Raw genomic sequence first — 72089 nt, 5'->3', positions numbered from 1 at the left:
GTGATAACTCGAAAAGATTTGGTTTGCCATGTACGTCTCAAAGTGTAGCCTCAAAAGAGACCCCACAGGAGAATTTTCTTTCTTCAAAATTTGTCAGAAAACCACGTTATAAGGAAATCCCGCATCGTGCGAAATTATCTTGTTTTTCCTAAACAACAAGTTGTAACTCGAAAAGCTTTGGTGTTTCTTGTATGTCTAAGTGTGTAGCCTCTAAAGGGAATGCCCAGGAGAGTTTTCTATCGAACGAATATGTAAGAATACCACGTTATAAGGAAATACAGTGTTGCAGAGTAAAGACAAATATGTACATATTGGAAACACTTTACGAGAAGAAATAATGCATCGTAAAAAATTAGCTTGTATCTCCTAAACAACACGTTGTAACTCGAAAAGATTTGATGTGACGTGTACGTCTAAACGTGTAGCCTCAAAAGCGAACCCACAGGAGAATTTTCTTTCATCAAAATTTGTCAGAAACCACGTTTTAAGGAAATCTCGAATCGTGCGAAATTATCTTGTTTTTCCTAAAGAACACGTTGTAACTCGAAAAGCTTTGGTGTTGCGTGTATGTCTAAGCGTGTAGCCTCAAAAGAGAACGCACAGGAGAGTTTTCTCTTGAAAGAATATGTAAGAATACCTCGTTATAAGGAAATACAGTGTTGCAGAGTAAAGACAAATACGTACCTATTGGAAACACTTTAAGAGAAGAAATAATGCATCGTAAAAAATTAGCTTGTATCTCCTAAACAACACGTTGTAACTAGAAAAGATTTGGTGTGGCTCGTACGACTACACGTGTAGCCTCAAAAGAGAACCCACAGGAGAACTTTCTTTCGTCAAAATTTGTCAGAAAACCACGTCTTAAGGAAAGCCCGCATCGTGCAAAATTATCTTGTTTTTCCTAAACAACACGTTGTAACTCGAAAAGCTTTGGTGTTGCGTGTATGTCTAAGCGTGTAGCCTCTAAAGAGTACACACAGGAGAGTTTTCTCTCGAAAGAACATGTAAGAATACAACGTTATAAGGAATACAGTGTTGCAGAGTAAAGACAAATACATACTTGTTGGAAACACTTTACGAGAAGAAATAATTCATTGTAAAAAATTAGCTTGTATCTCCTAAACAACACGTGGTAACTAGAAAAGAATTGGTGTGGCGTGTACGTCTAAACGTGTAGCCTCAAAAGAGAACCCATAGGAGAATTTTCTTTCATCAAAATTTGTCAGAAACCACGTTGTATGGAAATCTCGCTTCGTGCGAAATTTTCTAGTTTTTCCTAAACAACACGTTGTAACTCGAAAAGCTTTGGTGTTGCGTGTATGTCTAAGCGTGTAGCCTCAAAAGAGAATGCACAGGAGAGTTTTCTCTTGAACGAACATGTAAGAATACCACGTTATAAGGAAATACAGTGTTGCACAGAAAAGACAATTACGTACCTATTGGAAACACTTTAAGAGAAGAAATAATGCATCATACAAAATTAGCTTGTATCTCCTAAACAACACGTTGTAACTCGAAAAGATTTGGTGTGGCTCGTATGTCTACACGTGTAGCCTCAAAAGAGGACCCACAGGATCACTTTCTTTCTTCAAAATTTGTCAGAAAAACCACGTTTTAAGTAAATCCCGCATCGTGCAAAATTATCTTGTTTTTCCTAAACAACACGTTGTAACTCGAAAAGCTTTGTTGTTGCGTGTATGTCTAAGCGTGTAGCCTCTAAAGAGTATGCACAGGAGAGTTTTCTCTAGAAAGAACATGTAAGAATAAAACGTTATAAGGAAATACAGTGTTGCAGAGTAAAGACAAATACATACTTGTTGGAAACACTTTACAAGAAGAAATAATGCATCGTAAAAAATTAGCTTGTATCTACTAAACAACACGTGGTAACTCGAAAGGACTTCATGTGGCGTGTACGTCTAAACGTGTAGCCTCAAAAGAGAACCCATTGGAGAATTTTCTTTCTTCAAAATTTGTCAGAAAATCACGTTTTAACGAAATCCCGCATCCTGCGAAATTATCTTGTTTTTCCTAAACAACAAGTTGTAACTCGAAAAGCTTTGGTGTTGCGTGTATGTCTAAGTGTGTAGCCACAAAAGGGAATGCACAGGAGAGTTTTCTCTCGAAAGAATATGTAAGAATACCACGTTATAAGGAAATACAGTGTTGCAGAGTAAAGACAAATACGTACATATTGGAAACACTTTAAGAGAAGAAATAATGCATCGTACAAAATTAGATTGTATCTCCTAAACAACACGTTGTAACTCGAAAAGATTTGGTGTGATGTGTACGTCTAAACGTGTAGCCTTAAAAGAGAACCCACAGGAGAATTTTCTTTCAACAAAATTTGTCAGAAACCACGTTTTAAGGAAATCTCGCATCGTGCGAAATTATCTTGTTTTCCCTAAACAACACGTTGTAACTCGAAAAGCTTTGGTGTTGCGTGTATGTCTAAGCTTGTAGCCTCAAAAGAGAATGCACAGGAGAGTTTTCTCTCGAAAGAATATGTAAGAATACCATGTTATAAAAAAATACAGTGTTGCAGAGTAAAGACAAATACGTACGTATTGGAATCACTTTAAGAGAAGAAATAACACATCGTACAAAATTATCTTGTATCTCCTAAACAACAATTGGAACTCGAAAAGATTTGTTGTGGCTCGTACCTCTATACGTGTAGCCTCAAAAGAGAACCCACAGGAAAACTTTCTTTCGTCAAAATTTTTCAAAAAACCACGTTTTATGGAAATCTCGCATCGTGCGAAATTATCTTGCTTTTCCTAAACAACACATTGTAACTCGAAAAGCTTTGGCATTGCGTGTATGTCTAAGCGTGTAGCCTCTAAAGAGTACGCACAGGAGAGTTTTCTCTCAAAAGAACATGTAAGAATACAACGTTATAAGGGAATACAGTGTTGCAGAGTAAAGTCAAATACATACTTGATGGAAACACTTTACGAGAAGAAATAACGCATTGTAAACAATTAGCTTGTATCTCCTAAACAACACGTGGTAATTCGAAAGGACTTGGTGTGGCGTGTACGTCTAAACGTGTAGCCTCAAAAGAGAACCCACAGGACAATTTTCTTTCGTTAAATTTTTTCAGAAAGCCACGTTTTAAGGAAATCCCGCATCATGCGAAATCATCTTCATTTTCCTAAACAACATGTTGTAACTCAAAAAACTTTGGTGTTGCGTGTATGTCTAAGCGTGGAGCCTCAAAAGCGAAGGCACAGGAGAGTTTTCTCTCGAAAGAATATGTAAGAATAGACGTTATAAAGAAATACAATTAGGCCGAGTAAAGGCAAATAAGTACATATTGGAAACACTTTAGGAGAAGAAATAACGCATCGGACAAAATTAGCTTGTATCTCCTAAACAACACGTGGTAACTCGAAAAGGTTTGGTCTGGTGTGTACGTCTAAACGTGTAGCCGCCAAAGAGAACACAAAGAAGAATTTTCTTCCGTCAAAATTTGTCAGAAAACCACATTTTAAGGAAATCCCCCATCGTGCGAAATTATCTTGTTTTTCCTAAACAACAACTTGTAACACGAAAAGCTTTGGTGTTGCGTGTATGTCTCAGCATGTAGCCTCAAAAGCGAATGCACAGGAGAGTTTTCTCTCGAAAGAACATGTAAGAATACAACGTTATAAGGAAATACAGTGTTGGAGAGTAAAGACAAATACGTACATATTGGAAACACTTTACGAGAAGAAATGACACATCATAAAATATAAGCTTGTATCTCCTAAACAACAAGTGGTAACTCGAAAAGATTTGGTTTGGCGTTTACGTCTAAAAGTGTAGCCTCAAAAGAGACCCCACAGGAGAATTTTCTTTCTTCAAAATTTGTCAGAAAACCACGTTATAAGGAAATCCCTCATCATGCAAAATTATCTTGTTTTTCCTAAACAACACGTTGTAACTCGAAAAGCTTTGGTGTTGTGTGTATGTCTAAGCGTGTAGCCTCAAAAGAGAATGTAAAGGAGAGTTTTTTCTAGAAAGAATATGTAAGAATACCACGTTATAAGGAAATAGAGTGTTGCAGAGTAAAGACAGATACGTACATATTGGAAACACTTTATGAGAAGAAATAACGCATCGTAAAAAATTAACTTGTATCTCCTAAACAACACGTTGTAACTCGAAAAGATTTGGTGCGGCGTGTACGTCTAAACGTGTTGCCTCAAAAGAGAACCCACAGGACAATTTTCTTTCGTTAAAACTTTTCAGAAAACCACGTTTTAAGGAAATCCCGCATCGTGCGAAATCATCTTCTTTTTCCTAAACAACATGTTGTAACTCAAAAAGCTTTGGTGTTGCGTGTATGTCTAAGCGTGGAGCCTCAAAAGCGAAGGCACAGGAGAGTTTTCTCTCGAAAGAATATGTAAGAATACCACGTTATAAAGAAATACAATTTTGCAGAGTAAAGGCAAATAAGTACATATTGGAAACACTTTAGGAGAAGAAATAACGCATCGTACAAAATTAGCTTGTATCTCCTAAACAACACGTGGTAACTCGAAAAGATTTGGTTTGGCGTGTACGTCTAAACGTGTAGCCTCAAAAGAGAACACAAAGGAGAATTTTCTTTCGTCAAAATTTGTCAGAAAACCACGTTTTAAGGAAATCCCGCATCGTGCGAAATTATCTTGTTTTTCCTAAACAACAACTTGTACCTCGAAACGCTTTGGTGTTGCGTGTATGTCTCAGCATGTAGCCTCAAAAGAGAATGCACAGGAGAGTTTTCTCTCAAAAGAACATGTAAGAATACAAAGTTATAAGGAAATACAGTGTTGCAGAGTAAAGACAAATACGTACTTATTGGAAACACTTTACGAGAAGAAATTACGCATCATACAATATTAGCTTGTATCTCCTAAACAAAAAGTGGAAACTCGAAAACATTTGGTTTGGCGTGTACGTCTAAAAGTGTAGCCTCAAAAGAGAACCCACTGGAGAATTTTCTTTCTTCAAAATTTGTCAGAAAACCACGTTTTAACGAAATCCCGCATCCTGCGAAATCATCTTGTTTTTCCTAAACAACAAGTTGTAACTCGAAAAGCTTTGGTTTGCGTGTATGTCTAAGTGTGTAGCCTCAAAAGGGAATGCACAGGAGAGTTTTCTCTCGAAAGAATATGTAAGAATACCCCGTTATAAGGAAATACAGTGTTGCAGAGTAAAGACAAATACGTACATATTGGAAACACTTTACGAGAAGAATTAACGCATCGTACAAAATTAGCTTGAATCTCCTAAACAACACCTTGTTACTCGAAAAGATTTGGTGTGGCGTGTACGTCTAAACGTGTAGCCTCAAAAGAGATCCCACAGGAGAATTTTCTTTCATCAAAATTTGTCAGAAACCACGTTTTAAGGAAATCTCGCATTGTGCGAAATTATCTTGTTTTTCCTAAACAACACGTTGTAACTCGAAAAGCTCTGGTGTTGCGTGTATGTCTAAGCGTGTAGCCTCAAAAGAGAAAGCACAGGAGAGTTTTCTCTCGAAAGAATATGTAAGAATGCCACGTTATTAGGAAATACAATGTTGCAGTGTAAAGACAAACACGTACGTATTGGAAAAACTTTACGAGAAGAATTAACGCATAGTACAAAATTAGCTTGTATCTCCTAAACAACAAGTTGTATCTCGAAAAGATTTGGTGTGGCCTGTACGTCTAAACGTGTAGCCTCAAAGGAGAAACCACAGGAGAATTTTCTTTCATCAAAATTTTTCACAGAACCATGTTTTAAGGAAATCCCGCATCGTGTGAAATCATCTTCTTTTTCCTAAACAACATATTGTAACTCGAAAAGCTTTAGTGCTGCGTGTATGTCTAAGCGTGGAGCCTCAAAAGAGAAGGCACAGGATAGTTTTCTCTCGAGAGAATATGTAAGAATACCACGTTATTAGGAAATACAATTTTGCAGAGTAAAGACAAATAAGTACATATTGGAAACACTTTACGAGAAGAAATAATACATCATACAAAATTACCTTGTATCTCCTAAACAACACGTGGTAACTCGAAAAGATTTGGTTTGGCGTGTACGTCTAAACGTGTAGCCTCAAAAGAGAACCAACAGGAGAATTTTCTTTCATCAAAATTAGATAACCACGTTTTAAGGAAATCCCGCATCGTGCAAAATTATCTTGTTTTTCCTAAACAACACGTTGTAACTCAAAAAGCTTTGGTGTTGCATGTATATCTAAGCGTGTAGCCCCAAAAGAGAATGCACAGGAGAGTTTTCTCTCGAAGGAACATGTAAGACTACAACGTTATAAGGAAATACAGTGTTGCAGAGTAAAGACAAAAACGTAAATATTGGAAACACTTTACGAGAAGAAATGACGGATCATAAAATATAAGCTTGTATCTCCTAAACAACAAGTGATAACTCGAAAAGATTTGGTTTGCCATGTACGTCTCAAAGTGTAGCCTCAAAAGAGACCCCACAGGAGAATTTTCTTTCTTCAAAATTTGTCAGAAAACCACGTTATAAGGAAATCCCGCATCGTGCGAAATTATCTTGTTTTTCCTAAACAACAAGTTGTAACTCGAAAAGCTTTGGTGTTTCTTGTATGTCTAAGTGTGTAGCCTCTAAAGGGAATGCCCAGGAGAGTTTTCTATCGAACGAATATGTAAGAATACCACGTTATAAGGAAATACAGTGTTGCAGAGTAAAGACAAATATGTACATATTGGAAACACTTTACGAGAAGAAATAATGCATCGTAAAAAATTAGCTTGTATCTCCTAAACAACACGTTGTAACTCGAAAAGATTTGATGTGACGTGTACGTCTAAACGTGTAGCCTCAAAAGCGAACCCACAGGAGAATTTTCTTTCATCAAAATTTGTCAGAAACCACGTTTTAAGGAAATCTCGAATCGTGCGAAATTATCTTGTTTTTCCTAAAGAACACGTTGTAACTCGAAAAGCTTTGGTGTTGCGTGTATGTCTAAGCGTGTAGCCTCAAAAGAGAACGCACAGGAGAGTTTTCTCTTGAAAGAATATGTAAGAATACCTCGTTATAAGGAAATACAGTGTTGCAGAGTAAAGACAAATACGTACCTATTGGAAACACTTTAAGAGAAGAAATAATGCATCGTAAAAAATTAGCTTGTATCTCCTAAACAACACGTTGTAACTAGAAAAGATTTGGTGTGGCTCGTACGACTACACGTGTAGCCTCAAAAGAGAACCCACAGGAGAACTTTCTTTCGTCAAAATTTGTCAGAAAACCACGTCTTAAGGAAAGCCCGCATCGTGCAAAATTATCTTGTTTTTCCTAAACAACACGTTGTAACTCGAAAAGCTTTGGTGTTGCGTGTATGTCTAAGCGTGTAGCCTCTAAAGAGTACACACAGGAGAGTTTTCTCTCGAAAGAACATGTAAGAATACAACGTTATAAGGAATACAGTGTTGCAGAGTAAAGACAAATACATACTTGTTGGAAACACTTTACGAGAAGAAATAATTCATTGTAAAAAATTAGCTTGTATCTCCTAAACAACACGTGGTAACTAGAAAAGAATTGGTGTGGCGTGTACGTCTAAACGTGTAGCCTCAAAAGAGAACCCATAGGAGAATTTTCTTTCATCAAAATTTGTCAGAAACCACGTTGTATGGAAATCTCGCTTCGTGCGAAATTTTCTAGTTTTTCCTAAACAACACGTTGTAACTCGAAAAGCTTTGGTGTTGCGTGTATGTCTAAGCGTGTAGCCTCAAAAGAGAATGCACAGGAGAGTTTTCTCTTGAACGAACATGTAAGAATACCACGTTATAAGGAAATACAGTGTTGCACAGAAAAGACAATTACGTACCTATTGGAAACACTTTAAGAGAAGAAATAATGCATCATACAAAATTAGCTTGTATCTCCTAAACAACACGTTGTAACTCGAAAAGATTTGGTGTGGCTCGTATGTCTACACGTGTAGCCTCAAAAGAGGACCCACAGGATCACTTTCTTTCTTCAAAATTTGTCAGAAAAACCACGTTTTAAGTAAATCCCGCATCGTGCAAAATTATCTTGTTTTTCCTAAACAACACGTTGTAACTCGAAAAGCTTTGTTGTTGCGTGTATGTCTAAGCGTGTAGCCTCTAAAGAGTATGCACAGGAGAGTTTTCTCTAGAAAGAACATGTAAGAATAAAACGTTATAAGGAAATACAGTGTTGCAGAGTAAAGACAAATACATACTTGTTGGAAACACTTTACAAGAAGAAATAATGCATCGTAAAAAATTAGCTTGTATCTACTAAACAACACGTGGTAACTCGAAAGGACTTCATGTGGCGTGTACGTCTAAATGTGTAGCCTCAAAAGAGAACCCATTGGAGAATTTTCTTTCTTCAAAATTTGTCAGAAAATCACGTTTTAACGAAATCCCGCATCCTGCGAAATTATCTTGTTTTTCCTAAACAACAAGTTGTAACTCGAAAAGCTTTGGTGTTGCGTGTATGTCTAAGTGTGTAGCCACAAAAGGGAATGCACAGGAGAGTTTTCTCTCGAAAGAATATGTAAGAATACCACGTTATAAGGAAATACAGTGTTGCAGAGTAAAGACAAATACGTACATATTGGAAACACTTTAAGAGAAGAAATAATGCATCGTACAAAATTAGATTGTATCTCCTAAACAACACGTTGTAACTCGAAAAGATTTGGTGTGATGTGTACGTCTAAACGTGTAGCCTTAAAAGAGAACCCACAGGAGAATTTTCTTTCAACAAAATTTGTCAGAAACCACGTTTTAAGGAAATCTCGCATCGTGCAAAATTATCTTGTTTTCCCCAAACAACACGTTGTAACTCGAAAAGCTTTGGTGTTGCGTGTATGTCTAAGCATGTAGCCTCAAAAGAGAACACACAGGAGAGCTTTTCCTCGAAAGAATATGTAAGAATACCACCTTATAAGGAAATACAGTGTTGCAGAGTAAAGACAAATACGTATGTATTGGAAACACTTTACGAGAAGAAATAACGCAACATACATTATTAGCTTGTATCTCCTAAACAACAGGTTGTAAGTCAAAAGGATTTGGTGTGGCGTGTACAGCTAAACGTGTAGCCTCAAAAGAGAACCCACAGGAGAATTTTCTTTCATCAAAATATGTGAGAAAACCACGTTTTAAGGAAATCCCTCATCGTGCAAAATTATCTTGTTTTTCCTAAACAACAAGTTGTAACTCGAAAAGCTTTGGTGATGCGTGTATGTCTAAGCGTGTAGCCTCAAAAGAGAATGTAAAGGAGAGTTTTTTCTAGAAAGAATATATAAGAATACCACGTTATAAGGAAATACAGTGTTGCAGAGTAAGGACAAATACGTACATATTGGAAACACTTTACGAGAAGAAATAACGCATCGTAAAAAATTAACTTGTATCTCCTAAACAACACGTTGTAACTGGAAAAGATTTGGTGTGGCGTGTACATCTAAACGTGTAGCCTCAAAAGTGAACCCACCGGACAATTTTCTTTCGTTAAATTTTTTCAGAAAACCACGTTTTAAGGAAATCCCGCATCATGCTAAATCATCTTCTTTTTCCTAAACAACATGTTGTAACTCAAAAAGCTTTGGTGTTGCGTGTATGTTTAAGCGTGGAGCCTCAAAAGCGAAGGCACAGGTGAGTATTCCCTCGAAAGAATATGTAAGAATACCACGTTATAAAGAAATACAATTTTGCCGAGTAAAGGCAAATAAGTACATATTGGAAACACTTTAGGAGAAGAAATAACGCATCAGACAAAATTAGCTTGTATCTCCTAAACAACACGTGGTAACTCGAAAGGTTTGGTTTGGCGTGTACGTCTAAACGTGTAGTCACAAAAGAGAACACAAAGGAGTATTTTCTTTCGTCAAAATTTGTCAGAAAACCACGTTTTAAGGAAATCCTGCATCATGAGAAATTATCTTGTTTTTCCTAAACAACACGTTGTAACTCGAAAAGCTTTGGTGTTACGTATATGTCTAAGCGTGTAGCCTCAAAGGAGAATGCACAGGAGAGTTTTCTCTCGAAAGAACATGTAAGAATACAACGTTATATGGAAATACAGTGTTGCAGAGTAAAGACAAATACGTACATATTGGTAACACTTTACGAGAAGAAATTACGCATCATGAAATATTAGCTTGTATCTCCTAAACAAAAAGTGAAAACTCACAAACATTTCGTTTGGTGTGTATGTCTAAACGTGTAGCCTCAAAAGAGAGCGCCCTGGAGAATTTTCTTTCTTCAAAATTTGTCAGAAAACCACGTTTTAACGAAATCCCGCATCCTGCAAAATTATCTTGTTTTTCCTAAAGAGCAAGTTGTAACTCGAAAAGCTTTGGTGTTGCGTGTATGCCTAAGTGTGTAGCCTCAAAAGGATATGCAAGGAGAGTTTTCTCTCGAAAGAATATGTAAGAATACCACGTTATAAGGAAATACAGTGTTGCAGAGTAACGACAAATACGTACATATTGGAAACACTTTAAGAGAAGAAATAAAAAACCATACAAAATTAGCTTGTATCTCCTAAACAACAGGTTGTAACTTGAAAATATTTGGTGTGACGTGTACGACTAAACGTGTAGCCTCAAAAAAGAACTGACAGGAGAATTTTTTTATCATCAAAATATGTGAGAAAACCACGTTTTAAGGAAATCCCTCATCATGCAATATTATCTTGTTTTTCCTAAACAACAAGTTGTAACTCGAAATCTTTGGTGTTGCGTGTATGTCTAAGCGTGTAGCCTCAAAAGAGAATGCAAAGGAGAGTTTTTTCTCGAAAGAATATGTAAGAATACCACGTTATAAGGAAATACAGAGTTGCAGAGTAAAGACAAATACGTACATATTGGAAACACTTTAAGAGAAGAAATAACGCATCATACAAAATTAACTTGTACTCCTAAACAACACGTTGTAACTCGAAAAGATTTGATGTGGCGTGTACGTATAAAGGTGTAGCCTCAAAAGAGAACCCACAGGAGAATTTTCTTTGGTCAAATTTGTCAGAAAACCACGTATTAAGGAAATCCTGCATCGTGGGAAATTATCTTGTTTTTCCTAAACAACACGTTGTAACTCGAAAAGATTTGGTGTTGCGTGTTTGTCTCAGTGTGTAGCCTCAAAAGAGAACACACAGGAGAGTTTTCACTAGAAAAAGTATGTAAGAATACCAGGTTATAAGGAAATACAGTGTTGCAGAGTAAAGACAAATACGTACTTATTGGAAACACTTTACAAGAAGAAATAACGCATCATACAAAATTAGCTTGTATCTCCTAAACAACAGGTTGTAACTCGAAAGGATTTGGTGTGGCATGTATGTCTAAACGTGTAGCCTCAAAAGAGAACCCACAGAAGAATTTTCTATCGTCAAAATTTGTGAGAAAACCTCGTTTTAAGGAAATCCCTCATCATGCAAAATTATCGTGTTTTTCTTAAACAACACGTTGTAACTCGAAAAGCTTTGGTGTTGCGTGTATGTCTAAGCATGTAGCCTCAAAAGAGAATGCAAAGGAGAGTTCTTTCTCGACAGAATATATAAGAATACCACATTATAAGGAAATACAGTGTTGCAGAGTAAAGACAAATACGTACATATTGGAAACACTTTACGAGAAGAAATAACGCATCGTACAAAATTAGCTTGTATCTCCTAAACAACACGTTGTAACTCTAAATGATTTGCTGTGGCGTGTACGTCTAAATGTGTAGCCTCAAAAGAGAACCCACAGGACAATTTTCTTTGGTCAAATTTGTCAGAAAACCACGTATTAAGGAAATCCAGCATCGTGAGAAATTATCTTGTTTTTTCCTAAACAACGCGTTGTAACTCGAAAAGCTTTGGTGTTGCGTGTATGTCTAAGCGTGTAGCCTCAAAGGAGAACACACAGGAGTGTTTTCTCTCGAAAGAATATGTAAGACTACCACGTTATAAGGAAATACAGTGTTGCAGAGTAAAGACAAATACGTACTTATTGGAAACACTTTTAGAGATGAAATAACGCATCGTTCAAAATTAGCTTGTATCTCCTAAACAACAGGTTGTAACTCGAAAAGAATTGATGTGGCATGTACGGCTAAACGTGTAGCCTCAAAAGAGAACCCACAGGAGAATTTTCTTTGGTCAAAATTTGTCAGAAAACCACGTATTAAGGAAACCCCGCATCGTGTGAAATTATCTTGTTTTTCCTAAACAACACGTTGCAACTCGAAAAGCTTTGGTGCTGCATGTATGTCTAAGCGTGGAGCCTCAAAAGAAAACGCACAGAAGAGTTTTCTCTCGAAAGAATAGTTAAGAATACCACTGTATAAGGAAGTACAGTGTTGCTGAGTAAAGACGAAAACGTACATATTGGAAACCCTTAAACTTACGAGATGAAATAAAGCATCGTACAAAATTAGCTTGTATCTCCTAAACAACACGTTTTTACTGGAAAAGATTTGGTGTGGCTTGTACGTCTAAACGTGTAGCCCCAAAAGAGAACCCACAGGACTATTTTCTTTCGTCAAAATTTGTCAGCAAACCACGTTTTAAGGAAATCCCGCATCGTGAGAAATTATCTTGTTCTTCCAAAACAACAAGTTGTAACTCGAAAAGCTTTGGTGTTGCTTGTATGTCTAAGCGTGTAGCCTCAAAAGAGAACGCACAGGAAAGTTTTCTCTCGAAATAATATGCAAGAATACCATGTTATAAGGAAAACAGTGTTTCAGAGTAAAGGCAAATACGTACGTATTTGAAACACTTAAACTTTACGAGAGAAATAACACATCTTAAAAAATTAGCTTGTATCTCCTAAACAACACGTTGTAACTCGAAAAGATTTGGTGTGGCGTGTACGTCTAAACGTGTAGCCTCAAAAGAGAACCCTCAGGAGTATTTTCTTTCGTCAAAATTTGTCAGAAAACCACGTTTTAAGGAAATCCCGCATCGTGCTAAATTATCTTGTTTTTCCTAAACAACACATTGTAACTCGAAAAACTGTGGTGTTGCGTGTATGTCTAAGCGTGTAGCCTCAAAAGAGAACGCACAGGAGAGTTTTCTCTCGAAAGAATATGTAAGAATACCACGTTATTAGGAATTACAGAGTTGCAGAGTAGAGGCAAAAACGTATGTATTGGAAACACTTAAACTTTACGAGAAGAAATAACGCATCGTAAAAAAAAAAATTAGCTTGTATCTCCTAAACAGCACGGTGTAACTCAAAAGATTTGGTGTGGTGTGTACGTCTAAAGGTGTAGCCTCAAAAGAGAACCCACAGGAGAATTTTCTTTCGTCAAAATTTGTCAGAACACCACGTTTTAAGGAAATCCTGCATCGTGGGAAATTAACTTGTTCTTCCTAAACAACATGTTGTAACTCGAAAAGCTTTGCCGTTGCGTGTATGTCTAAACTTGTAGCCTCAAAAGAGAACGCACAGGAGAGTTTTCTCTCGAAAGAATATGAAAGAATACCACGTTATAAGGAAATACAGTGTTGCAGAGTAAAGACAAACACGTATGTATTGGAAACCCTTAAACTTTACGAGATGAAATAAAGCATCGTACAAAATTAGCTTGTATCTCCTAAACAACACGTTGTAACTCGAAAAGATTTGGTGTGGCATGTACGTCTAAACGTGTAGCCTCAAAAGAGAACCCACAGGACAATTTTCTTTCATCAAAATTTTTCAGAAAACCACGTTTTAAGGAAATACCGCATCGTGAGAAATTATCTTGTTTTTCCTAAACAACATATTGTAACTCGAAAATCTTTGGTTTGCGTGTATGTCTAAGGGTGTAGCCTCAAAAGAGAAGGCACAGGAGAGTTTTCTCTCGAAAGAATATGTAAGAATACCACGTTATAAGGAAATACAGTGTTGAAGAGTAAAGACAAATACGTACATATTGGAAACACTTTACGAGAAGAAATAACGCATCGTACAAAATTAGCTTGTATCTCCTAATCAACACGTTGTAACTCGAACTGATTTGGTGTGCTGTTTACATCTAAACGTGTAGCCTCCAAAGAGAACCCACAGGAGAATTTTGTTTCGTCAAAATTTGTCAGAAAACCACGTTTTAAGGAAATACCGCATCGTGCGAAATTACCTTGTTTTTCCTAAACAACACGTTGTATCTCGAAAAGCTTTGGTGTTGTGTGTAGGTCTAAGCGTGTAGCCTCAAAAGAGAACGCAGAGGAGAGTTTTCTCTCGAAAGAATATGTAAGAATACCACGTTATAAGTAAATACAGTGTTGCAGAGTAAAGATAAATAGGTACGTATTGTAAATACTTTATGAGAAGAATTAATGCATGGTACAAAATTAGCTTGTATCTCCTAAACAACTCCTTGTAACTCGAAAGGATTTGGTGTGGCTCGTACGTATACATGTGTAACCTCAAAAGAGAACCCACAGGAGAACTTTCTTTCGTCAAAATTTGTCCAAAAACCACGTTTTAGGGAAATCTGTCATCGTGCAAAATTATCTTGTTTTTCCTAAACAACACGTTGTAACTCAAAAAGCTTTGGTGTTGCGTGTATGTCTGAGCTTGTAGCCTCTAAAGAAAACGCACAGGAGAGTTTTCTCTCGAAAGAACATGTAAGAATACAACGTTATAAGGAAATACAGTGTTGCAGAGTAAAGACAAATACGTACGTATTGGAAACACTTTACGAGAAGAAATAACGCATCGTAAAAAATTAGCTTGTATCTCCTAAACAACACGTGGTAACTCGAAAGGATTTGGTGTGGCGTGTATATCTAAACATGTAGCCTCAAAAGAGAACCCACAGGAGAATTTTCTTTCGTCAAAATTTGTCAGAAAACCACGTTTTATGGAAATCTCGCATCGTGCAAAATTATCTTGTTTTTCCAAAACAACACGTTGTAACTCGAAAAGCTTTGGTGTTGCGTGTATGTCTAAGCGTGTAGCCTCTAAAGAGAACACACAGGAGAGTTTTCTCTCGAAAGAACATGTAAGAATACAACGGTATAAGGAAATACAGTGTTGCAGAGTAAAGACAAATACTTACTTATTGGAAACACTTTACGAGATGAAATAACACATCATACAAAATTCGCTTGTATCTCCTAAACAACACGTGGTAACTCAAAAGGATTTTGTGTGGCATGTACCTCTAAACATGTAGCCTCAAAAGAGAACCCACAGGACTATTTTCTTTCATCAAAATTTGTCAGAAAACCACGTTTTAAGAAAATGCCGCATCGTGCGAAATCATCTTGTTTTTCATAAACAACACGTTATACCTCGAAAAGCTTTGGTGTTGCCTTTATGTCTAAGTGTGTAGCCTCAAAAGGGAACGCACAGTATAGTTTTCTCTCGAAAGAATGTGTAAGAATACCACATTATAAGGAAATACAGTGTTGAAGAGTAAAGACAAATACGTACATATTGGAAACACTTTACGAGAAGAATTAACGCATCATACAAAATTAGCTTGTATCTCCTAAACAATACGTTGTATCTCGGAAAGATTTGGTGTGGCGTGTACGTCTAAACATGTAGCCTCAAAAGAGAACCCACAGCAGAATTTTCTTTCGTCAAAATTTGTCAGAAAACCACGTTTTAAGGAAATCCCGCATCGTGGGAAATCATCTTCTTTTTCCTAAACAACATGTTGTAACTCGAAAAGCTTTGGTGTTGCGTGTATGTGTAAGCGTGGAGCCTCAAAAGAGAAGGCACAGGAGAGTTTTCTCTCAAAAGAATATGTAAGAATACCACGTTTTTAGGAAATACAATTTTGCAGAGTAAAGACAAATAAGTACATATTGGAAACACTTTAGGTGAAGAAATAACGCATCATACAAAATTAGCTTGTATCTCCTAAACAACACGTTGTAAATCGAAAAGATTTGGTGTGACGTGTATGTCTAAACGTGTACCCTCAAAAGAGAACCGACAGGAGAATTTTCTTTCATCAAAATTTGTCAGAAACCACGTTTTAAGGAAATCTCGCATCGTGCGAAATTATCTTGTTTTTCCTTAAAAACACGTTGTAACTCGAAAAGCTTTGGTGTTGCGTGTATGTCTAAGATTGTAGCCTCACAAGAGAACGCACAGGAGACTTTTTTCTCGAAAGAATATGGAAGAATACCACGTTATAAGGAAATACAGTGTTGCAGAGTAAAGACAAATACGTACCTATTTGAAACACTTTATGAGAAGAAATAACGCATCGAACAAAATTAGCTTGTATCTCCTAAACAACACGTTGTAACTCGAAAAGATTTGGTGTGGCTCGTTCTTCTACACGTGTAGCCTCAAAAGAGAACCCACAGGAGAACTTTCTTTCTTCAAAATTTTTCAGAAAACCACGTTTTATGGAAATCTCGCATCGTGCGATATTATCTTGTTTTTCCTAAACAACACTTTGTAACTCGAAAAGCTTTGGCGTTGCGTGTTTGTCTAAGCATGTAGCCTCAAAAGAGAATGCACAGGAGAGTTTTCCCTCGAAAGAATATGTAAGAATACCACGTTATTAGGAAATACAGTGTTGTAGAGTAAAGACAAATAAGTACGTATTGGAAACACTTACTGAGAAGAAATAACGCATAGTACAAAATTTGCTTCTATCTCCTAAAGAACACGTTGTAACTTGAAAAGATTTGGTGTGGCTCGTACATATGCACATGTAACCTCAAAAGAGAACCCACAGGAGAACTTTCTTTCGTCAAAATTGTCAGAAAACCACGTTTTAAGGAAATCCCGCATCGTGCAAAATTATCTTGTTTTTCCTAAACAACAAGTTGTAACTCAAAAAGCTTTGGTGTTGCGTGTATGTCTAAGCGTGTAGCCTCTAAAGAGAACACACAGGAGAGTTTTCTCTCGAAAGAACATGTAAGAATACAACGTTATAAGGAAATACAGTGTTGCAGAGTAAAGGCAAATAAATACGTATTGGAAACACTTTACCAGAAGAAATAACGCATCATATAAATTAGATTGTATCTCCTAAACAACATGTGGTAGCTCAAAAGGATTTGGTGTGGCGTGTACGTCTAAACGTGTAGCCTTAAAAGAGAACCCACAGGAGATTTTTCTTTCATCAAAATTTGTTAGAAACCACGTTTTAAGGAAATCCCGCATCGTGCGAAATTACCTTCTTTTTCCTAAACAACACGTTGTAACTTGAAAAGCTTTGGTGTTGCGTGTATGTCTAAGCGTGTAAGCGCAAAAGAGAATGCACAGGAGAGTTTTCTCTCGAAAGAATATGTAAGAATACCACGTTATAAGGAAATACAGTGTTGCAGAGTAAAGACAACTACGTACGTATTGGAAACTCTTTATGAGAAGAAATAACCCATTGTACAAAAATAGCTTGTATCTCCTAAACAACATATTGTAACTCGAAAAGATTTTGTGTGGCTCGTACTTCTACATGTGAGACTCAAAAGAGAACCCACAGGAAAACTTTCTTTCTCAAGATATTTCAGAAAACCACGTTTTAAGGAAATCTCGCATTGTGCGAAATTATCTTGTTTTTCCTAAACAACACGTTGTAACTTGAAAAGCTTTGGCGTCGTGTGTTTGTCTAAGCGTGTAGCCTCAAAGGAGAACACACAGGAGAGTTTTCCCTCGAAAGAATATGTAAGAATTCCATGTTATAAGGAAATACAGTGTTGCAGAGTAAAGACAAATAAGTACTTATTGGAAACACTTTAGGAGAAGAAATAACGCATCTTACAAAATTTGCTTGTATCTCCTAAACAACACGTTCTAACTTGAAAAGATTTGGTGTGGCTCGTACGTCTACACGTGTAGCCTCAAAAGAGAACCCACAGAAGAACTTTCTTTCGTCAAATTTGTCAGAAAACAACGTTTTAAGGAAATCCCACATCGTGCAAAATTATCTTGTTTTTCCTAAACAACACGTTGTAACTCAAAAAGCTTTGGTGTTGCGTGTAAGTCTAAGCATGTAGCCTCTAAAGAGAACGCACAGGAGAGTTTTCTCTCGAAAGAACATGTAAGAATAAAACATTATAAAGAAATACAGTGTTGCAGAGTAAAGACAAATATGTACATATTGGAAAGACTTTACGAGAAGAAATAACGCATCGTACAAAATTAGCTTGTATCTCCTAAACAACACGTGGTAACTCGAAAGGATTTGGTGTGGTGTGTACTTCTAAACCTCTATCCTCAAAAGAGAACCCACAGGAGAATTTTCTTTCTTCAAAATTTGTCAGAAAACCACGTTTTAATGAAATCCTGCATCGTGCGAAATTATCTTGTTTTTTCTAAACAACACGTTGTAACTCGAAAAGCTTTGGAGTTGCCTGTATGTCTAAGTGTGTAGCCTCAAAAGGGAACGCACAGGATAGTTTTTTCTCGAAATAATATGTAAGAATATCACGTTATAAGGAAATAGAATGTTGCAGAGTAAAGACAAATATGTACCTATTGGAAACACTTTAGGAGAATAATTAACACATTGTACAAAATTAGCTTGTATCTCCTAAACAACATGTTGTAACTTGAAAAGATTTGGTGTGGCATGTACGCCTAAACGTGTAACCTCAAAAGAGAACCCACAGGAGAATTTTCTTTTGTCAAAATTTGTCAGAAAACCACGTTTTAAGGAAATCCCGCATCGTGGGAAATCATCTTCTTTTTCCTAAACAACATGTTGTAACTCGAAAAGCTTTGGTGTTGCGTGTATGTGTAAGCGTGGAGCCTCAAAAGAGAAGGCACAGGAGAGTTTTCTCTCGAAAGAATATGTAAGAATACCACGTTTTTACGAAATACAATTTTGCAGAGTAAAGACAAATAAGTACATATTGGAAACACTTTATGAGAAGAAATAACGCATCGAACAAAATTAGCTGTCTTTACTCTGCAACACTGTATTTCCTTATAACGTGGTATTCTTACATATTCTTTCGAGAGAAAACTCTCCGGTGCCTTCTCTTTTGAGGCTACACATTTAGACATACACGCAACACGAAAGCTTTTCGAGTTACAACGTGTTGTTTAGGAAAAACAAGATAATTTCGCACGATGCGGGATTTCCTTAAAACGTGATTTTCTGAAAAATTTTGACAAAAGAAAATTCTCCTTTGGGTTCTCTTTTGATGCTACACGTTAAGACGTACATGCCACAACAATTCTTTTCGAGTTACAACGTGTAGTTTTGGAGATACAAGCTAATTTTGTACGATGCGTTATTTCTTCTAGTAAAGTGTTTCCAATAAATACGTATTTGTCTTTACTCTGCAAAACTGTATTTCGTTATAACATGGTATTCTTACATATTCTTTCGAAAGAAAACTCTCCTCTGCCTTCTCTTTTGAGGCTACACATTTAGACATACACGCAACATGAAAGCTTTTCGACTTACAACGTGTTGTTTAGGAAAAACAAGATAATTTCGCACAATGCGGGATTTCCTTAAAACGTGATTTTCTGAAAAATTTTGACGAAAGAAAATTCTCCTTTCAGTTCTCTTTTGAGGCTACACGTTTAGACGTTCACGCCACACCAATTCTTTTCGAGTTACAACGTGTAGTTTTAGAGATACAAGCTAATATTGTATGATGCATTATTTCTTCTCATAAAGTGTTTCCAATACGTACATATATGTCTTTACTCTGCAAAATTGTATTTCCTTATAACGTGGTATTCTTACATATGCTTTCGAGAGAAATCTCTCCTGTGCCTTCTGTTTTGAGGCTACACACTTAGACATACACGCAACACGAAAGCTTTTCGAGTTACAACGTGTTGTTTAGGAAAAACAAGATAATTTCGCATGATGCGGATTTCCTTAAAACGTGAGTTTCTGAAAAATTTTGACAAAAGAAAATTCTCCTTTGGGTTCTCTTAAAATTCTCCTTTGGGTTCTCTTTTGAGGCTACACGTTTAGACGTACACGCCACACCAAATCTTTTCGAATTACAACGTGTTGTTTAGGACATACAAGCTAATTTTGCAAGATGCGTTATTTCTCTCATAAAGTGCTTCCAATATGTACGTATTTGTCTTTACTCTGCCACACTGTATTTCCTTATAACGTGGTATTCTTACATATTCTTTTGAGAGAAAACTCTCCTGTGCGTTCTCTTTTGGGGCTACACGCTTAGACATACACGCAACACCAAAGCTTTTCGAGTTAAAACGTTTTGTTTAGGAAGAACAAGATAATTTCTCACGATGCGGGATTTCCTTAAATCGTGGTTTTCTTAAAAATTTTGACGAAAGAAAATTGTCCTGTCGGTTCTCTTTTGAGGCTACAAGTTTAGACGTACATGCCACACCAAATCTTTTTGAGTTACAACGTGTTGTTTAGGAGATACAAGCTAATTTTGTACGATGCTTTATTTCATCTCTTAAAGTTCATGGGTTTCCAATACATACATATTTGTCTTTACTCTGCAACACTGTATTTCCTTATAACGTGGTATTCTTACATATTCTTTCGAGAGAAAACTCTCCTGTGCGTCCTCTTTTGAGGCTACACGCTTAGACATACACGCAACACCAAAGCTTTTCGCGTTACAACGTGTTGTTTAGGAAAAACAAGATAATTTCGCACGATGAGGGATTTCCTCAATACGTGGTTTTCTGACAAATTTTGACCAAAGAAAATTCTCCTATGGGTTCTCTTTTGAGACCATACGTTTAGACATACAGGCCATACCAAATCTTTTTAAGTTACAACGTGTTGTTTAGGAGATACAAGCTAATTTTGTACGATGCGTTATTTCTTCTTGTAAAGTTTTTCCAATAAGTAAGTATTTGTCTTTACTCTGCAACACTGTATTTCCTTATAACGTGGTATTCTTACATATTTTTTCGAGAGAAAACTCTTCTGTGCGTTCTCATTTGAGGCTACAGGCTTAGACATACACGCAACAGCAAAGCTTTTCGAGTTACAACGTGTTGTTTAGGAAGAACAAGATAATTTCTCACAATGCGGGATTTCCTTAAAACGTGGTTTTCTGACAAATGTTGACGTAAGAAAATTCTCCTGTGGGATCTCTTTTGAGGCTACACGTTCAGACGTACACACCACACTAAATCTTTTTGAGTTACCACGTGTTGTTTCGGAGATACAAGCTAATTTTGTACCATGCGTTATTTCTTCTCATAATGTGTTTCCAATACGTACGTATTTGTCATTACTCTGCAGCTATATATTTCCTTATAACATGGTATTCTTACATATTCTTTTGAGAGAAAACTCTCCTGTGCATTCTCTTTTGAGGCTACACTCTCAGACATACACGCAACACCAAAGCTTTTCTAGTTACAACGTGTTGTTTAGGAAAAACAAGATAATTTCGCACGATACGGGATTTCCTTAAAACGTGGTTTCTGACAAATTTTGACTAAAGAAAATTGTCCTGTGGGTTCTCTTTTGAAGGCTACACGTTTAGACATACACGCCACACCAAATCTTTTCGAGTTACAACGTGTTGTTTAGGATATACAAGCTAATTTTGTACTATGTGTTATTTCTTCTCGTAAAGTTTAAGTGTTTCCAATAAGTATGTATTTGTCTTTACTCTGCAACACTGTATTTCCTTATAACGTGGTATTCCTACATATTCTTTCGGGAGAAAACTCTGCTGTGCATTCTCTTTTGAGGCTACACGCTTAGACATACACGCAACACCAAAGCTTTTCGAGTTACAACATGTTGTTTAGGAAAAACAAGATAATTTCGCACGATGCGGGATTTCCTTAAAACGTGGTTTTCTGACAAATTTTGACGAAAGAAATCTTTCCTGTGGGTTCTCTTTTGAGGCTACACGTTTAGACATACACGCCACACCAAATCTTTTCGAGTTACAGTGTGTTGTTTAGGAGATACAAGCTAATTTTGCATGATGCGTTATTTCTTCTCCTAAAGTTTTTCCACTAAGTACATATTTGTCAATACTCTGCAACACTGTATTTCCTTATAACGTGGTATTCTTACATATTCTTTTGAGAGAAAACTATCCCGTGCGTTCTCTTTGGAGGCTACACGCTTAGACATACACGCAACACCAAAGCTTTTCGAGTTACAACGTGTTGATTAGGAAAAACAAGATAATTTCGCACGATGCAGGATTTCCTTAAAATGTGGTTTTCTGACAAATTTTGACGTAAGAAAATTCTCCTGTGGGTTCTCTTTTGAGGCTACCCATTTAGACGTACACGCCACACCAAATCTTTTTGAGTTACCACGTGTTGTTTCGGAGATACAAGCTAATTTTGTACCATGCGTTATTTCTTCTCATAATGTGTTTCCAATACTTTCGTATTTGTCTTTACTCTGCAGCAATATATTTCCTTATAACATGGTATTCTTACATATTCTTTCGAGAGAAAACTCTCCTGTGCATTCTCTTTTGAGGCTACACACTTAGACATACACGCAACACCAAAGCTTTTCTAGATACAACGTGTTGTTTAGGAAAAACAAGATAATTTCTCACGATGCGGGATTTCCTTAAAACGTGGTTTTCTGACAAATTTTGACAAAAGAAAACTCTCCTGTGGGTTCTCTTTTGAGGCTACACGTTTAGACGTAGACACCACACCAAATCTTTTCGAGTTACAACGTGTTGTTTAGGACATACAAGCTAATTTTGCAAGATGCGTTATTTCTCACATAAAGCGCTTCCAATATGTACATATTTGTCTTTACTCTGCCACACTGTATTTCCTTATAACGTGGTATTCTTACATATTCTTTTGAGAGAAAACTCTCCTGTGCGTTCTCTTTTGGGGCTGCATGCTTAGACATACACCCAACACCAAAGCTTTTCGAGTTAAAACGTGTTGTTTAGGAAGAACAAAATAATTTCTCACGATGCGGTATTTCCTTAAAACGTGGTTTTCTGAAAAATTTTGACAAAAGAAAATTGTCCTGTGGGTTCTCTTTTGAGGCTACACGTTTAGACGTACAGGCCACACCAAATCTTTTCGAGTTACAATGTGTTGTTTAGGAGATACAAGCTAATTTTGTACGATGCTTTATTTCATCTCGTAAAGTTTGTGGGTTTCCAATACATACGTATCTTTCTTTACTCAGCAATACTGTATTTCCTTACAACGTGGTATTCTTACATATTCTTTCGAGAGAAAACTCTCCTGTAGGTTCTCTTTGGAGGCTACACGCTTAGACATACACGCAACACCAAAGCTTTTCGACTTACAACGTGTTGTTTCGGAAAAACAAGATAATTTCGCACGATGCTGGATTTCCTTAAAACGTGGTTTTCTGAAAAATTTTGATGAAAGAAAATTCTCCTGTGGGTTTTCATTTGAGGCTACACGTTTAGACGTACATGCCACACCAAATCTTTTCGAGTTACAACGTGTTGTTTAGGAGAAAAAAGCTAATTTTTTACGATGCTTTATATCTTCTTGTAAAGTTTAAGAGTTTCCAAAATGTACGTATTTATCTTTAATTTGCCACAATGTATTTCCTTATAACGTGGTATTCTTACATACTCCTTCGAGAGAAATCTCTCCTGTGCGTTCTCTTTTGAGGCTACATGCTTTGACATACACGCAACAGCAAATATTTTCGAGTAACAATGTGTTGTTTAGGAAATCTAGATAGTTTCGCACGATGCAGGATTTCCTTAATAAGTGGTTTTCTGACAAATTTTGACGAAAGAAAATTCTCCTGTGGGTTCTCTTTTGAGGCTACACGTTTAGACGTACACGCCACACCAAATCTTTTCTAGTTACAACGTGTTGTTTAGGAGATACAAGCTAATTTTGTACGATGCGTTATTTGTTCTCGTAAAGTTTTTCCAATACGTATGTATTTGCCTTTAGTCTGCAACACTGTATTTCCTTATAACGTGGTTTTCTTACATATTCTTTCGAGAGAAAACTCTCCTGTGCATCCTCTTTTGAGGCTACACGCTTAGACATACAAGCAACACCAAAGCTTTTCGAGTTACAACGTGTTTGTTAGGAAAAACTAGATAATTTCACACGATGAGGGATTTCCTTAATACGTGGTTTTCTGACAAATATTGACCAAAGAAAATTATCCTATGGGTTCTCTTTTGAGACTACACGTTTAGACGTACAGGCCACACCAAATCTTTTTAAGTTACAAGGTGTTGTTTAGGAGACACAAGCTAATTTTGTACGATGCGTTATTTCTTCTCGTAAAGTTTTTCCAATAAGTATGTATTTGTCTTTACTCTGCAACACTGTATTTCCTTATAAGGTGGTATTCTTATATATTATTTCGAGAGAAAACTCTCCTCTGCATACTCTTTTGGGGATACATGCTTAGACATACGCCCAACACCAAAGCTTTTCAAGTTAAAACGTGTTGTCTAGAAAGAAGAAGATAATTTCTCACGATGCGGGATTACCTTAAAACGTGGTTTTCTGACAAATTTTGACGAAAGAAAATTGTCCTGTGGGCTCTCTTTTGAGGCTACGCGTTTAGACGTACAGGCCACACCAAATCTTTTTGAGTTACAAAGTGTTGTTTAGGAGATACAAGCTAATTTTGTACGATGCTTTATTTCATCTCGTAAAGTTTGTGGGTTTCCAATACATACGTATCTTTCTTTACTCTGCAACACTGTATTTCCTTACAACGTGGTATTCTTACATATTCTTTCGAGAGAAAACTCTCCTGTGCGTTCTCTTTGGAGGCTACACGCTTAGACATACACGCAACACCAAAGCTTTTCGACTTACAACGTGTTGTTTCGGAAAAACAAGATAATTTCGCACGATGCTGGATTTCCTTAAAACGTGGTTTGCTGAAAAATTTTGATGAAAGAAAATTCTCCTGTGGGTTTTCATTTGAGGCTACACGTTTAGACGTACATGCCACACCAAATCTTTTCGAGTTACAACGTGTTGTTTAGGAGATAAAAGCTAATTTTTTACGATGCTTTATATCTTCTTGTAAAGTTTAAGAGTTTCCAAAACGTATTTATCTTTAATTTGCCACAATGTATTTCCTTATAACGTGGTATTCTTACATACTCGTTCGAGAGAAATCTCTATTGTGCGTTCTCTTTTGAGGCTACATGCTTAGACATACACGCAACAGCAAATATTTTCGAGTAACAATGTGTTGTTTAGGTAAACTAGATAGTTTCGCACGATGCAGGTTTTCCTTAATAAGTGGTTTTCTGACAAATTTTGACCAAGGAAAATTCCTCTATGGGTTCTCTTTTGAGGCTACACGTTTAGACTTACAGGCCACACCAAATCATTTTAAGTTACAACGTGTTGTTTAGGAGATACAAGCTAATTTTGTACGATGCGTTATTTCTTCTCGTAAAGTTTTTCCAATAAGTAAGTATATGTCTTTACTCTGCAACACTGTATTTCCTTATAACGTGGTATTCTTACATATTCTTTCAAGAGAAATCTCTCCAGTGCGCTCTCATTTGAGGCTACACGCTTAGACATATACGCAACACCAAAGCTTTTCGAGTTACAACCTGTTGTTTAGGAAGAACAAGATAATTTCCCATGATGCGGGATTTCCTTAAAACGTGGTTTTCTGACAAATTTTGACGTAAGAAAATTCTCCTTTGGGTTCTCTTTTGAGGCTACACGTTCAGACGTACACGCCACACCAAATCTTTTTGAGTTACCACGTGTTTTTTCGGAGATACAAGCTAATTTTGTACCATGCGTTATTTCTTCTCATAATGTGTTTCCAATAAGTACGTATATGTCTTTACTCTGCAGCAATATATTTCCTTATAACGTGGTATTCTTACATATTCTTTCGAGAGAAAACTCTCCTGTGCATTCTCTTTTGAGGCTGCACGCTTAGACATACACGCAACACCAAAGCATTTCGAATTACAACCTGTTGTTTAGGAAAAACAAGATAATTTCACACGATGCGGGATTTCCTTAAAACGTGGTTTTCTGAAAAATTTTGACGAAAGAAAATTCTCCTGTGGGTTCTCTTTTGAGGCTACATGTTTAGTTGTAAACGCCACACCAAATCTTTTCGAGTTACAACGTTTTGTTTAGGAGATACAAGCTAATTTTGTAAGATACGTTATTACATCTCGTAAAGGGTTTCCAATACGTACATATTTGTCTTTACTCTGCAACAATGTATTTCCATATAACGTGGTATTCTTACATATTCTTTCGAGAGAAAACTCTCCTGTGCCTTCTCTTTTCAGGCTCCACGCTTAGACATACAAGCAACACCAAAGCTTTTCGAGTCACAACATGTTGTTTAGGAAAAAGGAGATGATTTCGCACGATGCGGGATTTCCTTAAAACGTGGTTTTCTGAAAAATTTTGACGAAAAAAAATTCTCCTGTGGGTTTTCATTTGAGGCTACACGTTTAGACGTACATGCCACACCAAATCTTTTCGAGTTACAACGTGTTGTTTGGGAGATAAAAGCTAATTTTTTACGATGCTTTATATCTTCTTGTAAAGTTTAAGAGTTTCCAAAAGGTACGTATTTATCTTAATTTGCCACAATGTATTTCCTTATATCGTGGTATTCTTACATACTCGTTTGAGAGAAATCTCTCCTGTGCGTTCTCTTTTGAGGCTACATGCTTAGACATACACGCAACAGCAAATATTTTCGAGTAACAATGTGTTGTTTAGGAAAACTAGATAGTTTCACACGATGCAGGATTTCCTTAATAAGTGGTTTTCTGACAAAATTTTACGAAAGAAAATTCTCCTGTGGGTTCTCTTTTGAGGCTACACGTTTAGACGTACAGGCCACACCAAATCTTTTTAAGTTGCAACGTGTTGTTTAGGAGACACAAGTTAATGTTGTACGATGCGTTATTTCTTCTCGTAAAGTTTTTCCAATAAGTATGTAATTGTCTTTACTCTGCAACACTGTATTTCCTTATAAGGTGGTATTCTTACATATTCTTTCGAGAGAAAACTCTCCTCTGCATTCTCTTTTGGGGCTACATGCTTAGACATACACCCAACACTAAAGCTTTTCAAGTTAAAACGTGTTGTTTAGGAAGAACGAGATAATTTCTCACGATGCGGGATTTCCTTAAAACGTGGTTTTCTGACAAATTTTGACGAAAGAAAATTGTCCTGTGGGTTCTCTTTTGAGGCTACACGTTTAGAAGTACAGGCCACACCAAATCTTTTCGAGTTACAACGTGTTGTTTAGGAGATACAAGCTAATTTTGTACGATGCGTTATTTCTTCTGGTAAAGTGTTTCCAATAGGTACGTATTTGCCTTTAGTCTGCAACACTGTATTTCCTTATAACGTGGTATTCTTACATATTCTTTCGAGAGAAAACTCTCCTGTGTGTTCCCCTTTGAGGCTACACGCTTAGACATACAGGCAACACCAAAGCGTTTCGCGTTACAACGTGTTGTTTAGGAAAAACCAGATAATTTCGTGCGCTGTGGGATTTCCTTAATAAGTGGTTTTCTGACAAATTTTGACCAAGGAAAATTCTCCTATGGGTTCTCTTTTGAGGCTACACGTTTAGATGTACAGGCCACACCTAATCTTTTTAAGTTACAACGTGTTGTTTAGGAGATACAAGCTAATTTTGTACGATAGGTTATTTCTTCTCGTAAAGATTTTCCAATAAGTAAGAATATGTCTTTACTCTGCAACATTGTATTTCCTTATAACGTGGTATTCTTACATATTCTTTAGAGAGAAAACTCTCCTGTGCCTTCTCTTTTGAGGCTACACGCTTAGACATACACACAACACCAAAGCTTTTCGAGTTACGACATTTTGTTTAGGAAAAACAAGATAATTTCGCACGATGAGGGATTTCCTTATAACGTGGTTTTGGACAAATTTTGACGAAAGAAAATTCTCCTGTGGGTTCTCTTTTGAGGCTACATGTTTAAACGTACACGCCACACCAAATCCTTTCGAGTTACAACGTGTTGTTTAGGAGATACAAGCTAATTTTTTTATGATGCGTTATTTCTTCTCGTAAAGTTTAAGTGTTTCCAATACGTATGTATTTGCCTTTACTCTGCAACACTGTATTTCCTTATAACGTGGTATTCTTACATATTCTTTCGACAGTAAACTCTCCTGTGCGTTCTCTTTGGAGGCTACACGTTTCGACATACACGCAACACCAAAGCTTTTCGAGTTACAACGTGTTGTTTAGGAAAAACTAGATAATTTCGCATGATGCGGGATTTCCTTAAAACGTGGTTTTCTGACAAATTTTGATGAAAGAAAATTCTCCCGTGGGTTCTCTTTTGATGGTGCACGTTTAGACATACACGCCACACCAAATCATTTCGAGTTATAACGTGTTGTTTAGGAGATACAAGCTAATTTTGTACTATGTGTTATTTCTTCTCGTAAAGTTTAAGTGTTTCCAATAGGTATGTATTTGTCTTTACTCTGCAACACTGTATTTCCTTATAACGTGGTATTCCTACATATTCTTTTGGGAGAAAACTCTCCTGTCCATTCTCTTTTGAGGCTACACGCTTAGAAATACACGCAACACTAAAGCTTTTCGAGTTACAACATGTTGTTTAGGAAAAACAAGATAATTTCGCACTATGCGGTATTTCCTTAAAACGTGATATTCTGACAAATTTTATCGAAGTAAAACTCTCCTGTGGGTTCTCTTTTGAGGCTACACGTTTAGACGTACACGCCACACAAAATCTTTTCCAGTTACAACGTGTTGTTTAGGAGATACAAGCTAATTTTGCATGATGCTTTATTTCTTCTCGTAAGTGTTTCCAATAAGTATGTATTTGTCTATACTCTGCAACACTGTATTTCCTTATAACGTGGTATTCTTACATATTCTTTCGAGAGAAAACTCTCCTGTGCATTCCCCTTTGAGGCTACGCGCTTAGACATACACGCAACATCAAAGCTTTTCAAGTTACAACGTGTTGTTTAGGAAAAACTAGATAATTACGCACGATGCGGGATTTCCTTAATAAGTGGTTTTCTGACAAATTTTGACCAAGGAAAATTCCTCTATGGGTTTTCTTTTGAGGCTACACGTTTAGACTTACAGGCCACACCAAATCATTTTAAGTTACAACGTGTTGTTTAGGAGATACAAGCTAATTTTGTACGATGCGTTATTTCTTCTCGTAAAGTTTTTCCAATAAGTAAGTATATGTCTTTACTCTGCAACACTGTATTTCCTTATAACGTGGTATTCTTACATATTCTTTCAAGAGAAAACTCTCCAGTGCGTTCTCGTTTGAGGCTACACGCTTAGACATATACGCAACACCAAAGCTTTTCGAGTTACAACCTGTTGTTTAGGAAGAACAAGATAATTTCCCATGATGCGGGATTTCCTTAAAACGTGGTTTTCTGACAAATTTTGACGTAAGAAAATTCTCCTGTGGGTTCTCTTTTGAGGCTACACGTTCAGACGTACACGCCACACCAAATCTTTTTGAGTTACCACGTGTTTTTTCGGAGATACAAGCTAATTTTGTACCATGCGTTATTTCTTCTCATAATGTGTTTCCAATAAGTACGTATATGTCTTTACTCTGCAGCAATATATTTCCTTATAACGTGGTATTCTTACATATTCTTTCGAGAGAAAACTCTCCTGTGCATTCTCTTTTGAGACTGCACGCTTAGACATACACGCAACACCAAAGCATTTCGAATTACAACCTGTTGTTTAGGAAAAACAAGATAATTTCACACGATGCGGGATTTCCTTAAAACGTGGTTTTCTGAAAAATTTTGACGAAAGAAAATTCTCCTGTGGGTTCTCTTTTGAGGCTACATGTTTAGTTGTAAACGCCACACCAAAACTTTTCGAGTTACAACGTTTTGTTTAGGAGATACAAGCTAATTTTGTAAGATACGTTATTACATCTCGTAAAGGGTTTCCAATACGTACGTATTTGTCTTTACTCTGCAACAATGTATTTCCATATAACGTGGTATTCTTACATATTCTTTCGAGAGAAAACTCTCCTGTGCATTCTCTTTTGAGGCTACACGCTTAGACATACAAGCAACACCAAAGCTTTTCGAGTTACAACGTGTTGTTTAGGAAAAACAAGATAATTTCTCACGATGCGGGATTTCCTTAAAACGTGGTTTTCTGACAAATTTTGACGAAAGAAAATTCTCCTATGGGTTCTCTTTTGAGGGTACACGTTTAGACGTACAAGCCACACCAAATCCTTTCGAGTTATATCGTGTTGTTTAGGAGATACAAGCTTATTTTGTACTATGTGTTATTTCTACTCGTAAAGTTTAAGTGTTTCCAATAAGTATGTATTTGTCTTTACTCTGCAACACTGTATTTCCTTATAATGTGGTATTCCTACATAATCTTTTGGGAGAAAACTCTCCTGTGCGTTCTTTTTTGAGGCTACACGCTTAGATATACCCGCAACACCAAACCTTTTCGAGTTACAACATGTTGTTTAGGAAAAACAAGATAATTTCGCACGATGCGGGATTTCTTTAAAACGTGGTTTTGACAAATTTTGACGAATGAAAACTCTCCTGTGGGTTCTCTTTTGAGGCTACACGTTTATACGTACACACCACACCAAGTCTTTTTGAGTTACAACGTGTTGTTTAAGACATACACGCTAATTTTGCAAGATGCTTTATTTCTCTCATAAAGTGCTTCCAATACATACGTATTTGTCTTTACTCTGCCACACTGTATTTCCTTATAACGTGGTATTCTAAATATTCTTTTGAGAGAAAACTCTCCTGTGGTCTCTCTTTTGGGGCTACATGCTTAGACATACACGCAACACCAAAGCTTTTCGAGTTAAAACGTGTTGTTTAGGAAGAACAAGATAATTTCTCACGATGCGGGATTTCCTTAAAACGTGGTTTTCTGACAAATTTTGACGAAAGAAAACTCTCCTGTGGGTTCTCTTGTGAGGCTACACGTTTAGACATACACGCCACACCAAATCTTTTTGAGTTACAACGTGTTGTTTAGGACAAACAAGCTAATTTTGCAAGATGCGTTATTTCTCTCATAAAGTGCTTCCAATATGTACATATTTGTCTTTACTCTGCCACACTGTATTTCCTTATAACGTGGTATTCTTACATATTCTTCCAAGAGAAAACTCTCCTGTGTGTTCTCTTTTGGGGCTACACACTTAGACATACACCCAACACCAAAGCTTTTCGAGTTAAAACGTGTTGTTTAGGAAGAACAAGATAATTTCTCACGATGAGGGATTTTCTTAAAACGTGCTTTTCTGACGAATTTTGACGAAAGCAAATTGTCCTGTGGGTTCTCTTTTGAGGCTACACGTTTAGACGTACACGCCACACCAAATCTTTTCGAGTTACCACGTGTTGTTTAGGAGATACAAGCTAATTTTGTACGATGCTTTATTTCATCTCGTAAAGTTTATGGGTTTCCAATATATACGTATTTGTCTTTACTCTGCAACACTGTATTTCCTTATAACGTGGTATTCTTACAAATTCTATTGAGAAAAAACTCTCCTGTGCGTTCTCTTTTGAGGCTACATGCTTAGACATACACACAACACCAAAGCCTTTCGAGTTACAACGTGTTGTTTAGGAAAAACAAGATAATTTCGCACGATACGGGATTTCCGTAAACCGTGGTTTTCTGAAAAATTTTGACGAAAAAAATTCTCCTGTGGGTTCTCTTTTGAGGCTACACGTTTAGACGTACACGCCACACCACATCTTTTCGAGTTACAACGTGTTGTTTAGGAGATACAAGCTAATTTTGTACGATGCTTTATTTCATCTCGTAAAGTTTATGGGTTTCCAATACATATGTACTTGTCTTTACTTTGCAACACTGTATTTCCTTTTAACGTGGTATTCTTACAAATTCTATCGAGATACAACTCTCCTGTGCGTTCTCTTTTGAGGCTACACGCTTAGACATACACACAACACCAAAGCTTTTCGAGTTACAACATGTTGTTTAGGAAAAACAAGATAATTTCTCACGATGCGGGATTTCCTTAAAAGGTGGTTTTCTGACAAATTTTGACGAAAGAAAATTGTCCTGTGGGTTCTCTTGTGAGGCTACACGTTTAGAAGTACAGGCCACACCAAATCTTTTTAAGTTACAACGTGTTGTTTAGGAGATACAAGCTAATTTTGTACGATGCGTTATTTCTTCTCGTAAAGTTTTTCCAATACGTAAGTATTTGTCTTTACAACACTGTGTTTCCTAATAACGTGGTATTCTTACATATTCTTTCGAGAGAAAACTCTCCTGTGTGTTCTCTTTTGGGGCTACACACTTAGACATACACCCAACACCAAAGCTTTTCGAGTTAAAACGTGTTGTTTAGGAAGAACAAGATAATTTCTCACGATGAGGGATTTTCTTAAAACGTGGTTTTCTGACGAATTTTGACGAAAGAAAATTGTCCTGTGGGTTCTCTTTTGAGGTTACACGTTTAGACGTACACGCCACACCAAATCTTTTCGAGTTACCACGTGTTGTTTAGGAGATACAAGCTAATTTTGTACGATGCTTTATTTCATCTCGTAAAGTTTATGGGTTTCCAATACATACGTATTTGCCTTTACTCTGCAACACTGTATTTCCTTATAAGGTGGTATTCTTACAAATTCTATTGAGAAAAAACTCTCCTGTGTTTTCTCTTTTGAGGCTACATGCTTAGACATACACGCAACACCAAAGCCTTTCGAGTTACAACGTGTTGTTTAGGAAAAACAAGATAATTTCGCACGATACGGGATTTCCGTAAACCGTGGTTTTCTGAAAAATTTTGACGAAAAAAATTCTCCTGTGGGTTCTCTTTTGAGGCTACACGTTTAGACGTACACGCCACACCACATCTTTTCGAGTTACAACATGTTGTTTAGGAGATACAAGCTAATTTTTTACGATGCTTTATTTCATCTCATAAAGTTTATGGGTTTCCAATACATATGTATTTGTCTTTACTTTGCAACACTGTATTTCCTTTTAACGTGGTATTCTTACAAATTCTATCGAGATACAACTCTCCTGTGTGTTCTCTTTTGAGGCTACACGCTTAGACATACACGCAACACCAAATCTTTTCGAGTTACAACATGTTGTTTAGGAAAAACAAGATAATTTCGCACGATGCGGGATTTCCTTAAAACGTGGTTTTCTGAAAAATTTTGACGAAAGAAAATTCTCCTGTGGGTTCTCTTTTGAGGCTACACGTTTAGACGTACAGGCCACACCAAATCTTTTTAAGTTACAACGTGTTGTTTAGGAGATACAAGCTAATTTTGTACGATGCGTTATTTCTTCTCGTAAAGTTATTCCAATACGTAAGTATTTGTCTTTACAACACTGTGTTTCCTAATAACGTGGTATTCTTACATATTCTTTCGAGAAAAAAACTCTCCTTTGCATTCTCTTTTGAGGCTGCACGCTTAGACATACACGCAACACCAAAGCATTTCGAATTAAAACCTGTTGTTTAGGAAAAACAAGATAATTTCACAGGATACGGGATTTCCTTAAAACGTGGTTTTCTGAAAAATTTTGACGAAAGAAAATTCTCCTGTGGGTTCTCTTTTGAGGCTACATGTTTAGTTGTAAACGCCACACCAAATCTTTTCGAGTTACAACGTTTTGTTTAGGAGATACAAGCTAATTTTGTATGATGCCTTATTTCTTCTCGTAAAGTTTAAGTGTTTCCATTAAGTACGTATTTGTCTTTACTCTGCAACACTGTATTTCCTTATGACGTGGTATTCTTACATATTCTTTCGAGAGAAAACTCTCCTGTGCATTCTCTTTTGAGGCTACACGCTTAGACATACACGCAACACCAAAGCTTTTCGAGTTACAACGTGTTGTTTAGGAAAAACAAGATAATTTCTCACGATGCGGGATTTCCTTAAAACGTGGTTTTCTGACAAATTTTGACGAAAGAAAATTCTCCTGTGGGTTCTCTTTTGAGGGTACATGTTTAGACGTACAAGCCACACCAAATCCTTTCGAGTTATATCGTGTTGTTTAGGAGATACAAGCTTATTTTGTACTATGTGTTATTTCTACTCGTAAAGTTTAAGTGTTTCCAATAAGTATGTATTTGTCTTTACTCTGCAACACTGTATTTCCTTATAATGTGGTATTCCTACATAATCTTTTGGGAGAAAACTCTCCTGTGCGTTCTTTTTTGAGGCTACACGCTTAGATATACCCGCAACACCAAACCTTTTCGAGTTACAACATGTTGTTTAGGAAAAACAAGATAATTTCGCACGATGCGGGATTTCTTTAAAACGTGGTTTTGACAAATTTTGACGAATGAAAACTCTCCTGTGGGTTCTCTTTTGAGGCTACACGTTTATACGTACACGCCACACCAAGTCTTTTTGAGTTACAACGTGTTGTTTAAGACATACACGCTAATTTTGCAAGATGCTTTATTTCTCTCATAAAGTGCTTCCAATACATACGTATTTGTCTTTACTCTGCCACACTGTATTTCCTTATAACGTGGTATTCTAAATATTCTTTTGAGAGAAAACTCTCCTGTGGTCTCTCTTTTGGGGCTACATGCTTAGACATACACGCAACACCAAAGCTTTTCGAGTTAAAACGTGTTGTTTAGGAAGAACAAGATAATTTCTCACGATGCGGGATTTCCTTAAAACGTGGTTTTCTGACAAATTTTGACGAAAGAAAACTCTCCTGTGGGTTCTCTTGTGAGGCTACACGTTTAGACGTACACGCCACACCAAATCTTTTTGAGTTACAACGTGTTGTTTAGGACAAACAAGCTAATTTTGCAAGATGCGTTATTTCTCTCATAAAGTGCTTCCAATATGTACATATTTGTCTTTACTCTGCCACATTGTATTTCCTTATAACGTGGTATTCTTACATATTCTTTCGAGAGAAAACTCTCCTGTGTGTTCTCTTTTGGGGCTACACACTTAGACATACACCCAACACCAAAGCTTTTCGAGTTAAAACGTGTTGTTTAGGAAGAACAAGATAATTTCTCACAATGAGGGATTTTCTTAAAACGTGGTTTTCTGACGAATTTTGACGAAAGCAAATTGTCCTGTGGGTTCTCTTTTGAGGCTACACGTTTAGACGTACACGCCACACCAAATCTTTTCGAGTTACCACGTGTTGTTTAGGAGATACAAGCTAATTTTGTACGATGCTTTATTTCATCTCGTAAAGTTTATGGGTTTCCAATACATACGTATTTGTCTTTACTCTGCAACACTGTATTTCCTTATAACGTGGTATTCTTACAAATTCTATTGAGAAAAAACTCTCCTGTGCGTTCTCTTTTGAGGCTACATGCTTAGACATACACGCAACACCAAAGCCTTTCGAGTTACAACGTGTTGTTTAGGAAAAACAAGATAATTTCGCACGATACGGGATTTCCGTAAACCGTGGTTTTATGAAAAATTTTGACGAAAGAAAATTCTCCTGTGGGTTCTCTTTTGAGGTTACACGTTTAGACGTACATGCCACACCACATCTTTTCGAGTTACAACGTGTTGTTTAGGAGATACAAGCTAATTTTGTACGATGCTTTATTTCATCTCGTAAAGTTTATGGGTTTCCAATACATATGTATTTGTCTTTACTTTGCAACACTGTATTTCCTTTTAACGTGGTATTCTTACAAATTTTATCGAGATACAACTCTCCTGTGTGTTCTCTTTTGAGGCTACACGCTTAGACATACACGCAACACCAAAGCTTTTCGAGTTACAACATGTTGTTTAGGAAAAACAAGATAATTTCGCACGATGCGGGATTTCCTTAAAACGTGGTTTTCTGAAAAATTTTGACGAAAGAAAATTGTCCTGTGGGTTCTCTTTTGAGGCTACACGTTTAGACGTACAGGCCACACCAAATCTTTTTAAGTTACAACGTGTTGTTTAGGAGATACAAGCTAATTTTGTACGATGCGTTATTTCTTCTCATAAAGTTTTTCCAATACGTAAGTATTTGTCTTTACAACACTGTGTTTCCTAATAACGTGGTATTCTTACATATTCTTTCGAGAAAAAAACTCTCCTTTGCATTCTCTTTTGAGGCTACACGCTTAGACATACACGCAACAACAAAGCTTTTCGAGTTACAACGTGTTGTTTCGGAAAAACAAGATAATTTTGCACGATGCGGGATTTCCATAAAACCTGGTTTTCTGACAAATTTTGACTAAAGAAAATTCTCCTGTGGGTTCTCTTTTGAGTCTACACGTTTAGATGTACACGCCACACCAAATGTTTTTGAGTTACAATGTGTTGTTTAGGAGATATAAGCTAATTTTTTTACGGTGCGTTATTTCTTCTCCTAATGTTTAAGTGTTTCCAATATGTTTGTATTTGCCTTTACTCTGCAACACTGTATTTCCTTATAACGTGTTATTCTTACATATTTTTTCAAGAGAAAACTCTCCTGTGCGTTCTCTTTGGAGGCTACACGCTTAGACATACACGCAACACCAAAGCTTTTCGAGTTACAACGTGTTGTTTAGGAAAAACAAGATAATTTCGCATGATGCGGGATTTCCTTAAAACTTGGTTTACTGACAAATTTTGACGAAAGAAAATTCTCCTGTGGGTTCTCTTTTGAGGGTACATGTTTAGACGTACAAGCCACACCAAATCCTTTCGAGTTATATCGTGTTGTTTAGGAGATACAAGCTTATTTTGTACTATGTGTTATTTCTACTCGTAAAGTTTAAGTGTTTCCAATAAGTATGTATTTGTCTTTACTCTGCAACACTGTATTTCCTTATAATGTGGTATTCCTACATAATCTTTTGGGAGAAAACTCTCCTGTGCGTTCTCTTTTGAGGCTACACGCTTAGATATACCCGCAACACCAAACCTTTTCGAGTTACATGTTGTTTAGGAAAAACAAGATAATTTCGCACGATGCGGGATTTCTTTAAAACGTGGGTTTTGACAAATTTTGATGAGAGAAAACCCTCCTGTTGGTTCTCTTTTGAGGTTACATGTTTAGACGTACACGCCACACCAAATCTTTTCGAGTTACAGCCTGTTGTTTAGGAGATACAAACTAATTTTGTATGATGCCTTATTTCTTCTCGTAAAGTTTAAGTGTTTCCAATAAGTACGTATTTGTCTTTACTCTGCAACACTGTATTTCCTTATGCCGTGGTATTCTTACATATTCTTTCGAGAGAAAACTCTCCTGTGCATTCTCTTTTGAGGCTACACGCTTAGACATACACGCAACACCAAAGCTTTTCGAGTTACAATGTGTTGTTTAGGAAAAACAAGATAATTTTGCACGATGCGGGATTTCCTTAAAACGTGGTTTTCTGAAAAATTTTGATGAAAGAAAATACTCCTGTGGGTTCTCTTTTGAGGCTACACGTTTAGACGTACACGCCACACCAAATCCTTTCGAGTTAAAACGTGTTGGTTAGGACATACAAGCTAATTTTTTAAGATGCGTTATTTCTTCTCGTAAAGTTTAAATGTGTCCAATACGTACGTAATTGCCTTTACTCTGCAACACTGTATTTCCTTATAACGTGGTAATCTTGCATATTCTTTCGAGAGAAAAACTCTCCTGTGCGTTCTCTTTAGAGGCTACATGCTTAGACATACACGCAACACCAAAGCATTTCGAATTACAACCTGTTGTTTAGGAAAAACAAGATAATTTCACACGATGCGGGATTTCCTTAAAACGTGGTTTTCTGAAAAATTTTGACGAAAGAAAATTCTCCTGTGGGTTCTCTTTTGAGGCTACATGTTTAGTTGTAAATGCCACACCAAATCTTTTCGAGTTACAACGTTTTGTTTAGGAGATACAAGCTAATTTTGTACGATGCATTATTACCTCTCGTAAAGTGTTTCCAATACTTACATATTTGTCTTTACTCTGCAACAATGTATTTCCATATAACGTGGTATTCTTACATATTCTTTCGAGAGAACACTCTCCTGTGCATTCTCTTTTGAGGCTACACGCTTAGACATACACGCAACACCAAAGCTTTTCGAGTTACAACGTGTTGTTTAGGAAAAACAAGATAATTTCGCACGATGCTGGATTTCCTTAAAACGTGGTTTTCTGACAAATTTTGACGAAAGAAAATTCTCCTGTGGGTTCTCTTTTGAGGGTACACATTTAGACGTACAAGTCACACCAAATCCTTTCGAGTTATATCGTGTTGTTTAGGAGATACAAGCTTATTTTGTACTATGTGTTATTTCTACTCGTAAAGTTTAAGTGTTTCCAATAAGTATGTATTTGTCTTTACTCTGCAACACTGTATTTCCTTATAATGTGGTATTCCTACATAATCTTTTGGGAGAAAACTCTCCTGTGCGTTCTCTTTTGAGGCTACACGCTTAGATATACCCGCAACACCAAACCTTTTCGAGTTACAACATGTTGTTTAGGAAAAACAAGATAATTTCGCACGATGCGGGATTTCTTTAAAACGTGGGTTTTGACAAATTTTGACAAAAGAAAACTCTCCTGTGGGTTCTCTTTTGAGGCTACACGTTTAGACGTACACGCCACACCAAATCTTTTCGAGTTACAACGTGTTATTTAGGAGATACAAACTAATTTTGTACGATGCCTTATTTCTTCTCGTAAAGTTTAAGTGTTTCCAATAAGTATGTATTTGTCTTTACTCTGCAACACTGTATTTCCTTATAACGTGGTATTCTTACATATTCTTTCGAGAGAAAACTCTCCTGTGCATTCTCTTTTGAGGCTACACGCGTAGACATACACGCAACACCAAAGCTTTTCGAGTTACAATGTGTTGTTTAGGAAAAACAAGATAATTTCGCACGATGCGGGATTTCCTTAAAACGTGGTTTTCTGACAAATTTTGACGAAAGAAAATACTCCTGTGGGTTCTCTTTTGAGGCTACACGTTTAGACGTACACGCCACACCAAATCCTTTCGAGTTAAAACGTGTTGGTTAGGAGATACAAGCTAATTTTTTAAGATGCGTTATTTCTTCTCGTAAAGTTTAAATGTGTCCAATATGTAAGTAATTGCCTTTACTCTGCAACACTGTATTTCCTTATAACGTGGTAATCTTGCATATTCTTTCGAGAGAAAAACTCTCCTGTGCGTTCTGTTTAGAGGCTACATGCTTAGACATACACGCAACACCAAAGCATTTCGAATTACAACCTGTTGTTTAGGAAAAACAAGATAATTTCACACGATGCGGGATTTCCTTAAAACGTGGTTTTCTGAAAAATTTTGACGAAAGAAAATTCTCCTGTGGGTTCTCTTTTGAGGCTACATGTTTAGTTGTAAACGCCACACCAAATCTTTTCGAGTTACAACGTTTTGTTTAGGAGATACAAGCTAATTTTGTACGATGCGTTATTAACTATCGTAAAGTGTTTCCTATACGTACTTATTTGTCTTTACTCTGCAACAATGTATTTCCATATAACGTGGTATTCTTACATATTCTTTCGAGAGAAAACTCTCCTGTGCATTCTCTTTTGAGGCTACACGCTTAGACATACACGCAACACCAAAGCTTTTCGAGTTACAACGTGTTGTTTAGGAAAAACAAGATAATTTCGCACGATGCAGGATTTCCTTAAAACGTGGTTTTCTGACAAATATTGATGAAAGAAAATTGTCCTGTGGTTCTCCTTTGAGGCTACACGTTAGACGTACACACCACACCAAATCTTTTCGAGTTATAACGTGTTGTTTAGGAGATACAAATTAATTTTGTATGATGCCTTATTTCTTCTCGTAAAGTTTAAGTGTTTCCAATAAGTATGTATTTGTCTTTACTCTGCAACACTGTATTTACTTATAACGTGGTATTTTTACATATTCTTTCTAGAGAAAACTCTCCTGTGCGTTCTCTTTTGAGGCTACACGATTAAACATACACGCAACACCAAAGATTTTCGAGTTACAACGTGTTGTTTAGGAAAAACAAGATAATTTCGCACGATGCGGGATTTCCTTAAAACGTGGTTTTCTGACAAATTTTGACGAAAGAAAATTCTCCTGTGGGTTCTCTTTTGAGGGTACACATTTAGACGTACAAGCCACACCAAATCCTTTCGAGTTATATCGTGTTGTTTAGGAGATACAAGCTTATTTTGTACTATGTGTTATTTCTACTCGTAAAGTTTAAGTGTTTCCAATAAGTATGTATTTGTCTTTACTCTGCAACACTGTATTTCCTTATAATGTGGTATTCCTACATAATCTTTTGGGAGAAAACTCTCCTGTGCGTTCTCTTTTGAGGCTACACGCTTAGATATACCCGCAACACCAAACCTTTTCGAGTTACAACATGTTGTTTAGGAAAAACAAGATAATTTCGCACGATGCGGGATTTCTTTAAAACGTGGGTTTTGACAAATTTTGACGAAAGAAATCTCTCCTGTGGGTTCTCTTTTGAGGCTACACATTTAGACGTACACGCCACACCAAATCTTTTCGAGTTACAGCGTGTTGTTTAGAAGATACAAACTAATTTTGTACGATGCCTTATTTCTTCTCGTAAAGTTTAAGTGTTTCCAATAAGTACGTATTTTCTTTACTCTGCAACACTGTATTTCCATATAAAGTGGTATTCTTACATATTCTTTCGAGAGAAAACTCTCCTGTGCATTCTCTTTTGAGGCTACACGCGTAGACATACACGCAACACCAAAACTTTTCGAGTTACAATGTGTTGTTTAGGAAAAACAAGATAATTTCGCACGATGCGGGATTTCCTTAAAACGTGGTTTTCTGACAAATTTTGACGAATGAAAATACTCCTGTGGGTTCTCTTTTGAGGCTACACGTTTAGATGTACACACCACACGAAATCTTTTCGAGTTACAACGTGTTGTTTAGGAGATATAAGCTAATTTTGTTCGATGCGTTATTTCTTCTCATAAAGTTTAAATTTTTCCAATACATACGTATTTGCCTTTGCTCTGCAACACTGTATTTCCTTATAACGTGGTATTTTTGCATATTCTTTCGAGAGAAAACTTTCCTCTGCGTTCTCTTTCGAGGCTACATGCTTAGACATACACGCAACACCAAAGCTTTTCAAATTACAACCTGTTGTTTACGAAAAACAAGATAATTTCGCACGATGCGGATTTCCTTAAAACGTGGTTTTCTGAAAAATTTTGAGGAAAGAAATTTCTCCTGTGGGTTCTCTTTTGAGGCTACATGTTTAGTTGTAAACGCCACACCAAATCTTTTCGAGTTACAACGTGTTGTTTAGGAGACACAAGCTAATTTTGTACGATGCATTATTACTTCTTGTAAAGTGTTTCCAATACTTATGTGTTTGTCTTTACTCTGCAACACTGTATTTCCTTATAACGTGGTATTCTTACATATTCTTTCGAGAGAAAACTCTCCTGTGCGTTCTCTTTTGAGGCTACACGCTTAGACATACACGCAACACCAAAGCTTTTCGAATTACAACGTGTTGTTTAGGAAGAACAAGATAATTTCTCACGATGCGGGATTTCCTTAAAACGTGGTTTTCTGACAAAATTTGACCAAAAAAAATTGTCCTGTCGTTCTCTTTTGAGGCTACACGTTTAGACGTACACGCCACACCAAATCTTTTCGAGTTACAACGTGTTGTTTAGGAGATACAAGCTAATTTTGTATGATGCTTTATTTCATCTCGCTAATTTTAAGGGTTCCCAATACGTAAGTATTTGTCTTTATTCTGCAACATTGTACTTCCTTATAACGTGGTATTCTTACATATTCTTTCGAGAGAAAACTCTTCTGTGTGTTCTCTTTTGAGGCTACATGCTTAGACATACACGCAACACCAAAGCTTTTCGAGTTACAACGCGTTGTTTAGGAAAAACAAGATAATTTCGCACGATGCGGGATTTCCTTAATATGTGGTTTTCTGACAAATTTTTACCAAAGAAAATTCTCCTGTGGGTTTTCTTTTGAGGTTACACATTTAGACGTACACGCCACACCAAATGTTTTCGAGTTACAACGTGTTGTTTAGGAGATACAAACTAATTTTTTACAATGCGTTATTTCTTCTCATAAAGTGTTTCCAATAAGTACGTATTTGTCTTTACTCTGCAACACTGTATTTCCTTATAACGTGGTATTCTTACATATTCTTTCGAGAGAAAACTCTCCTGTGCGTTCTCTTTTGAGGCTACACGCTTAGACATACACGCAACACCAAAGCTTTTCGAATTACAACGTGTTGTTTAGGAAAAACAAGATACTCTCTCACGATAATTTTGCACGATGCAGGATTTCCTTAAAACGTGGTTTTCTGAAAATTTTGACGAAAGAAAATTCTCCTATGGGTTCTCTTTTGAGGCTACACGTTTAGACGTACACTCCACACCAAGTCATTTCAAGTTACAACGTGTTGTTTAGGAGATTCGAGCTAATTTTGTACGATGCTTTATTTCATCTCGTAAAGTTTAAGGGTTTCCAATACGTACCTATTTGTCTTTACTCTGCAACACTGTATTTCCTTATAACGTGGTATTCTTACATATTCTTTTGAGAGAAAACTCTCCTGTGTGTTCTCTTTTGAGGCTATACACTGAGACATACACGCAACACAACAGCTTTTCGAGTTACAACGTGTTGTTTAGGAAAAACAAGATAATTTCGCACGAAGCAGGATTTCCTTAATACGTGGTTTTCTGACAAATTTGACCAAAGAAAATTCTCCTGTGGGTTCTCTTTTGAGGCTACACGTTTAGACGTACAAGCCACATCAAATCTTTTCGAGTTACAACGTGTTGTTTAGGAGATACAAGCTAATTTTGTACAATGCGTTATTTCTTCTCGTAAAGTGTTTCCAATACGTACGTATTTGTCTTTACTCTGCAACACTGTATTTCCTTATAACGTGGTATTCTTACAAATTCTATCGAGAAAATACTCTCCTTTGCGTTCTCTTTTGAGGCTACGCGCTTAGACATACACGCAACACCAAAACTTTTTGAGTTACAACTTGTTGTTTAGGAAAAAGAAGATAATTTTGCACGATGAGGGATTTCCTTAAAACGTGGTTTTCTCACATATTTTGACGATAGAAAATTCTCCTGTCGGTTCTCTTTTGAGGCTACACGTTTAGACGTACATGCCACACCAAATCCTTTCGAGTTACAACCTGTTGTTTAGGAGATACAAGCTAATTTAGTATGATGCGTTATTTCTTCTTGTAAAGTGTTTCCAATACATACGTTTTTGTCTTTACTCTGCAACACTGTATTTCCTTATAACGTGGTATTCTTACATATTCTTTCGAGAGAAAACTCTCCTGTGCGTACTCCTTTGAGTCTACATGCTTAGCCATACACGCAACACAGAAGATTTTCGAGTTACAACGTGTTGTTTAGGAAAAACTAGATAATTTCGCACGATGCGAGATTTCGTTAAAACGTGGTTTCTGACAAATTTTGATGTAAGAAAATTCTACTGTCGGTTCTCTTTTGAGGCTACATGTTTAGACGTACATGTCACACGAAATCTTTTCGAGTTACAACGTGTTGTTTAGGAGATACAAGCCAATTTTTTTACAATGCTTTATTTCTGCTCTTAAAGTGTTTCCAATATGTACGTATTTGTCTTCTCTCTGCAACAATGTATTTCCTTATAACGTGGTATTCTTACATATTCTTTCGAGAGAAAAATCTCTCCTGTGCATTCCCTTTTGAGGCTACACACTTAGACATACACGCAACACCAAAGATTTTCGAGTTACAACTTGTTGTTTAGGAAAACAAGATAATTTTGTAGGATGTGGGATTTCGTTAAAACGTGGTTTTCTGACAAATTTTGAAGAAAGAAAATTCTCCAGTGGTTTCTCTTTTGAGACTTCACTTTTAGACGTACATGCCAAACCAAATGTTTTCGAGTTTCCACTTGTTGTTTAGGAGATACAAGCTAATATTGTATGATGCGTAATTTCTCCTCGTAAAGTGTTTCCAATATGTACTTTTTGTCTTTACTTTGCAACACTGTATTTCCTTATAACGTTGTATTCTTACATGTTCTTTCGAGAGAAAACTCTCCTGTTCATTCTCTTTTGAAGCTACACGCTTAGACATACACGCAACACCAAAGCTTTTCGAGTTACAACGTGTTGTTTAGGAAAAACAAGATAATTTCGGAGGATGCGGGATTTCCTTAAAACGTGGTTTTCTGACAAATTTTGACGAAAGAAAATTCCCCTTTGTGTTCTCTTTTGAGGCTACACGTTTAGACGTACACGCCAAACCAAAACTTTTCGAGTTACCACGTGTTGTTTAGGAGATACAAGCTAATTTTGTTGATGCTTTATTTCTTCTCGTAAAGTGTTCCCAATATATACTTATTTGTTTTTACTCTGCAAAATTGTATTTCCTAATAAAGTGGTATTCTTACATATTCTTTCGAGAGAAAACCCTCCTGTGCCTTCTCTTTTGAGGCTCCATGCTTACACATACACGCAACACGAAAGCTTTTCGAGTTACAACATGTTGTTTAGGAAAAAGAAGATGATATTGCACGATGCGGGATTTCATTAAAATGTAGTTTTCTGAAAAATTTTGACGAAAGAAAATTCTCCTGTGGGTTCTCTTTTGAGGCTACACGTTTAGACGTACACGCCACACCAAATCTTTTCGAGTTACAACCTGTTGTTTAGGAGATACAAGCTAATTTTGTAAGATGCGTTAATACTTCTCGTAAGGTGTTTCCAATACGTAAGTATTTGTCTTTACTCTTCAACACTGTATTTCCTTATAACGTGGTATTCTTACATATTCTTTCAAGAGAAAACTATCCTGTGCGTTCCCTTTTGAGGCTACACACTTAGACATACAGGCAACACCAAAGCTTTTCGAGTTACAACGTGTTGTTTATGAATAAAAAGATAATTTCGCACGATGTGGGATTTCCTTAAAACGTGGTTTTCTGACAAATTTTGACAAAAGAATATTCTCCTGTGGGTTCTCTTTTGACGCTAAACGTATAGACGTGCACGCCACACCAAATCCTTTCGAGTTACCACGTGTTGTTTAGGAGATACAAGCTAATTTTGTATGATGTGTTATTTCTTCTCGTAAAGTGTTGCCAAAACGTACGTATTTGTCTTTCTCTGCAACACTGTATTTCCTTATAACGTGGTATTCTTACATATTCTTTCGAGGAAAAACTCTCCTGTGCATTCTCTTTTGAGGCTACACGCTTAGAAATACACGCAACACCAAGGCTTTTCGAGTTACAACGTGTTGTTTAGGAAAAACAAGATTATCTCGCACGATGCGAGATTTCCATAAAACGTGGTTTTCTGAAAAATTTTGACGAAAAAAGTTTTCCTGTGGGTTCTCTTTTGAGGCTACACGTGTAGAGGTACGAGCCACACCAAATCTTTTCGAGTTACAACGTGTTGTTTAGGAGATACAAGCTAATTTTGTACGATGCGTTATTTCTTCTCTTAAAGTGTTTCCAATACTTACTTAGTTGTCTTTACTCTGCCACTCCGTATTTCCTTATAACGTGGTATTCCTACATATTCTTTCGAGAGAAAACTTTTCTGTGCATTCTCTTTTGAGGCTACACGCTTAGAAATACACGCAACCCCAAAGCTTTTCGATTTACAACGTGTTGTTAGGAAAAACAAGATAATTTCGCACGATGCGAGATTTTCTTAAAACGTGGTTTCTGACAAATTTTGATGAAAGAAAATTCTCCTGTGGGTTGTCTTTTGAGGCTACACGTTTAGACGTACACGTCACACCAAATCTTTTCAAGTTATAACGTGTTGTTTAGGAGATACAAGCTAATTTTTTATGATGCGTTACTTCTCCTAAAGTGTTTCCAATACATATGTATTTTTGTTGACTCTACAACACTGTATTTCCTTATAACGTGGTATTCTTACCTATTCTTTTGAAAGAAAACTCTCCTGTGCCTTCTCTATTGAGGCTCCACGCTTAGACATACACGCAACACTAAAGCTTTTCGAGTTACAACATGTTGTTTAGGAAAAAGAAGATGATTTCGCACGATGCGGGATTTCCTTAATACGTGGTTTTCTGAAAAATTTTAACGAAAGAAAATTCTCCTGTGGGTTCTCTTTTGAGGCTACACGTTTAGACGTACACGCCACATCAAATCTTTTCGAGTTACAATGTGTTGTTTAGGAGATACAAGCTAATTTTGTACGATGCGTTAATTCTTCTCATTATGTGATTCCAATACGTACATATTTGTCTTTACTCTGCAATACTGTATTTCATTATAATGTGGTATTCTTAGGTATTCTTACTAGAGAAAACTATCCTGGGCATTCCCTTTTGAGGCTACACACTTAGACATACAGGCAACACCAAAGCGTTTCGAGTTACAACGTGTTGTTTATGAAAAAGAAGATAATATTGCACCTTGCGGGATTTCCATAAATCGTGGTTTTCTGACAAATTTTGACGAAAGAAAATTCTCCTGTGGGTTCTCTTTTGAGGCTACACGTTTAGACGTACACACCACACCAAATCCTTTCGAGATACCACGTGTTGTTTAGGAGATACAAGATAATTTTGTAAGATGCATTATTTCTTCTCGTAAAGTGTTTCCAATACATACGTATTTGTCTTTACACTGCAAAACTGTATTTTCTTATAACGTTGTATTCTTACATGTTCTTTCGAGAGAAAACTCTCCTGTGCGTTCTCTTTAGAGGCTACACGCTTAGACATACACGCAACACCAAAGCTTTTCGAGTTACAACGTGTTGTTTAGGAAAAACAAGATAATATTGCACGATGCGGGATTTCCTTAAAACGTGGTTTTCTGACAAATTTTGACGAAAGAAAGTTCTCCTGTGGGTTCTCTTTTGAGGCTACACGTGTAGACGTACGAGCCTCACCAAATCTTTTCGAGTTCCAACGTGTTGTTTAGGAGATACAAGCTAATTTTGTACGACACGTTATTTCTTCTCTTAAAGTGTTTCCAATACGTACGTATTTGTCTTTACTCTGCAACACTGTATTTCCTTATAACGTAGTATTCTTACATATTCTTTCGAGAGAAAACTCTCCTGGGTGTTCTCTTTTGAGGCTACATGCTTACACATACACGCAACAGCAAAGGTTTTCGAGTTACAATGTGTTGTTTAGGAAAAATAAGATAATTTCGCACGATGCGAGATTTCCTTAAAACGTGGTTTCTGACAAATTTTGATGAAAGAAAATTCTCCTGTCGGTTCTCTTTTGAGGCTACACGTTTAGACATATACCTCACACCAAATCTTTTCGAGTTACAATGTGTTGTTTAGGAGATACAAGCTAATTTTGTACGATGCATTATTTCATCCCGTAAAATATTTCCAATTTGTACTTATTTGCCTTTACTCTGCAAAATTTTATTTCTTTATAATGTGGTATTCTTCCATATTCTTTCGAGAGAAAACTCTTCTGTGCCTTCTCTTTTCAGGCTCCACACTTAGACATACAAGCAACACAAAAGCTTTTCGAGTTACAACATGTTGTTTAGGAAAAAGATGATTTCGCATGATGCGGGATTTCCTTAAAACGTGGTTTTCTGAAAAATTTTGACGAAAGAAAATTTTCCTGTGGGTTCTCTTTTGAGGCTACACATTTAGACGTACACGCTACAGCAAATCTTTTCGAGGAACAATGTGTTGTTTAGGAGATTCAAGTTAATTTTGTACTATGCGTTAATTCTTCTCGTAAAGTTTTTCCAATATGTAAGTATTTGTCTTTACTCTGCAACACTGTATTTCCTTATAACGTGGTATTCTTACATATTCTTTCGAGAGAAAACTATCCTGTGAGTTCCCTTTTGAGGCTACACACTTAGATATACAGGCAACACCAAAGCTTTTCGAGGTACAACGTGTTGTTTACGAAAAACAAGATAATTTCACACGATGCGGGATTTCCTTAAAACATGGTTTTCTGACAAATTTTGAAGAAAGAAAATTCTCCTGTGTGTTCTCTTTTGAGACTGCACGTGTAGACGTACGAGCCTCACCAAATCTTTTCGAGTTCCAACGTGTTGTTTAGGAGATACAAGCTAATTTTGTACGACACATTATTTCTTCTCTTAAAGTGTTTCCAATACGTACGTATTTGTCTTTACTCTGCAACACTGTATTTCCTTATAACGTAGTATTCTTACATATTCTTTCGAGAGAAAACTCTCCTGGGTGTTCTCTTTTGAGGCTACATGCTTAGACATACACGCAACAGCAAAGGTTTTCAAGTTACAATGTGTTGTTTAGGAAAAATAAGATAATTTCGCACGATGCGAGATTTCCTTAAAACGTGGTTTCTGACAAATTTTGATGAAAGAAAATTCTCCTGTGGGTTTTCTTTTGAGGCTACACGTTTAGACGTACACCTCACACCAAATCTTTTCGAGTTACAACGTGTTGTTTAGGAGATACAAGCTAACTTTGTACGATGCGTTATTTCTTCCCGTAAAATATTTCCAATTTGTACTTATTTGTCTTTACTCTGCAAAATTGTATTTCCTTATAATGTGGTATTCTTACATATTTTTTCGAGAGAAAATTCTTCTGTGCCTTCTCTTTTCAGGCTCCACACTTAGACATACACGCAACACCAAAGCTTTTCGAGTTACAACATGTTGTTTAGGAAAAAGATGATTTCGCACAATGCGGGATTTCCTTAAAACGTGGTTTTCTGAAAAATTTTGACGAAAGAAAATTCTCCTGTGGGTTCTCTTTTGAGGCTACACGTTTAGACGTACACGCTACAGCAAATCTTTTCGAGTAACAATGTGTTGTTTAGGAGATTCAAGCTAATTCTGTACTATGCGTTAATTCTTCTCATAAAGTTTTTCCAATATGTAAGTATTTGTCTTTACTCTGCAACACTGTATTTCCTTATAACGTGGTATTCTTACATATTCTTTCGAGAGAAAACTATCCTGTGCGTTCCCTTTTGAGGCTACACACTTAGATATACAGGCAACACCAAAACTTTTCGAGGTACAACGTGTTGTTTATGAAAAACAAGATAATTTCGCACGATGCGAGATTTCCATAAAACGTGGTTTTCTGACAAATTTTGAAGAAAGAAAATTCTCCTGTGGGTTCTCTTTTGAGGCTGCACGTGTAGACGTACGAGCCTCACCAAATCTTTTCGAGTTACAACGTGTTGTTTAGGAGACACAAGCTAATTTTGTACGACACGTTATTTCTTCTCTTAAAGTGTTTCCAATACGTACGTATTTATCTTTACTCTGCAACACTGTATTTCCTTATAACGTAGTATTCTTACATATTCTTTCGAGAGAAAACTCTCCTGGGTGTTCTCTTTTGAGGCTACATGCTTAGACATACACGCAACAGCAAAGGTTTTCGAGTTACAATGTGTTGTTTAGGAAAAATAAGATAATATCGCAGGATGCGAGATTTCCTTAAAACGTGGTTTCTGACAAATTTTGATGAAAGAAAATTCTCCTGTGGGTTCTCTTTTGAGGCTACACGTTTAGACGTACGCCTCACACCAAATCTTTTCGAGTTACAACGTGTTGTTTAGGAGATACAAGCTAATTTTGTACGATGCGTTATTTCTTCCCGTAAAATATTTCCAATTTGTACTTATTTGTCTTTACTCTGCAAAATTGTATTTCCTTATAATGTGGTATTCTTACATATTCTTTCGAGAGAAAACTCTTCTGTGCCTTCTCTTTTCAGGCTCCACACTTAGACATACACGCAACACCAAAGCTTTTCAAGTTACAACATGTTGTTTAGGAAAAAGATGATTTCGCACAATGCGGGATTTCCTTAAAACGTGGTTTTCTGAAAAATTTTGACGAAAGAAAATTCTCCTGTGGGTTCTCTTTTGAGGCTACACGTTTAGACGTACACGCTACAGCAAATCTTTTCGAGTAACAATGTGTTGTTTAGGAGATTCAAGCTAATTTTGTACTATGCGTTAATTCTTCTCGTAAAGTTTTTCCAATATGTAAGTATTTGTCTTTACTCTGCAACACTGTATTTCCTTATAACGTGGTATTCTTACATATTCTTTCGAGAGAAAACTATCCTGTGCGTTCCCTTTTGAGGCTACACACTTAGATATACAGGCAACACCAAAGCTTTTCGAGGTACAACGTGTTGTTTATGAAAAACAAGATAATTTCGCACGATGCGGGATTTCCTTAAAACGTGGTTTTCTGAAAAATTTTGACGAAAGAAAATTCTCCTGTGGGTTCTCTTTTGAGGCTACACGTTTAGACGTACACACCACACCAAATCCTTTCGAATTACCACGTGTTGTTTAGGAGATACAAGCAAATTTTTTACGATGCAATATTTCTTCTCGTAAAGTTTTTCCAATACGTACGTATTTGTCTTTACTCTGCAACACTGTATTTCCTTATAACGTTGTATTCTCACATGTTCTTTCGAGAGAAAACTCTCCTGTGCGTTCTCTTTAGAGGCTCCATGCTTACACATACACGCAACACCAAAGCTTTTCGAGGTATAACGTTTTGTTTAGCAAAAAGAAGATGATTTCGCACGATACGGGATTTCCTTAAAACGTGGTTTTCTGACAAATTTTGAAGAAAGAAAATTCTCCTGTGGGTTCTCTTTTGAGGCTACATGTTTAAATGAACACGCCACACCAAATCTTTTCGAGTTACAATGTGTTGTTTTGGAGATACAAGCTAATTTTGTACGATGCGTTAATTCTTCTCCTAAAGTGTTTCCAATATGTACTTATTTGTCTTTACTCTGCAAAATTGTATTTCCTTATAACGTGGTATTCTTACATATTCTCTCGAGAGAAAACTCTCCTGTGCCTTCTCTTTTGATGCTCCACGCTTACACATACACGCAACACCAATGCTTTTCTAGTTAGAACATGTTGTTTAGGAAAAAGAAGGTGATTTCGCACGATGCGGAATTTCCTTAAAACGTGGTTTTCTGAAAAATTTTGAAGAAAGAAAATTCTCCTGTGGGTTCTCTTTTGAGGCTACACGTTTAGACGTACACACCACACCAAAAGTTTCGAGTTACAACTTGTTGTTTAGGAGATACAACCTAATTTTGTACTATGCATTAATTCTTCTAGTAAAGTGTTTCCAATACGTACGTGTTTCTCTTTACTCTGCAACACTGTATTTCCTTATAACGTGGTATTCTTACATATTCTTTCGAGAGAAAACTCTCCTGTGTGTTCTCTTTTGAGGCTACATGCTTAGACAAACACGCAACACCAGAGCTTTTCGAGTTAAAACGTGTTGTTTAGGAATAAATAGATAATTTCGCTCGATGCGAGATTTCCATAAAACGTGGTTTCTGACAAATTTTGATGAAAGAAAATTCTCCTGTGGGTTCTCTTTTGGGGCTACACGTTTAGACGTACACGTCACATCAAATCTTTTCGAGTTACAACGTGTTGTTTAGGAGATACAAGCTAATTTTGTACGATGCGTTATTACTCCTCGTAAAGTGATTCCAATATGTACTTAATTGCCTTTACTCTGCAAAATTGTATTTCTTTATAACGTGGTATTCTTACATATTCTTTCGAGAGAAAACCCTCCTGTGCGTTCTCTTTTGAGGCTCCACGCTTAGACATACAGGCAACACCAAAGCTTTTCGAGTTACAACATGTTGTTTAGGAAAAAGAAGATGATTTGGCACCATGTGGGATTTCCTTAAAACGTGGTTTTCTGAAAAATTTTAACGAAAGAAAATTCTCCTGTGGGTTCTCTTTTGAGGGTACACGTTTAGACGTACACGCCACACCAAATCTTTTCGAGTTACAACGTGTTGTTTAGGAAATACAAGCTAATTTTGTACTGTGCTTTAATTCTTCTCGTAAAGTGTTTCCAATACGTACGTGTTTGTCTTTACTCTGCAACACTGTATTTCCTTATAACTTGGTATTCTTACATATTCTTTTGAGAGAAAACTCTCCTGTGCGTTCTCCTTTGAGGCTACATGCTTAGACATACACATAACGCCAGAGCTTTTCGAGTTACAACGTGTTGTTTAGGGAAAACAAGATAGTTTCGTACGATGCGAGATTTCCTTAAAACGTGGTTTCTGACAAATTTTGATGAAAGAAAATTCTCCTGTCGGTTCTCTTTTGAGGCTACACGTTTAGACGTACACGTCACACCAAATCTTTTCGAGTTACAACGTGTTGTTTAGGAGATACAAGCTAATTTTTTATGATGCGTTATTTCTTCTCATAAAGTGTTTCCAATATGTACTTATTTGACTTTACTCTGCAAAATTGTATTTCCTTATAAAGTGGTATTCTTACATATTATTTCGAGAGAAAACTCTCCTGTGCCTTCTCTTTTGAGGCTCCATGCTTAGACATACACGGAAGACTAAAGCTTTTCTAGTTACAAAATGTTGTTTAGGAAAATGAAGATGATGTTGCACGATGCGGGATTTCCTAAATACGTGGTTTTCTGAAAAATTTTAACGAAAGAAAATTCTCCTGTGTGTTCTCTGTTGAGGCTACACGTTTAGACGTACACGCCACACCAAATCTTTTCGAATTACAACGTGTTGTTTAGGAGATATAAGCTAATTTTTTATGATGCGCTAATTCTTCTCGTAAAGTGTTTCCAATATGTACGTATTTGTCTTTACTCTGCCACACTGTATTTCCTTATAACGTGGTATTCTTACATAATCTTTCGAGAGAAAACTATCCTGGGCGTTCTCTTTTGAGGCTACACACTTAGACATACAGGCAACACCAAAGCGTTTCGAGTTACAACGTGTTGTTTATGAAAAACAAGATAACTTCGCACGATGCAGGATTTCCTTAAATCGTGGTTTTCTGACAAATTTTGACGAAAGAAAATTCTCCTGTGGGTTATCTTTTGAGGCTACGCATTTAGATGTACACGTCACACCAAATCCTTTCGAGTTACCACGTGTTGTTTAGGAGATACAAGCTAATTTTGTACGATGCGTTATTTCTTCTTGCAAAGTGTTTCCAATACATATGTATTTGTCTTTACTCTTCAACACTGTATTTCCTTATAACGTTGAATTCTTACATGTTCTTTCGAGAGAAAACTCTCCTGTGCCTTCTCTTTTGAGGTTCCACGCTTAGACCTACACGCAACACCAAAGCTTTTCAAGTTAAAACATGTTTTTTAGGAAAAAGAAGATGATTTGGCATGATGCGGGATTTCCTTAAAACGTGGTTTTCTGAAAAATTTTGACGAAAGAAAATTCTCCTGTGGGTTCTCATTTGAGGCTACACGTTTAGATATACATGCCACACCAAATCTTTTCGAGTTACAACGTGTTGTTAAGGAGATACACGCTAATTTTGTAAGACGCGTTAATTCTTCTAGTAAAGTGTTTCCTATACGTACGTATTTGTCTTTACTCTGCAACACTGTATTTCCTTATTCGTGGTATTCTTACATATTCTTTCGAGAGAAAACTATCCTGTGTGTTCCCTTTTGAGGCTACACACTAAGACATACACGCAACACCAAAGCTCTTGGAGTTACAACGTGTTGTTTAGGAAAAACAAGATAATTTCGCACGATGCGGGATTTCCTTAAAACGTGATTTTCTGAAAAATTTTGATGAAAGAAAATTCTCCTATGGGATCTCTTCTGAGGCTACACCTTTAGACATACATGCCACACCAATTCTTTTCGAGTTACAACGTGTTGTTTAGGAGATACAAGCTAATTTTGTACGATGCATTATTTCTTCTCATAAAGTGTTTCCAATACTTATGTATTTGTCTTGACTCTGCAACATTCGGTATTTCTTCTCGCATGGTAAAAAATTAGCTTGTATCTCCTAAACAACACGTTGTAACTCGAAAAGATTTGTTGTGGCGTTTACATCTAAACGTGTAGCCTCAAAAGTGAACCCACAGGAGAATTTTCTTTCGTCAAAATTTTCCAGAAAACCACGTTTTATGGAAATCCCGCATCGTGCGAAATTATCTTGTTTTTCCTAAACAATACCTTGTACCTCGAAAAGTTTTGGTGTTGCGTGTATGTCTAAGCGTGTAGCCTCAAAAGAGAACGCACAGGAGAGTTTTCTCTCGAAAGAATATATAAGAATACCACGTTATATGGAAATACAGTGTTGCAGAGTAAAGACAAATATGTACGTATGGAAACACTTTACGAGAGGAAAAAACTCATGGTAAAAAATTAGCTTGTACCTCCTCAACAACACGTTGTAACTTGAAAAGATTTGGTGTGGTGTTTACATCTAAACGTGTAGCCTCAAAAGAGAACCCACAGGAGAATTTTCTTTCGTCAAAATTTGTCAGAAAACCACCTTTTAAGGAAATCCCGCATCGTGCAAAATTATCTTGTTTTTCCTAAACAACACGTTGTAACTCAAAAAGCTTTTGTGTTGCGTGTATGTCTACGCGTGTAGCCTCAGAAGAGAACGCCCAGAAGAGTTTTCTCTTGAAAGAATATGTAAGAATACCACGTTATAAGGAAATACAGTGTTGCAGAGTAAAGACAAATAGGTACTTATTGGAAACACTTTACGAGAAGAAATAATGTATCGTACAAAATTAGCTTGTATCTCCTAAACAACACGTTGTAACTCGAAAAGATTTGGTGTGGCGTGTACGTCTAAACATGTAGCCCCAAATGGGAACCCACAGGAGAATTTTCTTTCGTCAAAATTTGTCAGAAAACCACGTTTTAAGGAAATCCCTCATCGTGCGAAATTATCTTGTTTTTCCTAAACAAGACGTTGTTACTCAAAAAGCTTTGGTGTTGCGTGTATGTCTAAGCGTGTAGCCTCAAAAGAGAATGCACAGGAGAGTTTTCTCTCGAAAGAATATGTAAGAATACCACGTTATTTGGAAATACAGTGTTGCAGAGTAAAGACCAATATGTATATATTGGAAACACTTTATGAGAAGAAATAACGCATGGTAAAAAATTAGCTTGTATCTCCTAAACAACACGTTGTAACTCGAAAAGGTTTGGTGTGGTGTTTACATCTAAACGTGTAGCCTCAAAAGAGAACCCACAGGAGAATTTTCTTTCGTCAAAAATTTTTGAGAAAACCACGTTTTAAGGAAATCCTGCATCATGCGAAATTATCTTGTTTTTCCTAAACAACACGTTGTAACTCGAAAAGCTTTTGGGTTGCGTGTATGTCTAAACGTGTGGCCTCTAAAGAGAATGCACAGGAGAGTTTTCTCTCGAAAGAATATGTAAGAATACCACGTTATAAGGAAATACAGTGTTGCAGAGTAAAGACAAATACATACGTATTGGAAACACTTAACGAGAAGAAATAACGCATCTACAAAATTAGCTTGTATCTCCTAAACAACACGTTGTAACTGGAAAAGATTTCATGTGGCGTGTACGTCTAAACATGTAGCCTCAAAAGAGAACCCACAGGAGAATTTTCTTTCGTCAAAATTTGTCAGACAACCACGTTTTAAGGAAATCCCGCATCGTGCGAAATTATTTTGTTTTTCCAAAACAACACGTTGTAACTCGACAAGCTTTGGTGTTGCGTGTATGTCTAAGCATGTAGCCTCAAAAGAGAACGCACAGGAGAGGTTTCTCTCGAAAGAATATGTAAGAAAACCACGATATATGGAAATACAGTGTTGCAGAGTAAAGACAAATATGTACATATTGGAAACACTTAACGAGAAGAAATAACGCATCTACAAAATTAGCTTGTATCTCCTAAACAACACGTTGTGACTCAAAAGGATTTCGTGTGGCGTGTACGTCTAAAAGTGTAGCCTCAAAAGAGAACCCACAGGAGTATTTTCTTTCGTCAAAATTTTTCAGAAAACCACGTTTTAAGGAAATCCCGCATCGTGAGAAATTATTTTGTTTTTCCAAAACAACACGTTGTAACTCGAAAAGCTTTGGTGTTGCGTGTATGTCTAAGCATGTAGCCTCAAAAGAGAACGCACAGGAGAGGTTTCTCTCGAAAGAATATGTAAGAAAACCACGATATATGGAAATACAGTGTTGCAGAGTAAAGACAAATATGTACGTATTGGAAACACTTTACGAGAAGAAATAACGCATGGTATAAAATTAGCTTGTATCTCCTAAACAACACGTTGTGACTCAAAAGGATTTGATGTGGTGTTTACATCTAAACGTGTAGCCTCAAAAGAGAACCCACAGGAGTATTTTCTTTCATCAAAATTTTTTCAGAAAACCACGTTTTAAGGAAATCCCGCATCGTGCGAAATTATTTTGTTTTTGCTAAACAACACGTTGTAACTCGAAAAGCTTTGGTGTTGCGTGTATGTCTAAGCGTGTAGCCTCAAAAGAGAATGCACAGTAGAGTATTCTCTCGAAAGAATATGTAAGAATACCACGTTAAAAGGAAATACAGTGTTGCAGAGTAAAGACAGATACATACGTATTGGAAACACTTTACGAGAAGGAATAATACATCGTACAAAATTAGCTTGTATTTCCTAAACAACACGCTGTAACTCGAAAAGATTTGGTGTGGTGTGTACGTTGAAATGTGTAGCCTCAAAAGAGAACCCACAGGAGAATTTTCTTTCGTCAAAATTTGTCAGAAAACCACGTTTTAAGGAAATCCCGCATCGTGCGAAATTATCTTGTGTTTCCCTAACAACACGTTTTAACTCGAAAAGCTTTGGTGTTGCGTGTATGTCTAAACGTGTGGGCTCAAAGAGAAAGCACAGGAGAGTTTTCTCTCGAAAGAATATATAAGAATACCACGTTATAAGGAAATACAGTGTTGCAGAGTAAAGACAAATACGTACGCATTGGAAACACTTTACGAGAAGAAATAACGCATCGTACAAAATTAGCTTGTATCTCCTAAACAACGCGTTGTAACTCGAAAAGATTTGGTGTGGCGTGTAGCCTCAAAAGAGAACCCACAGGAGAATTTTCTTTCGTCAAAATTTGTCAGAAAACCACGTATTAAGGAAATCCCGCATCGTGCGAAATTATCTTGTTTTTCCTAAACAACACGTTGTGACTCAAATAGCTTTGGTTCTGCGTGTATGTCTAAGCGTGTAGCCTCAAAAGAGAACGCACAGGAGAGTTTTCTCTAGAAAGAATATGAAAGAATACCACGTTATAAGGAAATACAGTGTTGCAGAGTAAAGACAGATGCATACATATTGGAAACACTTTACGAGAAGAAATAATGCATCGTACAAAATTAGCTTGTATTTACTAAAAAGCACGTTGTAATTCGAAAAGATTTGGTGTGGCATGTACCTCTAAACGTGTAGCATCTAAAGAGAATACACTGGAGAATTTTCTTTGGTCAAAATTTGTCAGAAAACCACATTTTAAGGAAATCCCGCATCGTGCGAAATTATCTTGTTTTTCCTAAACAACAAGTTGTAACTCGAAAAGCTTTGGTGTAGCGTGTATGTCTAAGCGTGTAGCCTCAAAAGAGAATGCACAGGAGAGTTTTCTCTCGAAAGAATATGTAAGAATACCAAGTTATAAGGAAATACAGTGTTGCAGAATAAAGACAATTACATATGTATTGGAAACACTTTACCAGACGAAATATTGCATCGTACAAAATTAGCTTGTTTCTCCTAAACAACACGTCTTAACTCGAAAAGATTTGGTGTGGCGTGTACGTCTAAAAGTGTAGCCTTATAAGAGAACCCACAGTAGAATTTTCTTTGGTCAAAATTTGTCAGAAAACCACGTTTTAAGGAAATCCCACATCGTGCGAAATTATCTTGTTTTTCCTAAACAACACGTTGTAACTCAAAAAGCTTTGGTATTGGGTGTATGTCTAAGAATGTAGCCTCAAAAGAGAACGCACAGGAGAGTTTTCTCTCGAAAGAATATGTAGGAATACTACGTTATATGGAAAAACAGTGTTACAGAGTAAAGACAATTATGTACGTATTTGAAACACTTTAAGAGAAGAAATAATGCATGGGAAAAATTAGCTTGTATCTCCTAAACAACACGTAGTAACTCGAAAGGATTTGGTGTGGTGTTTACATCTAAAGGTGTAGCCTCAAAAGAGAACCCACAAGAGAATTTTCTTTCATCAAAATTTTTTCAGAAAACCACGTTTTAAGGAAATCCGGCATCGTGTGAAATTATCTGGTTTTTCCTAAACAACACGTTGTAACTCGAAAAGCTTTGGGTTTGCATGTATGTCGAAGCGTGTAGCCTCAAAAGAGAACGCACAAGAGAGTATTCTCGCGAAAGAATATGTAAGAATACCACGTTATAAGGCCATACAGTGTTGCAGAGTAAAGACAGATACATACATATTGGAAACACTTTACGAGAAGGAATGATACATCGTACAAAATTAGCTTGTATTTCCTAAACAACACGTTGTAACGCGAAAAGATTTTGTGTGGCGTGTACGTTGAAACGTGTAGCCTCAAAAGAGAACCCACAGGAGAATTTTCTTTCGTCAAAATATGTCAGAAAACCACGTTTTAAGGAAATCCCGCATCGTGCGAAATTATCTTGTTTTTCCTAAACAACACGTTGTAACTCGAAAAGCTTTGGTGTAAACAACACGTTGTAACTCGAAAAGATTTAGTGTGGTGTTTACATCTAAACGTGTAGCATCAAAAGAGAACCCACAGGAGAATTTTCTTTGGTCAAAATTTTTTCAGAAAACCACGTTTTAAGGAAGTCCTGCATTGTGCGAAATTATCTTGTTTTTCCTAAACAACACGTTGTAACTCGAAAAGCTTTGGTGTTGCGTGTATGTCTAAGCGTGTAGCCCAAAAGAGAACGCACAGGAGAGGTTTTCCTCGAAAGAATATGTAAGAATATCACGTTATAAGGAAATACAGTGTTGCAGAGTAAAGACAATTAAGTACATATTGGACACACTTTACAAGAAGAAATAACGCATCGAACAAAATTTGCTTGTATCTCCTAAACAACAAGTTGTAACTCGAAAAGATTTGGTGTGGCGTGTACGTCTAAACCTGTAGCCTCAAAAGACAACGCACAGGAGAACTTTCTTTCGTCAAAATTTGTCAGAAAACCACGTTTTAAGGATATCCCGCATCGTGCAAAATTATCCTGTTTTTCCTAAACAACACGTTGTAACTCGAAAAGCTTTGGTGTTGCGTGTATGTCTAAGCGTGTAGCCTCTAAAGAGAACGCACCGGAGAGTTTTCTCTGGAAAGAACATGTAAGAATACAATGTTATAAGGAAATACAGTGTTGCAGAGTAAGGACAAATACGTAAATATTGGAAACACTTTACGAGAATAAATAATGCATCGTACAAAATTAGCTTGTATCTCCTAAACAACACGTGGTAATTCAAAAGGATATGGTGTGGCGTGCACGTCTCAACGTGTAGCCTCAAAAGAAAACCCACAGGAGAATTTTCTTTCGTCAAAATTTGTCAGAACACCAAGTTTTAAGGAAATCCCGCATCGTGCGAAATTATCTTCTTTTTCATAAACAACACGTTGTAACTTGACAAGCTTTGGTGTTGCCTGTATGTCTAAGTGTGTAGCCTCAAAAGGGAACGCACAGGATAGTTTTCTCTCGAAAGAATGTGTAAGAATACCACGTTATAAGGAAATACAGTGTTGCAGAGTAAAGACAAATACGTACGTATTGGAAACACTTTACGAGAAGAAATAAAGCATCGTACAAAATTAGCTTGTATGTCCTAAACAACACGTGGTAACTCGAAAGGATTAGGTGTGAAGTGCACGTCGAAACGTGAAGCCTCAAAAGAGAACCAACAGAATAATTTTCTTTCGTCAAAATTTGTCAGAAAACCATGTTTTAAGGAAATCCGGCATCGTGCGAAAGTATCTTGTTTTTTATAAACAACACGTTGTAACTCAAAAAGCTTTGGTGTTGCCTGTATGTCTAAGTGTTTAGCCTCAAAAGGGAATGCACAGGATAGTTTTCTCTCGAAAGAATATGTAAGAATACCACGTTATAAGGAAATACAGTGTTGCAGAGTAAAGACAAATACGTACGTATTGGAAACACTTTACGAGAATTAACGCATTATAAAAAATTAGCTTGTATCTCCTAAACAACACAATGTAACTCGAAAAGATTTGGTGTGACGTGTACGTCTAAATATGTAGCCTCAAAAGTGAACCCACAGGAGAATTTTCTTTCGTCAAAATTTTTCAGAAAACCAGGTTTTTAGGAAATCCCGCATCATGCGAAATCATCTTCTTTTTCCTAAACAAAATGTTGTAACTCGAAAAGCTTTGGTGTTGCGTGTTTGTCTAATCATGTAGCCTCAAAAGAGAATGCACAGGAGAGTTTTCCCTCGAAAAAATATGTAAGAATACCATGTTATAAGGAAATACAGTGTTGCAGAGTAAAGACAAATATGTACGTATTGGAAACACTTTACGAGAAGAAATAACGCATCATACAATATTTGTTTGTGTCTCCTAAACAACACGTTGTAACTGAAAAATATTTGGTGTGGCTCTTACGTCTACACGTGTAGCCTCAAAAGAGAACCTACAGGAGAACTTTCTTTCGTCAAAATTTCTCAGAAAACCACGTTTTAAGGAAATCCCGCTTCGTGCAAAATTATCTTGTTTTTCCTAAACAACACGTTGTACCTCGAAAAGCTTTGGTGTTGCGTGTATGTCTGAGCATGTAGCCTCTAAAGAGAATGCACAGGAGAGTTTTCTCTCGAAAGAACATGTAAGAATACAACGTTATAAGGAAATACAGTATTGCAGAGTAAAGACAAATACATATGTATTGGAACCACTTTACGAAAAGAAATAACGCATCATACAAAATTAGCTTGTATCTCTTAAACAACACGTTGTAACTCGGAAGGATTTGGTGTGGCGTGCACGTCTAAACGTGTAGCCTCAAAACAGAAGCCACAGGAGAATTTTCTTTCGTCAAAATTTGTCAGAAAGCCACGTTTTAAGGAAATCCCGCATCGTACAAAATTATCTTGTTTTCCATAAACAACACGTTGTAACTCGAAAAGCTTTGGTGTTGCCTGTATGTCTAAGTGTGTAGCCTCAAAAGGGAACGCACAGGATAGTTTTCTCTCGAAGGAATATGTAAGAATACCACGTTATAAGGAAATATAATGCTGTAGTGTAAAGACAAATATGTACTTATTGGAAACACTTTATGAGAAGAATTAACGCATCGTAAAAAATTAGCTTATATCTCCTAAACAACACGTAATTCGAAAAGATTTGGTGTGGCTCGTACCTCTACACGTGTAGCCTCAAAAGAGAAACCACAGGAGAACTTTCTTTCGTCAAAATTTTTCAGAAAACCACGTTTTATGGAAATCTCGCATCGTGCTAAATTATCTTGTTTTTCCTAAACAACACATTGTAACTCGAAAAGCTTTGGCGTTGCATGTTTGTCTAAGCGTGTCCCCTCAAAAGAGAACGCACAGGAGAGTTTTCCCTCGAAATAATATGTAAGAATACCATGTTATAAGGAAATACAGTGTAGCAGATTAAAGACAAATAAGTACGTATTGGAAACACTTTACGAGAAGAAATAATGCTTCGTACAAAATTAGCTTGTATCTCCTAAACAACACGTGGTAACTTGAAAGGATTTGGTGTGGCATGTACGTCTAAACGTGTAGCCTCAAAAGAGAACCCACAGGAGAATTTTCTTTATTCAAAATTTTTCAGAAAACCACATTTTAAGGAAATCCCGCATCGTGCGAAATCATCTTCTTTTTCCTAAACAACATGTTGTAACTCGAAAAGCTATGGTGTTGCGTGTATGTGTAAGCGTGGAGCCTCAAAAGAGAAGGCACTGGAGAGTTTTCTCTCGAAAGATTATATAAGAATACCACGTTATAAGGAAATACAATTTTGCAGAGTAAAGACAAATAAGTACATATTGGAATCACTTTACAAGAAGAAATAACGCATCGTAAAAAAGTAGCCTCCAAAGAGAACGCACAGGATAGTTTTCTCTCAAAAGAATATGTAAGAAAACCATGTTATAAGGAAATAAAGTGTTGCAGAGTAAAGACAAATACGTACTTATGGGAAACACTTTACGAGAAGAAATAACGCATCATGTAAAATTAGCTTGTATCTCCAAAACAACACGCTGTAACTCGAAAAGATTTGGTGTGGCGTGTAGGTCTAAACGTGTAGCCTCAAAAGAGAACCCACAGGAGAGTTTTCTTTTGTCAAAATTTGTCAAAAACCACGTTTTAAGGAAATCCCGCATCGTGCGAAATTATCTTGTTTTTCCTAAACAATATGTTGTAACTCGAAAAGCATTGGTGTTGCGTGTATGTCTAAGCGTGTAGCCTCAAAAGAGAACGCACAGGAGAGTTTTCTCCCGAAAGAATATGTAGGAATACCACGTTATAAGGAAATACAGTGTTGCAGAGTAAAGACAAATACATACTTATTGGAAACACTTAAACTTAACGAGTAGAAATAACACATAGTACAAAATTAGCTTGTATCTCCTAAACAACACGTTATAACTCGAAAGGATTTGGTGTGGCTTGTACGTCTAAATGTGTACCCTCAAAAGAGAACCCATGGGAGAATTTTCTTTCGTCAAAATTTGTCAGAAAACCAAGTTTTAAGGAAATCGCGCATCATGCGAAATTATCTTGTTTTTCCTAAACAACACGTTGTAACTCGAAAAGCTTTGGTGTTGCATGTATGTCTAAGCGTGTAGCCTCCAAAGAGAACGCACAGGAGAGTTTTCTCTCGAAAGAATATGTAAGAATACCACGTTATAAAGAAATACAGTGTTGCAGAGTAAAGGCAAATACATACGTATTGGAAACACTTAAACTTTACGAGAAGAAATAACGCATCTAAAAAAATTAGCTTGTATCTCCTAAACAACACGTTGTATCTCAAAAAGATTTGATGTGGCGTGTACATCTAAACGTGTAGCCTCAAAAGAGAACCCACAGGAGAATTTTCTTTTGTCAAAATTTGTCAGAAAACCACGTTTTATGGAAATCCCGCATCGTGCGAAATTATCTTTTTTTTTTCGGAAACAACACGTTGTAACTCGAAAAGCTTTGTTGTTGCATGTATGTCTAAGCGTGTAGCCTCAAAAGAGAATGCAAAGGAGAGTTTTGTCTCGAAAGAATATGTAAGAATACCACGTTATTAGGAAACACAGTGTTGTAGAGTAAAGACAAATACGTATTGGAAAACTTTACGAGAAGAAATAAAGCATAGTACAAAATTAGCTTGTATCTCCTAAACAACACGTTGTAACTTACAAAGATTTGGTGTGGCCTGTACGTCTAAACGTGTAGCTTCAAAAGAGAACCCACAGGAGAATTTTCTTTCGTCAAAATTTTTCAGAAAACCACGTTTTACGGAAATCCCGCATCGTGCACAATTATCTTCTTTTTCCTAAACAACACGTTGTAACTCGAAAAGCTTTGGTGTTGCGTCTGTGTCTAAGCGTGTAGCCTCAAAAGAGAACGCATAGGAGAGTTTTCTCTCAAAATAGTATGTAAGAATACCACTTTATAAGGAAATACAGTGTTGCAGAGTAAAGGCAAATACGTATGTATTGGAAACACTTTACCAGAAGAAATAACGCAACGTACAAAATTAGCTTGTATCTCCTAAACAACAAGTTGTAACTCGAAAAGATTTGGTGTGGCGTGTACGTCTAAACGTGTAGCCTCAAAAGAGAACCCACAGGAGAATTTTCTTTCGTCAAAACTTTTCAGAAAACCACGTTTTAAGGAAATCCCGCATCGTGCGAAATTATCTTGTTTTTCCTAAACAACACGTTGTAACTCGAAAAGCTTTGGTGTTGCGTGTATGTCTAAGCGTGTAGCCTCAAAAGAGAACGCACAGGAGAGTTTTTTCTCGATAGAATTTGTAAGGATACCACGTTATAAGGAAATACAATGTTGCAGAATAAAGACAAATACGTATGTATTGGAAACCCATAAACTTTACGAGATGAAATAAAGCATCGTACAAAATTAGCTTATATCTCCTAAACAACACGTTGTAACTCGAAAAGATTTGGTGTGGCGTGTACGTCTAAACCTGTAGCCTCAAAAGAGAACCCACAGGAGAATTTTCTTTCGTCAAAATTTTTCAGAAAACCACGTTTTAAGGAAATCCCGCATCGTGAAAAATTATCTTGTTCTTCCTAAACAACACATTTTAACTCGAAAAGCTTTGGTGTAGGGTGTATGTCTAAGCGTGCAGCCTCAAAAGAGAATGCACAGGAGAGTTTTCTCTCGAAAGAATATGTAAGAATACCACGTTATAAGGAAACATATTGCTGCAGAGTAAAGACGTATACGTACTTATTGGAAACACATTATGAGAAGAAATAGCACATGATACAAAATTAGCTTGTATCTCCAAAACAACACGTGGTAACTCAAAAAGATTTGGTGTGGCGTGTACGTCTGAACATGTAGCCTCAAAAGAGAACCCACAGGAGAATTTTCTTACGTCAAAATTTGTCAGAAAACCACGTTTTAAGGAAATCCCGCATCGGGCGAAATTATCTTGTTTTTCCTAATCAACACGTTGTAACTCGAAAAGCTTTGGTGTTGCGTGTATGTCTAAGCGTGTAGCTTCCAAAGAGAACGCACAGGATAGTTTTCTCTCGAAAGAATATGTAAGAATACCACGTGATAAGGAAATACAGTGTTGCAGAGTAAAGACAAATACGTACTTATTGGAAACACTTTACAAGAAGAAATAACACATCATGCAAAATTAGCTTGTATCTCCTAAACAACACGCTGTAACTCGAAAAGATTTGGTGTGACGTGTATGTCTAAGCGTGTAGCCTCAAAAGAGAACCCACAGGAGAGTTTTCTTTTGTCAAAATTTGTCAGAAACCACGTTTTAAGGAAATCTCTCATCGTGCGAAATTTTCTTGTTTTTCCTAAATAACACGTTATAACTCAAAAAGCTTTGCTGTTGCCTGTATGTCTAAGTGTGTAACCTCAAAAGAGAATGCACAGGATAGTTTTCTCTTGAAAGAATATGTAGGAATACCACATTATAAGGAAATACAGTGTTTCAGAGTAAAGACAAATACATACTTATTGGAAACACTTAAACTTAACGAGTAGAAATAACACATAGTACAAAATTAGCTTGTATCTCCTAAACAACACGTTATAACTCGAAAGGATTTGGTGTGGCTTGTACGTCTAAACGTCAAAAGAGAACCCACAAGAGAATTTTCTTTCGTCAAAATTTGTCAGAAAACCATGTTTTAAGGATATCCCGCATCGTGCGAAATTATCTTGTTTTTCCTAAACAACACGTTGTAACTCGAAAAGCTTTGGTGTGGCGTGTATGTCTATGCGTGTAGCCACTTAAGAGAACGCACAGGAGATTTTTCTCTCCAAAGAATATGTAAGAATACCACGTTATAAGGAAATACAGTGTTTCAGAGTAAAGGCAAATACTTACTTATTGGAAACACTTTACGAGAAGAAATAACGCATCGTAAAAGATTAGCTTGTATCTCCTAAACAACATGTGGTAACTCGAAAGGATTTGGTGTGGCATGCACTTCTAAACGTGAAGCCTCAAAAGAGAACCCACAGGAGAATTTTCTTTCGTCAAAATTTGTCAGAAAACCACGTTTTAAGGAAATCCCGCATCGTTTGAAATTATCTTCTTTTTCATAAACAACACGTTGTAACTCGAAAAGCTTTGGTGTTGTGTGTATGTCTAAGCGTGTAGCCCAAAAGAGAACGCACAGGAGACGTTTCCCTCAAAAGAATATGTAAGAATACCATGTTATAAGGAAATACAGTGTTGCAGAGTAAAGACAAATAAGTACGTATTGGGAAACTTTACGAGCAGAAGTAACACATCTTACAAAATTAGCTTGTATCTCCGAAACAACATGTTGTAACTCGAAAAGATTTGGTGTTCCGTGTACGTCTAAATGTGTAGCCTCAAAAGAGAACCCACAGGAGAATTTTCTTTCTTCAAAATTTTTCAGAAAACCACGTTTTAAGGAAATCCCGCATCGTGCGAAATCATCTTCTTTTTCCTAAGCAACATGTTGTAACTCGAAAAGCTTTGGTGTTGCGTGTATGTGTAAGCGTGGAGCCTCAATAGAGAAGGCACAGGAGAGTATTCTCTTGAAAGAATATGTAAGAATACCACGTTATAAGGAAATACAATTTTGCAGAGTAAAGACAAATAAGTACATATTGGAAACACTTTACAAGAAGAAATAACGCATCGTAAAAAATTAGCTTGTATCTCCTAAACAACACGTTGTAACTCGAAAAGATTTGGTGTGGCATGTACGTCTAAACGTGTAGCCTCAAAAGAGAACCTACAGGAGAATTTCATTTCTTCAAAAATTTTCAGAAAATCACGTTTTAAGGAAATCCCGCATCGTGCGAAATCATCTTCTTTTTCCTAAACAACATGTTGTAACTCGAAAAGCTTTGGTGTTGCATGTATGTGTAAGCGTGGAGCCTCAAAAGAGAAGGCAAAGGAGAGTTTTCTCTCGAAAGAGTATGTAAGAATACCACGTTATAAGGAAATACAATTTTGCAAAGTAAAGACAAATAAATACATATTGGAAACACTTTACGAGAAGAAATAACGCATCGTTCAAAATTACCTTGTATCTCCTAAACAACACGTTGTAACTTGAAAAGATTTGGTGTGACGTGTACATCTAAAAGTGTAGCCTCAAAAGTGAACCCACAGGAGAATTTTATTTCATCAAAATTTGTCAGAAACCACGTTTTAAGGAAATCTCGCATCGTGCGAAATTATCTTGTTTTTCCTAAACAACACGTTGTAACTCGAAAACCTTTGGTGTTGCGTGTATGTCTAAGCGTGTAGCCTCAAAAGAGAACTCACAGGAGAGTTTTCTCTCGAAAGAATATGTAAAAATACCACGTTATAAGGAAATACAGTGTTGCAGAGTAAAGACAAATAGTATTGGAAACACTTTAAGAGAAGAAATAATGCATCGTACAAAATTAGCTTGTATCTCCTAAACAACACGTTGTTACTCGAAAAGATTTGGTGTGGCTCGTACCTCTACATGTGTAGCCTCAAAAGAAAATCCACAGGAGAACTTTCTTTCGTCAACATTTTTCAGACAACCACGTTTTATCGAAATCTCACATCGTGCGAAATTATCTTGTTTTTCCTAAACAGCACATTGTAACTCGAAAAGCTTTGGCGTTGCGTGTATGTCTAAGTGTGTAGCCTCTAAAGAGAACGCACAGTAGAGTTTTCTCTCCAAAGAATATGTAAGAATACCACGTTATAAGGAAATAAAGTGTTGCAGAGTAAAGACAAATACGTACATATTGGAAACACTTTACGAGAAGAAATAACGCATCATACAAAATTAGCTTGTATCTCCTAAACAACACGTGGTAACTCGAAAGGAATTGCTGTGGCGTGTACGTCTAAACATGTAGCCTCAAAAGAAAACCCACTGAAGAATTTTCTTTCGTCAAATTTTTCAGAAAACTACGTTTTAAGGAAATCCTGCATCGTGCGAAATTATCTTGTTTTTCATAAACAACACGTTGTAACTCGAAAAGGTTTGGTGTTGCTTCTTTGTCTAAGTGTGTAGCCGCAAAAGTGAAAGCACGGGATAGTTTTCTCTCGAAAGAATATGTAAGAATACCACGTTATAAGGAAATACAGTGTTGCAGAGTAAAGACAAATATGTAAGTCTTGGAAACACTTTATGAGAATAATTAACACATCCTACAAAATTAGCTTGTATCTCCGATACAACACGTTGTAACTCGAAAAGATTTGGTGTGGCATGTTCGTCTAAACGTGTAGCCTCAAAAGAGAACCCACAGGAGAATTTTGTTTCGTCAAAATTTTTCAGAAAACCACACTTCAAGGAAATCCCGCATCGTGCGAAATCATCTTCTTTTTCCTAAACAACATGTTGTAACTCGAAAAGCTTTGGTGTTGCGTGTATGTGTAAGCGTGTAGCCTCAAAAGAGAAGGCACAGGAGAGTTTTCTCTTGAAAGATTATGTAAGAATACCACGTTATAAGGAAATACAATTTTGCAGAGTAAAGACAAATAAGTACATATTGGAAACCCTTTACGAGAAGAAATATCACATCGTACAAAATTATCTTGTATCTCCTAAACAACACGTTGTAACTCGAAAAGATTTGGTGTGACATGTACGTCTAAAGGTGTAGACTCAACAGAGAACCCACAAGAGAATTTTCTTTCATCAAAATTTGTCAGAAACCAGGTTTTAAGGAAATCTCGCATTGTGCAAAATTATCTTGTTTTTCCTAAACAACACATTGTAACTCGAAAAGCTTTGGTGTTGCGTGTGTGTCTAAGCGTGTAACCTCAAAAGAGAACGCACAGGATAGTTTTATTTCGAAAGAATATGTAAGAATACCACGTTATAAGGAAATACAATGTTGCAGAGTAAAGACAAATACGTACTGGAAACACTTTACGAGACGAATTAACGCATCGAAAAAATTAGATTGTATCTCCTAAACAACACATTGTAACTCGAAAAGATTTGGTATGGCATGTACGTCTAAACGTGTAGCCTCGAAAGAGAACCCACAGGAGAATTTTCTTTCTTCAAAATTTTTCAGAAAACCACGTTTTAAGGAAATCCCGCATCATGCGAAATCATCTTCTTTTTCCTAAATAACAGGTTGTAACTCGAAAAGCTTTGGTGTTGTGTGTATGTGTAAGTGAGGAGCCTCAAAAGAGAAGGCACAGGAAAGTTTTCTCTCGAAAGAATATGCAAGAATACCACGTTATAAGGAAATACAATTTTGCAGAGTAAAGACAAATAAGTACTTATTGGAAACACTTTAGGAGAAGAAATAACGCATCGTACAAAATTAGCTTGTATCTCCTAAACAACACATTGTAACTTGAAAGGATTTGGTGTGACGTGTATGTCTCAACTTGTAGCCTCAAAAGAGAACCCTTGAAGATCCAGAAATGAAACCACACACCTATGGCCACTTGATCCTCGACAAAGAGGCTGAAAACATCCAATGGAAAAAAGATAGCCTTTTCAACAAATGGTGCTGGTTCAACTGGAGGTCAGCATGCAGAAGAATGCGAATTGATCCATCCTTGTCTCCTTGTACTAAGCTCAAATCCAAATGGATCAAGGACCTCCACATAAAGCCAGACACTCTGAAGCTAATAGAAAAGAAACTGGGGAAGACCCTTGAGGACATCGGTACAGGGAGAAAGTTTCTGAACAGAACACCAATAGCGTATGCTCTAAGAGCAAGAATTGACAAATGGGACCTCATAAAGTTACAAAGTTTCTGTAAGACAAAGGACACCATCAAGAGGACAAATCGGCAACCAACAAATTGGGAAAAGATCTTCACCAATCCTACATCAGATAGAGGGCTAATATCCAATATATATAAAGAACTCAAGAAGTTAGACTCCAGAAAACCGAACAATCCTATTAAAAAATGGGGTACAGAGTTAAACAAAGAATTCACACCTGAAGAACTTCGGATGGCGGAGAAGCATTTTAAAAAATGCTCAACTTCATTAGTCATTAGGGAAATGCAAATCAAAACAACCCTGAGATTTCATCTTACACCAGTCAGAATGACTAAGATTAAAAATTCAGGAGACAGCAGGTGTTGGAGAGGGTGTGGAGAAAGAGGAACACTCCTCCACTGCTGGTGGGGCTGCAAATTGGTACAACCACTCTGGAAATCAGTCTGGCGGTTCCTCCGAAAACTGGGCACCTCACTTCCAGAAGATCCTGCTATACCACTCCTGGGCATATACCCAGAGGATTCCCCACCATATAATAAGGATACATGCTCTACTATGTTCATAGCAGCCCTATTTATAATTGCCAGATGCTGGAAAGAACCCAGGTATCCCTCAACAGAAGAGTGGATACAAAAAATGTGGTATATCTACACAATGGAGTACTATTCAGCCATTAGAAACAATGAATTCATGAAACTCTTAGGCAAATGGATGGAGCTAGAGAACATCATACTAAGTGAGGTAACCCAGACTCAAAAGGTGAATCATGGTATGCACTCACTAATATGTGGTTATTAACCTAGAAAACTGGAATACCCGAAACATAATCCACACATCAAATGAGGTACAAGGAGAAAGGAGGACTGGCCCCTGGTTCTGGAAAGACTCAGTGAAACAGTATTCGGCAAAACCAGAACAGGGAAATGGGAAGGGGTGGGTGGGAGGACAGGGAAAGAGAAGGGTACTTAAGGGACTTTCGGGGAGTGGGGGGCTAGAAAAGGGGAAATCATTTGAAATGTAAATAAATTATATCGAATAAAAAAAAAGAAAAAAAAAGAGAACCCACAGGAGAACTTTCTTTCGTCAAATTTTTTCAGAAAACCATGTTTTATGGAAATCTCGCATCGTGCGAAATTATCTTGTTTTTCTTAAACAACACGTTGTAACTCGAAAAGCTTTGGTGTTGCCTGTATGTCTAAGCGTGTAGTCCAAAAGAGAATGCACAGGAGAGTTTTCCCTCGAAAGAATATGTAAGAATACCACGTTATAAGGAAATACAGTGTTGCAGAGTAAAGACAAATACTTATGTATTGGAAACACTTTACGAGAAGAAATAACGCATCGTACAAAATTAACTTGCATCTCCTAAACAACAAGTTGTAACTCAAAAAGATTTGGTGTGGCATGTACGTCTAAACCTGTAGCCTCAAAAGACAATGCACAGGAGAACTTTCTTTCGTCAAAATTTGTCAGAAAACCACGTTTTAAGGATATCTGCATCGTGCAAAATTATCTTGTTTTTCCTAAACAACACGTTGTAACTCGAAAAGCTTTGGTGTTGCGTGTATGTGTGAGCATGTCGCCTCTAAAGAGAATGCACAGGAAAGTTTTCTCTCGCAAGAACATGTAAGAATTCAACATTATAAGGAAATACAATGTTGCAGAGTAAAGACAAATACGTAAGTTTGGAAACACTTTACGAAAAGAAATAAAGCATCGTACAAAATTAGCTTGTATCTCCTAAACAACACGTGGTAACTCGATAGGATTCGGTGTGGCTTGTACCTGTAAACGTGTAGCGTCAAAAGAGTACCCACAGGAGAATTTTCTTTCGTCAAATTTTGTCAGAACACCACATTTTAAGGAAATCCCGCATCGTGCGCAATTATCTTGTTTTTCATAAACAACAAGTTGTAACTCGAAAAGCTTTGATGTTGCCTGTATGTCTAAGTGTGTAGCCTCAAAAGGGAACGCACAGGATAGTTTTCTATCAAAAGAATATGTAAGAATACCACGTTATAAGGATATACAATGTTGCAGAGTAAAGACAAATACGTATGTGTTGGAAACACTTTACGAGAAGAATAAACACATCGTAAAAAATTAGCTTGTATCTCCTAAACAACACGTTGTAACTCGACAAGATTTGGTGTGGCATGTACGTCTAAACGTGTAGCCTCAAAAGAGAACCCACAGGAGAATTTTCTTTTGTCAAAATTTTTCAGAAAACGACGTTTTAAGGAAATCCCGCATCATGCGAAATCATCTTCTTTTTCCTAAACAACATGTTGTAACTCGAAAAGCTTTGGTGTTGCGTGTATGTGTAAGTGTGGAGCCTCAAAAGAAAAAGCACAGGAGAGTTTTCTCTCGAAAGAATATGCAAGAATACCACGTTATAAGGAAATACAATTTTGCAGAGTAAAGACAAATAAGTACTTATTGGAAACACTTTATGAGAAGAAATAACGCATCATACAAAATTAGCTTGTATCTCCTAAACAACTTGTTGTAACTTGAAAAGATTTGGTGTGACGTGTATGTCTCAACGTGTAGCCTCAAAAGAGAACCCACAGGAGAACTTTCTTTCGTCAAATTTTTTCAGAAAACCACGTTTTATGGAAATCTCGCATCGTGCGAAATTATATTGTTTTTCCTAAACAACACGTTGTAACTCGAAAAGCTTTGGCGTTGCGTGTATGTCTAAGCGTGTAGCCCAAAAGAGAATGCACAGGAGAGTTTTCCCTCGAAAGAATATGTAAGAATACCACGTTATAAGGAAATACAGTGTTGCAGAGTAAAGACAATTAAGTACATATTGGACACACTTTATGAGAAGAAATAACGCATCGTACAAAATTAACTTGTATCTCCTAAACAACACGTTGTAACTCGAAAAGCTTTGGTGTTGCGTGTATGTCTAAGCGTGTAGCTTCAAAAGAGAACTCA

This window comes from Apodemus sylvaticus, chromosome 10 (assembly GCF_947179515.1).
Source record: "Apodemus sylvaticus chromosome 10, mApoSyl1.1, whole genome shotgun sequence".
In the NCBI taxonomy this organism is placed as follows: domain Eukaryota; kingdom Metazoa; phylum Chordata; class Mammalia; order Rodentia; family Muridae; genus Apodemus; species Apodemus sylvaticus.
This window is presented reverse-complemented; position numbering follows the sequence as displayed.